The sequence below is a fragment of the Adiantum capillus-veneris genome, chromosome 4, assembly GCF_014529385.1.
Source record: "Adiantum capillus-veneris isolate H3 chromosome 4, ASM1452938v2, whole genome shotgun sequence".
Classification (NCBI taxonomy): Eukaryota; Viridiplantae; Streptophyta; class Polypodiopsida; order Polypodiales; family Pteridaceae; genus Adiantum; species Adiantum capillus-veneris.
Genome location: NC_140934.1, coordinates 45,215,300 through 45,287,388, shown reverse-complemented (window position 1 = coordinate 45,287,388; position 72,089 = coordinate 45,215,300). Strand labels below are relative to the sequence as shown.

The 72,089-nt window shown below is 40.7% G+C and overlaps 2 pseudogenes; both read right to left on the bottom strand.

Moving 5' to 3' along the window:
- Positions 1 to 26,003: 26,003 nt before the first annotated feature.
- On the bottom strand, positions 26,004 to 38,727 carry LOC147459076 (clathrin heavy chain 1 pseudogene; annotated as a pseudogene).
- Positions 38,728 to 41,819: 3,092 nt separating this feature from the next.
- Positions 41,820 to 42,333, bottom strand: LOC147459075 (uncharacterized; annotated as a pseudogene).
- Between the last annotated feature and the right edge of the window lie 29,756 nt (positions 42,334 to 72,089).

Genomic DNA, 72,089 nt, shown 5'->3' with positions numbered 1-72,089 from the left:
TAGAATAACCAAAATTTCCTTCAAAAAAAAGTTATGCTAAAAATTTGAAAATAGCCCCCCATTGGACTCCCCACAACGATAGAAGTCAAAGGGTTCAAGGAGAGGTATGGTGTCACAAGTGCATGGTGGGAATCTCATCGAGGTTTATTCCGTCAAGATCTCTTGTACTTTATCATGTCTTCTCATGTACAATCTTACAAAAAAAAATGATACTTTAAATGACTACAAATCTTATTTAACTTATGAAACAATCTAAAATATGGTAGACCAAGAGTGCTCTTACACATCAACAAACAAAAAAGTCCAAACTTCTTCTCATTAACTTTGATAAACATACATTCGTGAACAACTTCCAAGGGGTAGTGCAGTCATAGTTCTTACATCCATTCCATGACATGGTATGCTCATGGGGTGACCTATCATATAAAAATATCTCTGGTGGGGGTGCCCTCATGTTAGGAAAGGGTGTGTTGCTGATGAAAAGTTGTTGTATTGTCCTACTAGGGATCTCTCCATGTTATCATAGTGATTTTTGGTGTAGTGGGAGCCACATTGCTTGAGGAGAGCTTTGTGCCACCGTAAAAGCTTCATGTTATGCTAGTTCCTTGAGCCATTCTTGCATTAGGATGAGATTACCCACCTCTAATAAGGATGGATTTGAAGCACCTACCTGCAAGATGTAACAAAGAAGGCTGTTTTAGAGGAAAAGTGGTGACACTTGACCTCTCTAACCTGCATCCACTGTTTCTTGTAATGCCACTGTTTTGAGCTGAAGAGCTTGACATTCGTGCATCCACGAATGCAAAGAAGCACCTGCACCCATACACAACCAATTGCAATAGCCGAACAAGCCTACTTTTCCCCTCCCAAGATATTGAAGAACCATACACATTCGTCTCACCGACAGTATGACGATCTTGGGATGACCTCTTCTCACCCTCACGTGCGGCCTTCGGTGCAAACACGGCGGACAAGCAATATGTACCCTTTTGTTGTGCGGAGTACATGGTGGTGGAGGGATACGATTTGTGATGTCCGTGAGCACCATGGCAATTGTTGCGTGAGGAAGCAAAGAATGAAAAGAAAGAGGGGGGAGGGAGAGGGAGGAACATGGGAGGAGAGAAGGGGGCAGAGGGGGAGAGGGACAGAGAGGGGAGGAGGAGGAGAGAAGGGGGTAGGGAGGGAGAGGAGAGGAACATGGGAGGAGAGAAGGGGGCAGAGGGGGGAGAGGGAAAGAGAGGGGAGGAGGAGGAGAGAAGGGGGTAGGGAGGGAGAAGAGAGGGAGAGAGGAGGAGAGAACAAAGGTTTTTTTTTTGGGGGGGATTTTTTTTTTGAAAAAGTAGACTTTTAGTGTTTGTAGGTTTAAAAAAATGTCAAAAAATAATTTTTTGATGTGTATATATGTTGGGAGGGAATTTTAAGTCAAAAATAAGTAAAAATAACTTTTTTGCAAAAAAGTCAAATTTTGGCTCTTAGTGACCCACGTTTTTGTTGATGTGGCCACACCCCTTTACTTCCTTCACTTTCCAAAAGCTAGAGAGAGAAAGTGACCTCTTAGGTCCACATCCTACATGTGTCTAAAAAAAGGCTAGAAAAGTCTACTCAAAACTAGCTTCTTGAATGCCCTTGTCCCCTTAACCCTACACAACATTAGCCTTAATCCCTAAAAATTAGGATTCCTTACAAGGCCCATGCAAGGTTCATATTTCTCCTAATGCCAAAAAGTGTTTCTTCATTGGCTATGGAGAAGGTGACTTTGGGTATCGACTATGGAATCCTGAAGATGGTAAAATATTAAGGAGTAGGGATGTAATTTTTAACGAACAAAATATGTACAAAGATTACTTGGAAAGAAAACAAACAAAAGAAACAGGTGATGAGTACATGGAGCTTGAGGACGGTGAAGACTCAAGGACTGCAAACGGTGACAATGTGCAACAACGTCAACCAAATGAGGAGCCTCAACCTATTCTCCGAAGATCTACAAGAGCAAGTAGACCTCTAGAAAGGTTTGTTCCTTCCTTCAACCATCTCTTGATCTCAGATTCTGGAGAGCCAGAATCATACGAAGAAGCTATGCAACATGAATCCAAAGAAGAATGGACGAAGAGCATGCAAGTGGAGATGGACTCACTACATCGCAACCAAACATGGGAGTTGGTTGAGTTGCCTAAAGGTAAGCGGGCACTTCAAAACAAATGGGTGTACAAGGTGAAGGAAGAAGAAGGTGGGAAGAAAAGGTACAAGTCTAGGCTTGTGGTAAAAGGGTTTTCTCAAAAGAAAGGTATTGACTTCAATGAAATATTTTCTCCTGTTGTAAAAATTAACTCAATTAGGCTTGTCTTAAGCCTTGTGGCTGCTCATGATCTAAATCTCGAGCAAATGGATGTAAATACGGCATTCCCTCACGGTGACTTAGAGGAGGAAATCTACATGCTTCAACCAAAGGGGTATGAAGTAAAAGGTAAGGAGAAAATGGTTTTCAGATTAAAGAAGAGCTTGTATGGTTTAAAGCAAGCATCAAGACAATGGTACTTGAAGTTTGATCGATGGATGTTGGATCATGGATTCACAAGATGCAACTCGGATCGCTGCGTCTACACGAAGAATTTGGGAGATGGGAAATTCATCATCCTAATGTTGTATATTGATGACATGTTGATTGCAAGTGCTAACATGCAGGACATCAAAGACCTAAAAGAGGAGCTGTCCAAATCTTTTTCAATGAAAGATTTATGTGTTGCAAAGAGGATACTTGGTATGAAAATATCAAGGGACAGGACGAAGAAGACAATAAAGCTATCTCAAGAAGATTACATCAATAAGGTACTAGAAAGGTTTTCAATGCAAAATGAAAAACCAGTTTCTACACCTTTGGCTGATCATTTTAAACTAACGAAGGATATGTGTACAAAGACACAAGAGGAGATAGCCTATATGTCTAAAGTTCCATATGCTGCAGCGGTAGGTTCTCTAATGTATGCTATGGTCTGGACAAGGCCAGACATTGCACATGCAGTGGGAGTTGTGAGTAGGTTCATGGACAACCTAGGTAAAGAGCATTGGCAAGCTGTGAAGTGGATACTTAAGTATCTAAAAGGGACAACAACAAATGCTTTGTATTTTGGAGGAACTGATATTTTTCTAGAAGGGTATGCTCATGCAGATATGGCAGGTGACAAAGATACTCGAAGAAGCACTACTGGCTATGTGTTCACGGTTGGAGGCACAGCAGTAAGCTAGGCTTCAAAGCTACAGAAAGTGGTTTCACTTTCTACCACGGAAGCAGAGTATGTAGCAATGATGGAGGCAAGCAAAGAAATTATGTGGCTTCACACATTCTTAGAAGAGCTTGGATTCAAACAAGACAATTGTGTCTTGTACAGTGATAGCCAAAGCGCTATCCATCTTGCGACGAACTCAGTCTTTCATTCAAGGACAAAGCACATTGAGGTGAGATATCACTTCATACGCACTCTTTTGGAAGAGGGACAGCTAAAGCTAGGAAAGGTGCATACAAGTGAAAATCCTGCAGACATGTTTACAAAGGTGGTCAACAAGGAGAAGTTGTGCTTTTGCTCATCTTCAATCGGCATTCAAGGATAAGAAGCTAGAATGGAAAGCAGTCACAGGTTTGGTTTGGAGATCAGTCTCCAAGTGGGAGATTGTTAAGTATGGAGCCTGATTTACCTTTGTAATTTTCTATGGTAAAAGCGCACATTTGTAAGGCCCCCATTATGAGGAGAGCCAGCGTGCGTGAAGGAAAATCACTCACCGGAAACCAAAATTTTCACGGACAAGAATCAGGGGCAACTTTAGAGGCCTCAGGGGCAGAGGCCCCAGAGACTTTTTTTTTGTTGGAATATTATGGCCGGACGGCGTCCGGAAAGTGGTCGGAAAACAACCGGTCGGTTGGCCGGTGGTCGGAAGTTAATGGCCGATGGCCGGTGGCCGAATTCAATGGCCGGTGGCGGAATTCAAAAGCGGACTTGTCTTCTCAAGGGCGGCCACACATGGGTGGATTGGAGGGTCCGATTTGGAGTTATTCGCACAAGGGCGGCTACACATGGCTGTCTCTCATAAGAGAGGGCAGCCCTTTTGGCCTATAAAAGGAGGCCATTTCTACACTTATTTCATAGTGTGAAGTTGATGCAACAAGGTGAGTGTGAGGTGGTGAGAGTGAAGCAAGGCGGGAGCTCTATCAAGGGTTTAATCCCTTTGTAAACTACTTCTTCTTTTGAAGTGCTAAAGCCATTGAGTGGCTGCTTTCCTGTGGACGTAGCCCACATTGGGTGAACCACGTATATCGTGTGTACTCTCTCTCTCTCTACTCTATAATCTCTTGTGTGTGAAATCTATCTCTCTCCATTAAGTAATCTACTCAAAAATCTATTTAGCTACGTCTTATTTTTCTAACATGAGCATGGGACATCTCAGAATAGACGCTTCCCATTCTCTACCTTCATCTCTGACATTACGACAATCTAACCCTTGTTCTCCATGCCCTTGCCATGGAAGCATGGAACCGGCCTTTGCAGTGCTCTTATGTGATTTGTTTCCATTAGGTTTGTACCCTCAAGTGCAAAATGGACAAGGCATGAGAGAAGAAGCCCCTTGTTTGCAGCCAAGCAAACACTTTATGGTCTTCAAATCCCCACCTAAGTGCCACTCCACATCATAACTACCAAAACCCTCAATCTCTAACTTCTGACCTGCAATTTGGGAGTGTATTACTTCTGTGATCCATGGAGTTCTCTCAAAAATCCATGAAAGTACTCCATTGGTCTCTTTGGGCACCTCAATAGCACCCAACCACCAAATGTCTTTCTCTGATTGCACGCTAAAAGATGGGGTGGGAGATGGCTCGATTGAATCCCTTCGCTTGGTTTGCAGAAGGACCTCGTTCATTAGAGTGACACTTAGCCTCTCTAACCTTCGGCCTTTCACTATTTGACACTCATCGAGTTTCAGCACAAAAGTGACTTTTGTGCCAAGCACTACAAAATAAATAGTGCTAAGACCTTAAACTTCAGAGTTATAATAAGAATAATACCAAAGAAAAAAGTAAAGTGTGTCACTTTCTTCAGGTAAGTCGTAAAATCTAAGCATGGCTTCTTGAAGCCTTCTAAGATCCACGAAAATATTGTTCCACATTGTGTAAGGAAAGCCCTTCTCCGAAGGTCTTATGGATTGTTTCTTACCTTTTCCCCTTGTCTTTGTTGCGCACGAAGCATAAAGGGAAGTTGGCATTGTGTCCTCAATGTGTAGGTATGTCCCAATGCAGGAGAACACATCTTCGTTTGTGGCCTTCTTTGCGAGCTTGACCTTGTGAGGAACGGGAAATAGGTTTTCCACAATGCCATGTTCTTTGAGGGCATCCTTTAGGAGTTGAAAAATAGCCTGATAGGCTTTGGTGCTGATTCCAGCCTCATCACAAGCTTGTTGAACGTCATCATCACTAACCACATTTCTTAATTTACGCATAAGGTCCTTGGTGACTGCATCCTTAATGTGCTTACCTCCAGGTGATTGTAAGATAGAAATCACGTCCTGGGTATTGAGACAACTAGTGAGAAGGTTGACTCGATCATCTTGGCTTGTTCCACCGCATGCCTCCTGGATGAAGTTTCTAGCAACAAATAAACATAAATGTTAGAAAATAGTGTGAAGTAAGAATGCATCATGCAAGTAAAGACGAAATCACCTTGTGGCTGTAACTCGTCGTTTGCGTGCTCCTCCCGAATGTGCAAGAGTTTCAATGGATGTACTCTCTTGTAATGCCGTCGTCTTGAGGTGAAGAGCTTGACATTCGTGCATCCACATATGCAAAGAAGCACCTGCACCCATACACAACCGCTTGCAATAGCCTAACAAACCTGCTTCTCCCCTCCCAAGAAATTGAAGAAATGTGGAAAGGCTATTAAATGGTGGATGGAAGCGGCTTATAGAATCGTAAGGGTACAAATGGCCATCCATTCAAATGTCAACATTGGTTTCACAAGCGGTGCGATGTTCCTGTGATGACTTTTGATCACCTTCACTAGTGGTCTTTGGTGCAAATGCCGTGGGTAAGCGAATATGTATGCTTTTGGTGTGCGGAGTACGTGGTGGTGGAAGAAAACCATTTGTGATGTCCGTGAGCACCATGGAAGCTGTTGCGTGAGGAAGCAAATGATGAAAAGATAGAGGGGGAAGGGTAGAGAGGTTGAGGAAGATGGGAGGAGAGAAGGAGGGAGGGGGAGGAGGGAGAGATTGGGGAGGAGGAGGAAGGTAGGGGCAGGGAGAGAGAGGAGAGGGAGAGAGAGAGAGGAGGGAGGAGGGAGGAGAGAGGAGGAGGAGAGAACAAAATGTTTATTACTTTTTGGGGGAAAAGAGTTTTGAAAAAATGGACTTTCTAAGCTTGTGGGTTAAAAAATGGGTCAAAAAATGATTTTTGGATATGTATATATGTTGGGAGGGAGTTTTAAGTTAGAAACAAGTAAAAATGATTTTTTTTTAAAAAAAGTCAAATTTTGTCTCTTTGTGACCCACGTTTTTGCTGATGTGGACACACCCTTATGCTTCCTTCACTTTAAAAAAAGCTAGAGAGAGAAAGTAACCCTTTAGGTCCACATCCTACATTTGTCTAAAAAAAAGGCTAGAAAAGCCTACTCAAAACTACCTTCTTCAATGCCCTTGCCCCTAAACCCCACACAACATTAGCCTTAATCCCTAAAAATTAGGATTCCTTACAAGGCCTATGCAAGGTTCATATTTCTCCTAATTTTGTTGATCCAAAAGATAGCTTTGTGCTTGGTTGATGTGAATGTGGAGGGCACTTAGACCTTGTGTGTTGTCATACATTGTCATCTAGAAAGTAGATATAGTGGTGGTTGTATTAAAGAGCTATAAAAGCTCAAATGAGAATCATAGGCATTTGTCCACATTTGCCCTCCCTGTGAAGGGAAGGAGAACAATGGTTGCTTCAATTGACACATATGTCGCCGTGACAACGCGCGGGTTACATACTATTTCTTCACTAAAGTACTGGCATGCCCACTGCATTGCCCATGGCCAATGCTCCCAAAGGTCAAGCGCCACATAGTTGAGCTCTCTAGTCATTTCAAATGTTAAGCTCCATGCATTTCACCCAAATAAGCAATTAAGCTTGGTAGGCCAGCCTATTGACTATGACTAAAGCTTCTTAAAAAGATATGCAATTTTTCATTGGACTACATTAGTAGTCCTTAGTGAAGGGTTGGATTTTGGGTACATCTCTGGACCATTGGATAAAGCTTGCAAATTAGTGCCACATGGCAAGGTGATGATAACAATTTATTTTTAAATTATTTCATCTGGTCCTTTGTAAGAGGGTGTTGTCATTTGTGTGCCACTCTCTTTAAGGAGGGGCATTGAGTATTGTGTTAAAAATTATTCTTTGTGCTTTTAAAAATACTTCATTGTTACACTTTTTATTAAAAAAACATAATATTTTAATTTGATACCACATGTTTTAAAATAGTAGTGTCACAAAGAAGCCTCTTATTATGAAATTACTCCCAATAGCCTTATGTAGGCCATAGTGAATTTTCACCTTGTTGAGACACACAACCACATGCAAGCATGCATACCCACACCTAAGCACTTTGTTCAATGTGTTATGCTCTACATTAGAAGCAGTAGGTTGGCACCCTGTTTTTTAAAAGGGGGAATCACCATAGAGATCACTCGCTCTTAATGCATCAATCTCTCTCTCTCTCTCTCTCTCTCTCTCTCTCTCTCTCTCTCTCTCTCTCTCTTATTAGCAATGTCACATGCATACTATTGAGTTACATATATAGTTGCTCTATATGTGAAAGGGCTATATGTAGAGCAACTATATATGTAGCTCAATAGTATGTGTGTGATTAGATTGCTAATAAGGGTTGCTCGATCATGAGCTTATATAGTCTAGTACCTCAATGGATGGAAGTTTGCTTCTGGGTGGCGTATAATTTGCGATTGGTTTTAAGTTCTTCTCTAGGCTTGTGATGTGCTTTATCTCTCTACCATAGTGGTTCAAATTTTTGGATAGACTGCTTGGACCCTACTCGAAAGTGATTGGCCTAGCCTTTAACTGCACATTCTTACTCTTCGGCTCAATCATACAACTTATAGCCTGCGGTAGGTAATTGTTTCAAATACTCAAATCTGTGTCAAGTGTTTATAATGTATAGAAAGATTGTGGACATCTTGATCTACTTGACTATGTCACGTCCAACTTTGACCTACACAATTGGATTTGTGAGTTAGTTCATGCAGTCTCCTAGGAAACCACACTTGGATGCTATGAGGTGCACATTGTGCTATGTGAGTGCTACTTTGGATTATGCACTCTTTTATAGGGCTGATGTGGAGTTGCAGCTATATGGGTACACAAATGCAGATTGGCTGGTAGTACATGCAATTGCATGTCAACCAACAAAGTCATGTTTTCACTTGGAGATGTTGTTATCACATGGAGCAACAAGAAGCAGCCCAACGTTTCTCTTTTGAGTACAAAGGTATGTTAGGTAAAGGTGGTGTGCCTCACTGTGCTTTGCCTGTGTTTGCCGGGTCGCCCACATTTATCTCCTTATTCTTTATACATACAAAGAATAAGAAGCTCTCGCTCACATTCTCACACTGTGCTTACTCAGTAAGATTTGGACGCACCCACATCCTATGTACTCTCTCTCTCTCTCTCTCTCTCTCTCTCTCTGTCTCTCTCTCTCTCCTCTTCTCACTCTCCGCACATGCACCACATTCATGCACTCACAATTGGTATTAGAGATTTGGCTTCGCGACAGATGGAGTGCTACAGAGAAGTGAGCTTTTGGCTATGGTGAGCTTGCTTTGTGTGGAAGCTTGAGATCCGTGAGAAACCTCTAGATCTGTGCTCATAGAAGCTTGAGGGACCTTCCCAAGCTTGAGAGGAGGGTGTATTGCAAGTGTGTATGCTTTTTTGTAGCCATAATTGCAGGAAGAATGCAGATTTTCATTTTTGCACGTCATTTATCGGGCTCCAAAACATGCATTTGGTGATTGGTGCATGCATTTGGTGTGCAGTTTGATGCGCTTTTATTGCTCATGGTTTTGTAGCCGTTTTGCTTGACGAAACTTTGGTGATATTTTCCCAGTAGTTTTATGCGCATCGTTGGTGCGATCAAGATTGCGATTGCTTGTAGCACTTAGGATTTGCGTGCAATGTTTTCCCTTTTAAATGGTGCATCATGAGCGTGTTTTGCTCTACATTTTTGGTCTTGAGCTGTGAGTGCTCGTTTAATTGGAGCTTCCAGTTTTGACTCCCAGCTTACAGGTTGAGTCTAGTACTCCCACAGGTGTTGCCATTTACAGTTGAGGACATCTTCTGCAGTGTTTTGGCTTGCATACCAATTTCGACACAGTAGGTGTCTTGAGCTTTTGCTTTGTGTATGCTTTTGTGGAACAGTGACTAGATTTTACTTGCCATAGTTTATGATCGAGCTTAGCTCTCACTTTTGACAGGTTTTGTTAGTTTGGACACAGTTTCATGTTCTTGTATCCACTCTTGCAGGAGTTAGGACTACATATGCTTGTGTGGCTACAGACTTCACTAGTCACATGTTTCACAGGTTTTCTTGCCATATGGTTGCAGATATATGTGACAATGTAGAGTCCACTACGGTGACTTTTGAGAGACGGTGGTCTCGTTCTTGTCGATACTTGGGCTGTTGGCATTGTGGTCACACAAGGCACATTAGATGCCATTGCTTCAGGCATATGAGGCACTGGAAGAGGCAGATGCATGGTGGTACTATGAGGACAGATGCTAGAGAGTATGCATGTGACGGACATGTCACTTTTGAGTCTAGCTTGCCTTTAAACTACTTTGTGTCTTGGGATAGCACATTGTCTACGTGTTTTCTATTAGACGAGCATATAGTTTTTCATGTGATGTCACATCGTGATTTGTTTCTCTCTCTCTCTCTCTAGTGGGAGACTTGGTTGTGTGCAGTTTGCTAATGGTTCAGTATATGACACAGAGGGTGCTGGAGATGTATGCATGTCTTTATCTAGCGATTCATTGTTATGTACCAGGACTCAACCAGAATCTCATTTCATTGCCTCAGTTATTGGAGAGTAATGGACATTGTGTACTGATTAGAGGGAGGTCGTTTCAAATGCATAGGGAATCATTGGTGATAACCAGAGGTGCTAGGAGTGGTCTGGTATACCCTTTGCATATTACTGACACACGAGGTGGTGTAGTCTCTGTGTATTTGCAGCTATGTTTGGAGCGAGAGATGAGGCGTGTCTCTTTTGCAAATGTGTTGCATGAAGAGCAGGTTGTGCATTTGTCTTGTGGTGATGTTCACACAAACAGTGGTATCTCTGGGGATGCGCGGCTTGATCAGTCTCATCAATTGACGTGACATCGGTCGAGCCAGAGACCGATGCATTGTTCTATGATGCATCTAATACATTTGGGGGCGACAATGTCCTTCAAAAAGCTATGTGTGATTGCAGTATAGTACGACCAGACTCATTAGCATCTATATAAATATTCTTTTCCCTGTAGGTGAAGTAGATTCCCTTTTAGGGAACTTCATGTTGGCAGCCATGCGGTTGAACCATGGTATCCCTAGGATAGCATCCTCATGTTGGAGAGGAGAGATGAAGAAGTATTTTTTGTCGACATAGCTTTGGACATAAATCCTCAACTTCCCAATCAAGGGAGTAACGGAGGCCTCCTGTCCCTTGAAAGCAACATCGGCAGTTACAACATCTCCCATCTCAAAAGCTTGAATGCCCAACTTGGTGGCCAACTCCATTGATATGAAGTTGAGAGTAGAACCAGGGTCAAACAAGATGAAAGCATCATGATCCCTTACCTTTCCCCAATCATAGAAGAGAGGTAATCCTTTGCAATGAGTATCCTCTTTTGGAGCTTCGATAGTGGAAGCTCTAGGAGTCTCATTGCGAGCATTTCTTTTGGGGCAAGAACGATAGCCCCATGTCCTTGCTCCCCACACTTAAAACATTTGTGATCCTTGCGAAAAGTTTCAAGCTCTTCAGGAGAGAGTTTATTTTTACCGTTGTAAACTCCTTTCTCCTTGGACCGATTGTTGTTGTTGTTGTTGGAATGGCTGTGGGAAAAATTTTGGGCGTTAATTTTTCCCTTTGCATCATTTTTGTCTTTATTTTCCATTGGTTTGACATCATGCTAGCCCCTTGATGGAAATTGATGCATGAAGTAACCATGGTATGGTGGATTACTTCGCTGATAGAGTCAGGCCATTGAGAGTTGACATACTCGGCCATCTCTTCAGGTCATCCCGCACAGAATTGTTGTTTTTGCTTCAGCAAAGTCTATCTTTTGAAAGACAGTGGCCTTGAGATGTAAATCCCAAAACTTTTCCACATATTTGTGGATAGACTCATGAGAGAGAAGCCTTAAACTCCGCCATTCGGTGAGCACTTTGTCCTTTGCATCACTTGCAAGGAATTGCTTCATGATGGAAACTCGTAGAGTTTTCCATGTCTTTGGGGCTTCGCCATTGTCTCGAAGGCTAGCCCACCATTGACGAGCCAACTTTTGGAAGTGCATAGCTACATGGCGTAGCTTGGAGGACTCCGTGAAGCCCTCATCTCCAAAGGCCGCATCAAATTGTTGGATGAAGGCCAATACTTTGTCGGTAGCACCAAAGGTGCCATCATAGGTGAGAAAAGAGATACTCTTTCCTCCCTCTTTGAACTTCTTTAGCTTTTGTGACATACGCCATATGCAGGGTAAGATTTGTGATGTCCTCCCCTCTTATATTCTTTAGGAGAATAGCCATAGCTTTCATCAGTAGAGGAGGAAGGTGAAGAAGAAGGAGAAGAGGGTGACCTCTTGCTTGCCCTTTTCTTCCTTGTTTCCCTCTCTTCCCTTTTGGAGTGACGAGGAGAAGGACTATGGGTTAACCGTTTCCTCTTGGGAGGAGTTGGCGATGTTTAGTCCTCCTTCTTCATAGAGCCACATCTTCGGAGGAATTTAGGGATTCATTGCTTTCTTGATCTTTGGATTCCTCCTCTCGTATGTGAGAGAGTCTTCTTTTGGGGGTCTCTTCAAGAGGCCTCGTAATCTCTCTCTCCTCTTGGAGAGAAAAGGAAATCTCATAAGCACGAAGTTGTTGAGTAACTTCGGCTCGCAAAGTCGGGTAGCCCATAGCTTGTTGCAACCTAGTGACAGGATAATTAACAAACATGGGGGCATCATCATTGGCACCTTCATGTGCAAAATCAAAGTTATCAATGATCATTCTTCTCTCTTGGTTATTGTCAGCCATGCTAATTAAACTTATGTGTTTACTTAGTGTATGCTTTGGCAATTCAAAACCTTAGTTGCTACTCCTCCTAGCCTTTGAAAATAGGCACTTAACTATCTACACCCACGGCTCGAATTGGTTAATTATAGAGAGTAGTGGAGTGAGTCTAACATAGCGAAGTTGTCGAGGGATAGCCCCTTTTGGACTTCTTATGGCTCAATAATGGTAAAGCCATAGGCAAGTCTAAAAAGACTCCATTATTAAGACCAAAGCTCCCGAGGTGTGCACCATATCTCACATAGTGGGCTCAACAAAATTGATAATAGATCCCAGACCCACTTACCCTAATATAATTAACAAAAACAACCATTAATAGGATACTTAAGGACCTCTCTTCTTAAGTAGGAAAAGAGAAACCAAATGCTTTGATACCAATGTATGAAAATTACCTATGAACTTTGAGAGTAGTGGAATTAGGAAATTAGGTGAAGCACTTTTGAGTGATTCTTTGTGAGCATAGCGGTTGAACTTAATTGATGGTAGCAACATAAACATGGTACTTAGTTAACTTGGCATGAACAATACTTTTGCGAGAGAGATAGAGAGAGTTTAGAAAACATGACCATAGTTGAGGACTGGATTCATATGGAGCCGGTCCCCCCTCCAATAGGCATTTGTATTATAGTTTCTCCCATCAAGAGAGACTTGGTACAATACAATCTTTGTGTTCCTTGTAACCTAGGTGATGCAATGAAGATGGAAAGCTTCATGCATCACAAGCACAACATAAACTTGAAGAAAGCATTAACTATCCCAAGCCTCAGTCCCAAGGCCTCAAAGACCTTCGAAGGTGGAGAGAGCTAGCGGGGAATGAGGATAGGGAAGAGGAAGAAGAAACATTCCATAGGAGAAAGAAATAGTTCCTCACTTATCATTACTCTTCTTGCTAGCATACATAATAGCATAGTAATGAAGATGGACAAGATGGAAAGCGTAAGCATTGAAGCATGACTCTTGGTTTAATTTGCATTCCATAGCCAAGAGTGTTGGTGTAGGATTTCACTCTCACAAGCTTGGAGAAGGAGGTGGTGTTCCTCAACTTTCACCAAGTGAGAATGCCTTGCAAATGAGTGTGTGTGTGTGTGGAGTATATCCCCCTAGCACCCCCCTCCTTGCTTTGGTCGAGTGGTGACCTTCTGCATGTTGCAAGCTCATTGGACCCCTCTCCCCCTAGCCAATCACATGTAGCATGCAGTCAAGTACATGGGTAGTATTTTGACAAGTGTCCTCCTTACCCCTTAGATTGAGAGAGCTTGAAAATATCTAGATATTTGTTAGATGGAAGTAGAAGCTCATTGGATCCCTCTTTAGCCCAACCAATAGCATTCAAGCACACCATGTGTTTAAGCTGAGTGAGAGTTTGACATGTGTCCCATATGCTCTTTTAGAATTCCCCTAACTTTGGAATTTTTATGCATAGGAAGTTTGTCAAGCAACTTCCTCATTACCGGTGTAGGTTCTCTTTTTGACTCAAGCATCTTACCCCCCATGCATAGGAAGCTTCTCAAGAAACTTCCTCATTAAATGTGACAAGTACCTCAAGTACCTTAGTCATCAAGCATGACAAGCACCTTATGTGGAGTTCCCACCTCAAGCACAGCCCTAGATTTCTTAAGTTTAGGCCAGGTTCCCACCTCAAGCACAGCCCTAGCTTGCTTAAGGTTCCCACCTCAAGCACAACCCTAGCTTGCTTAAGTTTAGGTCGGGTTCCCACCTCAAGCTCAGCCCTAGTTTTCTTAAGGTCAGAGGACTTTTAACACTAACCATTGGAGGCCTTTAATGAAGCTATCCCTAGGGTCTTTTAAGCTTCATTAGTTAACCTTCATCTTTGACAGACCATCTCTCATTTGGGCCCCTTTACCATTGGCCCCGTGTTGAGATAGATCCGTAGGCACATGTCTATATTCTAACCCTTGTTCCTATTTATTATCCCATATTAAATGATCAGTTTAATATGAGCAAATAATTGGGGTTGGTTAGATATTAGATATTTAATGACATTACCTCTCTCTTGAAATCATAATCGTCCTCGACTATGAGGTAAAAGAGATAAAGTCATAGTCATTAGTCAATTTATCTTAGCGAGTAGAGGATCCCTTGTTACCCTACGACATCATTCCAAGATGGATGACTAATCCATTTGGTGCTTGGGAGACATAGATGCCGCAAGCATGCCTGCTCTTTAGTCCATTTCATCCTCCCAAGTAGAGTGACAAACTCTACATGGTGTTTGAGAGACGTCGTCATCCCAAACATGATTCTTAGTATGCATACTACGTAAATTTGTGCACAATAAAGAGAGAATTAGTCTTATAAGACAAAAACATTGATCATTTAAAAGAAACATGTACAATTGGTTACTCTAATGTAGCATCGTAAGCGTTGACAAGATTCATACTATCCTTAAGCTGGATTCCTTGCATCCATTTAGCATCTTCAAAAGGATAATTTTTGAACTTAATAAGATACCGTCGAATAATCTTACCATGTCGTAGTACCTTGTCTTCATGCCGAAGGATAGCTTTGGGTTGTAGTACTTCTTCTTGATCTTCGATTTCGGGAGGGTCTTCAATAATTGGTTCATTTGGAGGCTCTCCTTTGTAGGGCTTGAGTAGGCTCACATGAAAAGCATTGTGTATGAGCCAGTGGTTAGGTAGCTTGAGTTGATAAGCCACCTCATTGATTGGCTTCAAAATTTGAAAAGGACCATAGTATCTTTTTGCTAGTTTAGGATAATACTTTTGATGGCCCATAGGATTTTTGCCCACCATTTGCCTCAATCGAGCCTTAGGAAACTTAAGTAAGACCCAATCATTTTCTTTAAATGTTAAGGCCCTTCTGTTCTTGTCAGTAGCTTTTTGCCTTAGTTGGGAGATGGATATAGCCTCCTTAATATTTTGAAAAGATGTTTGCTGGTCACGGCTATACTCATCGGCAGCAGTGAAGATCTTCCCATGTACTTTCAGTAGCAAGGGACTTTTAGGTCTTCCCTCTATGATTTCAAAAGGTGCTTTTCCCGTAGAAGTATGGATAGTATTATTATATGCATACTCTACAAGAGATAAGTACTTTTTTCCCATTCTGAGCGTTGATCTACTTCTGTAACATAGGTCTTTAGTAGATCAAGAATCGTAAGATTGGCTATCTCACTTTGGCCATCCGTTTGTGGGTGATAGGATGAAGAGAAATTCAATCTTGTACCTAGATTTTCAAAGAGACCTTTCCAAAAATTACTGGTCATTCTAGGATCTCTATCTGACACGATGGATGTTGGCAATCCATGGTGTTTGAAAATATGTGATATGAAGAGAGTTGCCATTTGGTGTGCCTTAATAGTCTTCTTGACAGGGATAAAGTGTGCTTGCTTGCTAAACTTGTCGACTATTGTCCATATTCCCGTATTCCCATGGATAGATTTTGGTAATCCAAAGATAAAATCCATGGATATACTCTCCCATGGTGAATTAGGAATTGGCAATGGCTAGAGTAATCCACTTCCCTCTATCATACTTGGTCTTTTGGCATACTAAATATTTTGAAACATACTCTTGTATGTCCACTTTCACTGTAGGCCTATAAAAGTACGTCTCTACTCGTCGAAGAGTCGGTTGAATGCCTCTATGCCCCGCATAGGGAGGAACATGGGATTCATACATGAATTTCTCACGAAGGGAGTGGGTAACACATAGCCTATTGCCATGAAGAAGATAACCATCCTGCAAGGTGAATGGTTCCTCTTTCTTCCCCAAAGCAAGGGCTGACATTATGTCTTTAAAGTCAGGGTCAATACCATACTCATCTATCATAGAAGATAGATCATTGTGAGTTGCTATTGACACAGCATTAACTTTTGGTCGTCGTGAAAGTGCATCAGCCACTTGATTGTGCTTACCAACAATGTGAGCAATGTGGAAATTAAATTGTGAAAGAAAATTTGCCCACCTCATTTGTTTGTCGAAAAGCTTTGTTTGCGTCATGAAGTACTTGAGACTTTGATGGTCTGTCTGTAAGATGAATGTAGTCCCCAATAGAAAGTGCTTCCATGTGTCTAGGGCATGTAGGACAGCTAATAGTTCTTTCTCATAAATTCCTAATACATGTTCATCCGTGTTGAGTCTTCGGCTCTCATATGCTATGGCATGCCCTTCTTGAAGCAAGATTGCTCCAAGGCAATCACCACAAGCATCACATTGGACCTCAAATGGCTTTGAGAGATCCACAAGCATAAGGACTACTTGGGAGATAAGATTCTCTTTGAGCTTGTCAAAAGAACTTTGCTCCTTAGCAGTCCATGAATACTTAACGTTTTTCTTTGTTAAGTCATGTAATGGTCCTGCTATTTGAGAGAATTTTGCATGAAGCGTCTATAGTATGCACACATACCAATAAAGCTTCGTAGCTCATGTAGATTCCTTGGATTATGCCATGCTTTTATTACCTCCAACTTTGATGGATCCATACGGATACCATCTTGAGAGATAATATGACCTAAGTATCAAATCTCTTGAAGGAAAAATTCGCTTTTCTTTTGATTGAGAAAAATGTTATTCTCCCTTAATGCTTGAAAAATCACTTGGAGATGTTTCTTGTGTTCCTCCAAGGAATTGGAATAGATGATGATATCATCAAAGAACACTCCAGTGAATTTGTAGTAGGGTCTAAAAATTTTCTCCATTAATCGATTGAATGTAGTTGCTGCATTAGTGAAGCCAAAAGGCATGACTAGATATTCATAAAGGCCAAACGTTGTACGAAACGTGGTCTTTAGGATATCTTCATTCACTATCCTTATTTGATGGTAGCCACTTTTAAGGTCAATCCTATTGAAGTAGGTAGAGCCTTGTAGCTTATCAAACAGATCTTCTACCTGATGTACGGGAAATCGGTTTTTGATAATGATATGGTTTAGTGCACGATAGTCCACACACATGCGGTATACCATCTTTCTTTTGCACTAAAAGGACTGGAGAGAAAAAGGGAGAGGAGCTAGGCCTCACCATTCCTTTGTCTACCAATTCTTGTACTTGCCTCATGATCTCCTCTTGTTGAGCTTGTGAAACTCGATAGGGAGGTTTGTTAAGCGGTGAGCTTCCTGATAGGAGCTCAATTTGATGGTCATCATTCCCTCGTTTTGGAGGTAAGTCCATAGGGATATCATCAATGAACACATCTTGGAATCCTTTTAATAAGTTAGAGAAGTCTAACTCTTCTTGATTCGTACCATTCACATTTGATGAAACATTAGGACCTTTTAGCGATTCTTTGACAAAAAACATGTACGCATAAACTGAGCTTTTCATTGATTTATCAAGGGCAAGAGTATTTACAAGTGGTATAGTACAACCAGACTCATTAGCATCTATATACATATTATTTTTTCTGTAGGTGAAGTAGATTCTCCTTTCAGGGAACTTCATGTCGGCAGCCATGCGGTTGAACCATGGTATCCCTAGGATAGCATCCTCATGTTGGAGAGGAGAGATGAAGAAGCCTTCTTTGTCGACATAGCTTTGGACATGAAGCCTCACCTTCCCAATCAAGGGAGTAACGGAGGCCTGCTGTCCCTTGAAAGCGGCATCGGCTGTAAGGTCCCCAAACCTGCCGACACCAAAAACGGGCTGGGACCATTGACGGGTCTCTAGGTCTACTAAAGTCAGAGTCCTTATACAAGAAAAATTCCATGGAATTCACCCTTACCATCGATAATGGTTTAGGTTTATAGCCCTAGAAGGAGACCTAGTCCTGTCTTGCAGTGGAAACGAGACCATAAAAAAAAACCATTCCGGCCCTATGACTTCATCATTCAGATTAAGGTTTCCTTAGCTAATGCTTTTTTCCCTCTAACATATGTGAGGGCATAGCCGTTGCTGGATTCCTCTTCCAAGTGAAGAAGTTTCTAAACGTTTTAGTGCGGGGGGATGGATAGTTACCTGACTAATCAGGTCCACCCGTCCATGATTGACAACCTTAGTCAATCCCCACTTACCGCCCCGCACTCACACATGATTTCTGTGTTGATTATTTACTACCACATTCTTTTCACAATTAAAACAATGATTCTTTTTTATTCTTCATAACACGATTTTATTAAAATAATTCTTGAAAACAGTATTGAAAACATTCTTTCAGCAAACAAACATCTTTAGACTTAAGATAAGGTACTGTCATTCTGAAGTATCTCTGACCAGTACTGACTTCTCTCAAGACCACCTATACATGGGTGAAAAAACGACACCCATTCCTTATTTATAAAAACCGGGGTGGAAAAATCCATCAGCCAAAGTTCGGGCGCCCATATGCCAACCGATTGCCCATACAACCGGGCAATTCCTCTAGGATAAACTTGAAATATTAAGTAATATCCACAAACACAAACAAGCACGGGGTAAAGACTCCATGCACGCTGATGAAATCGACTCATCCATGGAGGAATCACCATCATTACTCATTACATGGAGTAAAATATTCCAAGGAATCACAGGTGTCTTGAAACAGGCTGTCTTAAGGATGGTCAAACATTTCTTTTCTAAGTCAATCAGTCATAACCCAATCATTTCTTTCTTATTTACAATCATTGCTCGTTGGTTTCTTGGAATTTACCTTCCATTTACAGTTAGTTTTTCCTTCCTAACCCTTACGTATGCAATGCTAACTTAAAAATGAACTTTAAAAGATTTAAGTGAACAAAATAGAAATCCACCTGGGACTGCTTGTCCATGTGCTGCTGTACTGGAGCCTATAGACTTTTCTCCGTCGGCCTATGGTTAGGCCCAGCCTCATGGTCATTAGAGGCTTTATTTCTTTTGCTTCTAATATCCTCTTCCTCGGTAAGAGGATTTCCTCTGGTTCTCTTTGGAGCCATATCGGCAGCCTTATAAAAAGACTTAATCAATTAGAGGCTTAATTGAATAATCTCTTTTCTTCCTTTTTACCCAAAATAAGGATTTTTGGAGTAAGTAGGTATCCTTGATAGTTAATTGGATGAGATATTCCTCCAATAACTTCCTTGTACTATAACTAATTTCTTATAATTACCATTTAATTAGGGAAGCTATTTAACTAGGTTTCTCCTTAGTCTATATTCCATGATTATTTTATATTTAACCTTAGAAAATTATAATTCCTATCGGCTAATGGATTACTCACCCTAAATGTAATTTGATATGTTCTATCTTTAGGAATTTTTATAAATTTGATTTATAACCTTTCCCTCCTATACTTATGGTCTAATTTAGGGAAAAGTTTACTGATAGTAATTTGTTATACTGACCATTTATGTTGAGGTAATTTTCCCAATCTTCAATAGTGATTTTGGACCTCAAGTATTTATTTGGTAATTAGATAAACTCATTTACTAATTTCCTTTCTCTATTCTATACGCAAAATCGGTTACTTTTAATGAAGATAAGTATTTAAACTATTTATCTGAGGTTAGGATATTTATCACGGATTCTTCAAGGTGTATTTTACCTCTGATAATTATATCAAAGGTTTTTGGATTAATTTACGATTTCCCCCCTTTTATTTTTTTCTTAAAATATTGTAATTTTATTGAGATAATTAAGTAAACTAATTATCAGAGGTTTAAATAATTATCACGGGTTTCCTAAGATGCAATTAACCTCTGATAAATAACTCAAACTATTTTGAATCACTTTGATTATTTTCCCCTTTATTTTTCTCTAAAAAACAGTGTAATTTTGCTTAATTAATTATGAAAATTACTCAAAAATTATAAGAAAATTTTCCTAGCTTAATGACAGTCAACACAGCTCTGATAATTATCTCAACTTAATCTAGTTTTAATTAGCATAATTTCCATTAATTTATGATTAAAATGGATAATTTTAATCCTAATATGATATACTAATTAAATTTCTTAATATCCCTAAGCTTAATTACAATATTCAGCAGAGAATATTTAATTAAGAGATGATTTTTGAGTATAATAGGATTAATCTTTAATTTATTAAAAAAATAGGTCAACCTAGCTTTACTAATCAGGAAGGATTAGACTAATTACCGTTTAATTACCCAAGTAGATCTTGATCTCTAGTAATTTCTGTGTAGTGGTCTCTCTAGATGAGAGAGAGTGTGCCAAGACTCCGAGTCTAAATTTTTATGAAGGAAAGGGGGTCTTTTTATAGTTTTTATGGGGCCCGGGTTGTTCCTGGTAGGTTCTGACACCTCAAGCAAGCCCCCAGCTTCAAGGTAGCACCACCTCTGCTATTTCTATCTCTGGCAGGTTCCCCACAGCTCCACACAACCCCCACAGCTTCCACAATCGATTTTGGTTGATTTTATTGATTTTTAATGATGATAATTGGAATATCAGTTAATTCTAGAACCTTAGGATAAGAAAGTCTTTGTTAATAATAATTACTGAAACCATCCAATTTTTATTAACTAATTGAATTCCTAGTGTTTCAGGGCCCGTAACTTTTCCAGATTTAATTGGGTTCTGATTCTGAAAATTACTAACCATAGTAAAGCTCTGGTTATGATTCCAAAAATACCAATATCAGCCATGATTGAATCACTCAACAATGGTTTTCAAGTTAATTTTACAAGCTTTATACAATTTTTAAGGTTTCAGAAACTGGAAACCTTACAATCACCCCAACGTAAGGAATTGAGATGTCCTCATCTCAATCGAAATTCGGGAAATCTTTGCGAAGTGATACTTCATCCTCCCAGGTGGCGTCTTCAGTGGGGTAGTCTTTCCATTTTACTAAATGCTCTCTGATAACTATGTTTCGTAGACTCCTTTCCCTAGTGTCGAGAATACAATCTGGTTGGAGTTCAAGAATTCCGTGCTTCTGCATCACAATCTGTTCGTCATCTAGAGTGTGATTGGGATTTGGCATGTAGGGTTTTAGAAGACTGATATGGAATACATTTTGGACCTTGAGGTGCTCACGTAGTTTTAATTTGTAAGCTTGATCACTGATTACTTTAATGACTTCATAAGGTCCCAATATCTGGGGCTTAGTTTTTTGTATTTTCCCAAGGATAAAGTGCTTCTCTTTGGCCGTACCCTAAGGAATACTTTATCCCCTTGTTTGAAAAACCGATCAGACTGTTTTTGATCAGCATATTGTTTTTGGCGGTCCTTGGCTGCCTGAATGTCTTGTCTTATGGCTTTGGTTTGGGCATCCATCTCCTCCATTTGCTTTGAAGCTTCTACTCTTGTAATAGGGTCAGAAAAATTTAGGGGTGATATACATTCATGCCGATAAAGAGCATTAAACGGTGACATCCCAATGTTTTTATGAAATGAGGAATTATAGGCGAATTCCACCAGAGGAAGAAATTGTATCCATTTCCGGGGTTCTCTACTACAGTAGGCTCTAAGGATGTCTTCAATAACTTGATTCACTCTTTTCGTTTGGCCATTTGTCTGAGGGTGATAGGATTACTGAAACATAGCTCGGTACCTAAGGATTCAAATAAAGCTTTCCAAAATTTTGAAGTAAATTTTGCATCTCTGTCACTGACTATTCTTTTAGGAAGTCCATGTAATCTGAACATCTCTTTGATAAATAAACGGCTTATGTCTGATGCAATGTAAGTTGTTTTTACAGGCATCAAATGGGATACTTTAGTCAGCATATCCACTACCACCATAATGGAGTCGTAACCCCCTTGAACAGTGGGAAGGCCTGTTACAAAGTCCATGCTAATGAGTTCCCACTTCATTTGAGGAATGTCCAGAGGTTAAAGTTTTCCTGGCATCATTACTCGTTCGGCCTTAATCCTTTGACAAGAAAGACATTGTTTGATGTAGCAAAGTATATCTCCTTTCATTCCTGGCCAGAAATAGATTTTCCTTATGGCATTAAGGGTCTTTGCATAGCCAGGATGGCCAGAAGCTAGAGCGTTGTGTCCTTCATAAAGGATTAACTCCTTTAATGTTGGACTTTTTGGAATGTAAAGCCGATACTTATAATAGAGAAGCCCATCCTCAAGTGAATAATCCTTGATTCTGTCTTTCTCTTTCTCTTTCAGGTCTTGTTGATTAATAACCTGTAGAAGTTTTTGATAATCCTCATCTTCCAGGGAAGCCTCCTTAACCTTGTTTAGGATTGGATTGTCGACTGTGGAAATAGCCCCAAGAAAAACCTTACGGCTCAGAGCGTCAACAACCACATTCTCTTTCCCTGGTTTATATTTTATTTCAAAATCATATTCCTGTAAGAGTTCTATCCATCTTCTCTGCCTCATGTTGAGTGTTGCTTGTGAAAAAATCCATTTTAAACTCTGATGATCAGTGATTAAATGGAACTTTCCTCCTAAAAGATAGTATCTCGAGAGTTTTAGAGCATGAATGACAGCTAGAAGTTTCAGATCATGAGTTGGATAATTCAGCTTGTGGATTCTTAATTTGCGAGAAGTAAAGGCGACTGGTCTGCCTTCTTGGTTTAAAACTCCTCCTATAGCAAGACCGCTGGCATCTGTCACTACTTCAAACTCTTGAGTGAAGTTAGGAAGTTTGAGTAAAGGGGCTGATGTGAGATTTTGTTTTAGTTTGAGGAAACAATCCTCCTGTTCTTTTTCCCAGGTAAGTTTGGCTGTCTTTTTAAGTAGCTGTGTCAAGGGTGCGGCGATGACTGCATAATCTTTGACGAAGATTCTATACCATCCTGTAATGCCCAAGAATCCTCAAATTTCACTGACGGTTTTGGGTTGTGGCTAGTCGATTATATCCCTAATCTTTGCGGGGTCTAATGAAATTCCTTCAGGGTTTATTATAAAACCAAGATAACTAATTTCGGGCGTGAAAAACACACATTTACTCATCTTGGCATATAACTGATGTTGGCTTAGAAGATGAAGTACTTTACGTACATGGCCTCATGCTCTTTTTCATCTTTGGAATATACTAGGACATCGTCGAAAAACACCAACAAAAAATCATCCAGATATTCTATGAATATATCCTCCATGAGACGGTTAAAAGTAGCCGGAGCATTCATAAGACCAAAAGGCATCACGATGAACTCATAATGCCCATACTGGGTGTTGAAAGCACTTTTGTAAATATCTGTCTCCTTAATCCGGATTTGATGGTAACCTGATCTGAGATCAATTTTTGTGAATACCTTGGCTCTATGTAATCTATCAAGCAATTCGTCGATGCAAGGAATAGGATACTTATTCTTTACCGATACCTGGTTAAGTCCCCTATAATCGATGCAGAGACGTAAAGATCCATCCTTCTTCTTTTGGAATAGAACAGGCGCTCCCCAAGGTGAAATTCTTGGTCTTATGAATCCTTGTTCACTAAGCTGACGAAGCTGTTCTTTTAATTCAATAGCTTCAGGGAGGGACATTTTGTAGAGTCTTTTTGAAATTGGTTCAGTACGTGGAAAAGTTTTTATTTCATGGTCTATATCCCTTGGAGGAGGTAAATTTGAGAGATCTTCCAAAAATATATCCGAAAATTCCTTAAGCCATTCTGGAGTTGTGTTGTCCCTTGAATCATCTGCCCTATTAAGTTTTACTACAAAGATATGTTACCCTTTTTGTAACCCCTTCAAAAGTCAACTAGCCTTAACTAAATGAGCCTTAGGCTTCCTATTTGATCCTTGTACTAATGTTTCTTCGCCTAAGTGATTTTTGAAAGTTAGGTTCCCTTGAGCACAGTGAATTTGGGCTTGATTTTTTATTAACCAATCCATTCCTAGAATACCATCATAGATTCCTACTGGTAGAGTCCAAAAGTAAGATGAAGTAAGGGGTCCTCCTAGTTCAAACTCAACATCCCCGGCTGTAAATTGAGATAGAACCTCTTTCCCATTTGCTAGTTCTACCACTAATTTCTTGGTGGGATATTGGTTCAATTTAAGTTTCCTTAAACGTTTAGGGGAGAGAAAAGAGTGTGTGCTGCCACAATCTATAAGTAGTCCAAACTTTTCACCTTCTTTGTTTGCAGTGGTTTGGATGACAACATACTGTTGCCGAGCTCCAGGGTTATCAATGGTGGCAAAAAGAGTAGCTCTTTCGTCTTCCTCATCCAGCAAGGTTGGCTCTCCTACTGTAGCATAAGCTCTGGCTCCTCTACCTCTTCCTCTGCCTCGTCCTCTATTTCCTCTACCTCTTTGATTATTTCCTTGTCCTATTTGAGTCTGAGGAGTGGTTTCGGAAGCAACTCTAGGATTTTTCCCCTCGGGGAATTGACTCCTGTAGTGTACCATTCTATTGCATCCATAGCATCTGATGTTTGGAAAAGTCTGCTCTATAGTGGCTGCAGCTGACATTGCCCTTCGTTGGTTTCCTTGGTTGTAATTTCCCCTTGCTCTTCCTCTAAATTTATTGTAGTTGTAATAGCTCCTTGCAGGGGGGTTTCTTTCAGCTGCAAGTGGTTTAGCTCTTAGAAGAGCATCTTGAATAGATATGGGTCTCATAGCTTCCAAGCGGGTACTTAAAGGTTTGTTTAGACCCTGACAGAAACGAGCAATCTATTGTTCCATAGTCATTGGTGGTGCATAACGTCATAAAGACACATATTTGGTGTAGTACTCTTCCAAAGTAATCCCTAACTGTTTGAGGGCGAAGAATTCATTCATTTTAATAGCTTGGTGAGCTAGAGAAAAATATATTTCTTTCCCAGGAGGGACTAATGGAAGGGTTATCTCTACAGTATTGTTTCCACCAGAGTTTTGCATCTCCGGTGAGTCGAAACATTCTTAACATTTCCTAGTTTTTTGAAGCAGTTCCTGCTACCAAGAAATAATTATCCATGGTGTCGATCCAGGCTTCGGCATCACGTTCTAAGTTGGTTCCCTCTCCCTTGAAAGTTGGGAGTTGAACTTGTTTTAACAGTAGTTTCTTTTCCTGGGTGGGAGTGTAGAGGATTTTTGCATTTCCCTGAATTTTTAATCAATGAAAATCTTTTAGTGATAATACTACTTTTTGTTTTGTCATGCAAGTTTTCTACTCTATATAATTTTAGAATTTTGAATGAAAATAGAAATCCGACAATCACTATCACCATCTCAATTAAACTACACAAAGCATGTCATAAAACCATGGTATATACAAGAGTTAATACAACACTAACTCATACTATGTACAAGATGGACTCATACTATGTACAAGATGGACTCATACTATATACAAGATGGACTCATGCTATATACAATGTGTAACTCTCTATATCAAAATCCTCTTCACCACTGGTGGGTCTGACAGGGATCAAAAAATATGACATCTTTTGTGTTAAAGAATATGATGTTAAAGAATATGTCCATTGTGCTATGGGCGGCTGGACACTGACTATACTATGTTGTAAATATACTTTGGATAATAGTTCAAAAAGAGAAGAAGAGAAGAGCAGCTCGTTGAATGGCTGCTGCAAGGTAACGATTGTGTGTGTGTGTCTCGATGTGTGTGTGTAGTCTCCTTTCCTACCTTCTCCATCACCTGCGCACTCTACAAAGTGGTATCAGAGCTCAGTTTGAGGAGCTACAGTCAATACACAGGTTTCCGCAGCTCTGGAAAACAACAAAAAAGAGAGGTTTTTTGGTCATAACTCCCTCACCCGAACTCGGAATACAGTGATCCAGGAGTCTATCTTTATGTTTTTGGGCGTTTCGGACACATTGCATACTCAGATTTGCCAAAATCTGTAATTTTCTGCAGCAAACAGCCAACTCACACAAGCATAGGAGATGTCCAGTTTTGCACTCTACAAAGTGGTATCTTCTGATCAAAATTGTCATGCATGTCAATCGACTCTCTCAGCTGCTCATAGTCCTTTTCTTCAATGTATAATGCATTCAAAGCATCATTAATAGCAGCATTATTCGTACTTTGGACAGCCACCATGTAAGGCTTCATAAGCGGTAAATGTCCAACCTTTCTCATAATGTCGACAACTCTAGTATGGTCGACTCTCAGAGCCAAAACATTCAAAAGATCATTGATTAGATCAGGATGCTCTTGAAGGTAAAAGTGCACTGCCTTGTAATACAACTCCACATTAGCCACCTTCACAGCCACATCCTTGAACTGCATGTGATCCCAAGCCTCACGAGAATGGTTCATTATAGTGGTAGCAGCATTGTTAAACTCGTCATATTGTATGTAAAGATATGTCAGCTCCTTCCAGTGTTGTTGCTCATCACAGACACGGATTAGCTTAGGAATATTTATTCGGGTATAGAAAAGTTTTAAATGTTCCATCAGCTTCTCTGTCCCATAGCGTGCGTAAAGGCTCCAAGCTCAGTAAAGATACCCATGTGGTCCCTTTCCAAGCCAAGAACACTCTCCATCAGGGTAATGATCTCATCAAAACGACCTCTGTTTTGATAATAATTTCTCACTTCCTCCAGGTCATCAACCTGGATGATGATGTTTAAACCACAAATCTGTGCTAGCCTAAATTCTTCGGCATCAACACACGCAAAGCAAACCTCCTTCCAAGTCTTTGAGCTGTTCGCCTTGCGTGCTGCATCAACTGCACCTTGGAATTGGTGGAGTTTTACTAAAGTACTGGCCAGTCGAGGCCAGTTGGAAATGTGAGTGAAGATTATTTTTGCTGCCTCATAAAGGGCTTCATCAAAAAGACGGTCACCCACAGTTTGCAAATTGGCAACGTTTGGTTGTAGAATGAACTCCTCAATGTCCCCTAACCTGTCTATTTTGGCATAAGCATAAATGAGTTCAGAATCAACCTTAGGATCCTTCACCTTCCTTCTCACCATCAACAAATACTTCACAAGGTCCTCAAACACCCGAGCTTGACCCGCAGCCCGAATCACGTCTAAGAATTCTTTTGCATCATTTGCCCGAATGAAGGACTCGATGGCATCACTAACAAGCCCCTCCTTCAGCTGAGCTTTGGCAACCTGACTCCACACCTCATCCTCCTCGACACGAGAGGCAAATTCAATAGCTCTTTCAATGCTGAGTACTTTGTGGTTATGTATGGATATGCGGTCAATGTATTTTGGAAAACTGCATCCTTTGTGAGGGTCGAGTGAGGTTTTTTGAAGCCTTGCCTTGGGAGCTTTGGTACCTTGGCAAGGTGGATTAGGTACTGGAGCGAACCCCCGACTAGCCCCACGAAAGACCTCATATGTCGTTTACGACTATGGGAAGAAGGTGGATGTATGGATATGTGGTACAGGACAGCGTATGGATTGCATTTGCATACAGGTCCATGTGGACATTGTTTTAGAGTATTTATGCATAGCAGTCTGTGGCAAAGTGAGTCAGTGGATTTTCCCTTGGCAGTGAGAGATTTTCTGTCAGTGTTTATGAGCACTTTGGTTGAGATTGTCACTTGAGATATTGTCCAAATACAAACGAAACTCTGCCAAAATTTTGTCAAAATCCTTTGGAAGAAATTGAGAGAGTGAAGATGGCAAAAAGTTCAACTCAAGTCACACAGATTGTTGGAGAGAAGCTGACCCGAGAGAACTACAGCATATGGTCTTACAGGATGGAGAACTTTATCATGGGCAAATGTTTATGGGATTATATTACAGGTGAACAAGAGTGTCCCAAGGTTGGTTTGGAACCAAACAGAGAGAATGTTGAAGCACATAAAACATGGCAAGCAAGAGTAGAATCTTACAAGAAGTGGATCGAGAATTCAAGGAAAGTGATGCATTGGATTTCACTATGCATTAGTGACTTCTTTATACCACATGTGAAGAAGGCTCAATCTCCAAAGGAAGCATGGGAGATACTAGCAAGAATGAACAGCTCCAATACAGAACCACGAAAAGTTCACTTGAAGCAAAGGTTACATTGTGTATGGCGAGGAAAAAGATCCATATCAGATTATGTGACAGAGATAAAGCAAATACAGGAAGATCTTGCGAGCATTAATGTTGAAGTTCCAGATGATGACTTAGTTTCAGTGACATTGAATGGTTTGGGACCGGAATACAAGTCATTGGATACATCTATATCTGTTCGAGGACACATGCCTGATTTTGAAGAGTTAGTAAACCTTTGTTTGCAAGAAGAGGTGAAGTTAGGCAAGTCAGGTCCTTCTACATCAAATAACAATTCCAGAGATCAGGTTTTTTACTCTAGAGGTCGTGGAAACAATGTTGGAAGAGGTCAATGGCAAAACCAACAAAGTCAAAGTTACAATGATTATAGCCAAAGAGGCAGGGGGAGAGCCCGAACTCGTGGACGTGGAGGTGGACGATTTGTACATCCTCAAAGAGATGGATATTGTAACAGATGTGGCATTTATGGTCACTTTGAAAGAGAATGTTACACAAGGCTAAATCAAAATCGTGATCGTGGTGGAAGAGGCCGAGGTTATGGCAGACATGGAGGAAACTTTGTTGGATACAATCCTCATGATCAAAATATATATGACAATAGGTCGAGTGGACATTTATTTCCTATGGAGCATGTTGTTGGAAGCATGGTGGAGCCACATCATACAGATGATTGGTATTTAGATAGTGGTGCCACAAATCATATCACATATCATGGTGAATGGTTTGAAAGAAAAGAGAAGTTAGAAGAGGATGAGTTTGTCGCTATAGGTGATGATACTATGCATCGGATTACACATGTTGGTTCAGTTCCATTGCTAGAAAAAGACAGGACATACAACACATTGGGAGATGTTCTATATGTGCCTTCAATCACAAAGAATTTAGCATCAGTTGGACAAATGACAGATCAAGGGTTGCAAGTCCGTTTTAATCGTTATGGATGCTTCATAGAGGAGTTTCACAAAGGCAGACCAGGTAAGATATTGGCACGTGGAAGAAAGAAAGGTCGCTTGTTCTCATTGGAAGCTGGAGATCCATGTTTACACAGTGGTATGTATGCAAACAAATCAGGCACTCAAGATGATTGGGCAAATTTATGGCATAAGAGAATTGGTCATGTCAATTTTAGAAGACTAAAGCATATGCAATCAAATCAAATTGTACGTGGATTACCAAAGTTTGGCAGATTGAATTTTGATCATGTTTGTGAAGCTTGTCAATTTGGAAAGCAATCTCGTTTACCATTTCCAAAGAGGGGGAGAATTAGCCAAAGTCCTTTGGAAATTGTTCATTCAGATATTTGGGGACCTTGTGATCATACTACACCAAATGGTTGTCGATATTTTATCACATTTACAGATGATTACAACAGAATGACATGGGTTTACTTTCTAAAGGCAAAGTCAGAGGCATTTGAGGTATTTTTGGAGTTCAAAGTTATGGTTGAGAAAGAGAATGGTTGTCAAATTAAATGCCTACGTACAGATGGAGGGGGAGATTACATGTCACATAGTTTTGATGATTACTTACATGAACAAGGCATAAGAAGACAGATTACTTGCAGATACACACCACAACAAAATGGAGTTGCTGAGAGAAATAATAGAGTCAGAGCAGAGATTGCAAGAGACATGATGAATGAGATGAATATGCCATTAACATATTGGGCTGAAGCAGTTCATACAACATTACACATTATGAATCGAACACCAACAACTGCCATTCATGAAATTTCACCTTATGAGAGACTTTATGGGATCAAGCCAACAGTTTCCTACATGAAAGTTTTTGGATGTGTTTGCTATGTTCATGTGCCAAATGAAGCAAGAAAGAAGATGGAGCCAAAGGCAGTGAAGTGTATATTCTTGGGCTACCCAGTTGAAAAGAAAGGTTACAAGTGCTATGATCCTACAACAAGAAAAGTTTATGTCAGTAGAGATGTCAGATTTTGTGAGCATGAACCATGGTATAAACCAAAGCCAGTGATGATAGAAGATGAGTATGAAGAGCAAGAGAATGTGCATCATGTTGTTGATAAGCCAGGACCATCAACAAGAACTATTTTAGGACCACATATGACAGAGGAGAGTACAGGAAGTGTCAACCCATGGAGCGGTCATTTGCGAGATAAGAAGCAAGACGAGAAAGGCAAGAAGAAAATGGTTGAAGAGAGTTCTGGAGATGAAAGCCTCAATGAAGATCATGATTTACCACATTTGAGGACACCTGGCAGTAAGCATATTGAGAAATATGTACCCCCATATGCAAAAGTTGAAGAGAAGAGTGCACCACAATTGAGAAGATCAGAGAGGGTGCGTTATCCAGTTGATAGATTGACATACAATGGTTACATGCGTACACATTATACATACATGGTTTCACGTGTGCAACATAAAGAGCCTACATGTTTTCAAGAGGCAATTGGAAAATCAGAATGGGAGTCAGCTATGGATGATGAGATGGATGCTCTTGTGAAGAATGACACTTGGGATTTGGTTCGCTTGCCAAGTGGAAAGAAAGCAATTGGTTCAAAATGGGTATACAAAGTCAAGTGCAAGTCAGATGGTAGTGTGGAAAGATACAAAGCGAGGCTTGTTGCTAAAGGTTATGCACAAACAAAAGGTCTTGATTATGATGAGACATTTAGTCCAGTTGCAAAGATGACAACAGTCAGATTGGTGATAGCAATGGCAAGTATGTTCGGTTGGAAGTTACGGCAAATGGATGTGGATAATGCATTCTTGAATGGTGACTTGGAAGAAGAAGTTTATATGATACAGCCAGAGGGTTATCAACATCGAGAGTTTCCATATTATGTGTGTAAGTTGAAGAAAGCATTGTATGGTTTGAAGCAAGCATCTAGAGCTTGGTGTGAAAAGATAACCAGATTCTTGAAGAAGATTGGATTTAAACAATCTACTACTGATCACTCATTATTTTTGAAGCATGTTGATGGAGAGATCGTCGTTATTGTTATCTATGTTGATGACTTGATTCTCACTGGAAGGTCATGCTGAGCAAATTTTGCATGTCAAGAAGAGTTTGTTGAGAGAATTCAACATGAAGGACCTTGGTGAGTTGAGATATTTCTTGGGAATTGAAATTTTCAATACTTTATCAGGAATTTGGATGATACAAAGACAATACGCGTTGGATATGCTTGAGAAGTATGGAATGACAGCGTGCAAACCGGTTGATACACCTCTTGATCAAAATGTGAAGTTGTTTGATGATGGACATTACATTGAGGATGTCACTATGTATCGCAAGATGGTTGGAAGCCTTATTTACTTGACAATAACAAGGCCAGATTTGAGTTATGCAGTGGGTGTTGTGAGTCAATTCATGCAAAATCCATGTAAAAGTCATCTTGATGCAGTGAGACGGATTATGAGATATGTGAAAGCCACTGTCAGTTATGGAATTTTTTATGAAAAGAATGGGAAGCTTTGTCTTTATGGTTACACAGATGCAAATTGGGCAAGAGATTTTATGGATAGAAGATCTACAAGTGGTTATGCATTTTCCATTGGCAATGGTATGATAAGTTGGAGTAGCAAGAAGCAATCAACTGTAGCATTATCAAGTACAGAAGCTGAATATCGTGGAGCAGCTTTGGCAGCATGTGAAGAGTCATGGTTGAGAATACTTATGGTAGACTTTGGTTTTGACTATCTTGATAGTGTCATTATATATTGTGACAATATTAGCAGCATCATGTTGGCAAAGAATCCAGTCTACCATGCTCGCACTAAACACAATGAGGTACATTATCACTTCATTAGAGAAAATGTCCATTGTGCTATGGGCGGCTGGACACTGACTATACTATGTTGTAAATATACTTTGGATAATAGTTCAAAAAGAGAAGAAGAGAAGAGCAGCTCGTTGAATGGCTGCTGCAGGGTAACGATTGTGTGTGTGTGTCTCGATGTGTGTTGGTGTGTGTGTGTAGTCTTCTTTCCTACCTTCTCCATCACCTGCGCACTCTACATTTTGGTCCCCTAGATTTTGGGCCTACCCTCATGGGTCTGATCCTACCTGGGTATATTACTTTCATGGGTAGATTTTGGGCGTCCCCTCATGGGTCTGATCCTACCTGGGTATATTACTTTGGCTACCTGATCATATACCCACTGATTTTGTGACACTTCTATCCCATCTATAATAATGGTCTGATCTGGATCTTTAGTCCCACTGAAAAAGAAAACTTCAATGGTCCAAAGTGTTTCTGCCCACTTGAGTCTTTTCAAATTGAGTGCCAAACCTTCTACCTGTCCCGCATCAATCAAGAAAATTCCGCCAAACTGTGACCAACTGATTCCCCTTGTAGGAGGAGGGGAAAACATTACATCTAATAATTGCATGATGCTCTTGCGAAATAGAAAGTTATTGGAGTTGCAAGCAGCCTCGAACATGATATTGAAAATCATATACTTTCGGTAAGCTTGGCGGATATTTTCCTGTATTGATAGGAAAATTCTCATTTCACAATATACTAATTAAAAATGCAATATAACATGTGCCTTTTTTTTCCAACTTTTACCCTCCTAAGCTCAGGACCTTATTAAACCATGCTCTGATACCACTTGTAAGGTCCCCAAACCCGCTAATACCAAAAACGGGTTGGGACCATTGACAGGTCTCTAGGTCTACTAAAGTCAAAGTCCTTATACAAGAAAAATTCCATGGAATTTACCCAAACCATTGATAATGGTTTAGGTTTATAGCCCTAGAAGGAGACCTAGTCCTGTCTCGCAGTGGAAACGGGAACACAAAAAAAACCATTCCGACCCTATGACTTCATCATTCAGATTAAGGTTTCCTTAGCCAACGCTTTTTCCCCTCTAACATATGTGAGGGCACAGCCGTTGGTGGATTCTTCTTCCAAGTAAAGAAGTTTCTAAACGTTTTAGTGCACGGGGATGGATAGTTACCTGATTAATCAGGTCTACCCGTCCATGATTGACAACCTTAGTCAATCCCCACTTACCACCCCGCACTCACACATGATTTCTTTGTTGATTATTTACTACCACATTCTTTTCACAATTAAAACAATGAGTCTTTTTTATCCTTCATAATAGGATTTTATTAAAACAGTTCTTGAAAACAATATTGAAAAAATTCTTTCAGCAAACAAACATCTTTAAACTTAAGACAAGGTACTGTCATTCTGAAGTATCTCTGACCAGTACTGACTTCTCTCAAGACCACCTATACAGGGGTGAAAAAACGGCACCCATTCCTTATTTATACAACCGGGCGGTTCCTCTAGGATAAACTTGAAATCTTAAGTACTATCCACAAACACAAACAAGCACGAGGTAAAGACTCCACGCGCGCTGAGGAAACCGACTCATCCATGGCGGAATCGCCATCATTACTCATTACATGGAGTAAAAAATTCCAAGGAATGAGAGGTGTCTTAAGACAAGCTGTCTTAAGGATGGTCAAACATTTCTTTCCTAGGTCAATCAATCATAACCCAATCATTTCTTTCTTATTTACAGTCATTGCTCGTTGGTTTCTTGGAAGTTACCTTCCATTTACAGTCAATTTTTCCTTCCTAACCCTTACATATGCAGTGTTAACTTAAAAATGAACTTCAAAAGATTTAAGTGAACAAAATAGAAATCCACCTGGGACTGCTCGTCCATGTGCTGCTGCACTAGAGCCTGTAGACTTTTCTCCGTCGGCCTATGGCTAGGCCCAGTCTCATGGTCATTAGTGGCTTTATTTATTTTGTTGCTAATATCCTCTTCCTTGGCAAGAGGATTTCCTCTGGTTCTCTTTGGAGCCATATCAGCAGCCTTATAAAAAGACTTAAGCGATTAGAGATTTAATTGAATAATCTCTTTTCTTCTTTTTTACCCAAAATAAGGATTTTTGGAGTAAGTAAGTATCCTTGATAGTTAATTGGATGAGATTTTCCTCCAATAACTTCCTTGTACTATAAGTAATTTTCCATAATTACCATTTAATTAGGGAAGCTATTTAACTAGGTTTCTCCTTAGTCTATATTCCATGATTATTTTATATTTAACCTTAGAGAATTATAATTCCTATCAGCTAATGCATTACTCACCCTAAACGTAATTTGATATATTCTATCTTTAGGAATTTTCATAAATTTGATTTATAACCTTTCCCTCCTATACTTATGGTCTAATTTAGGCAAAATTTTACTGATAGTAATTTGTTATACTGACCATTTATGTTGAGGTAATTTTTTCAATCTTCAATAGTGATTCTGGACCTCAGGTATTTATTTGGTAGTTACATAAATTCATTTACTAATTTTCTATCTCTATTTTATACGCAAAATCGACTACTTTTAATGAAGATAAGTATTTAAACTATTTATTTGAGATTAGGATATTTATCACTGATTCCTCAAGGTGTATTCTACCTCTAATAATTATATCAAAGGTTTTTGGATTAATTTACTATTTTCCCCCTTTTATTTTCTCCTAAAAATAATGTAATTTTACTGAGATAATTAGGTAAACTAATTATCTGATGTTAAAATAATTATCACGGTTTTTTTAAAATGAGTTTAACCTCTGATAATTATCTCAAAGCATTTTGAGTCAAATTGCTATTTTCCCCCTTTTAATTTGTCATAAAAACAATGTAATTTTGTTAAGATAATTAGGTAAACTAATTATCTAAGGTTAGCATAATTATCATGGGTTCCCTAAGATATAATTAATCTTTAATAAATAACTCAAAGCATTTTGATTCAATTTGCTATTTCCCCCCTTTTAACTTGTCCTAAAAAGAGTGTAATTCTGCTTAATTAATTATAAAAATTACTCAAAAAATTATAAGATAATTTTTCTAGCTTAATGACAGTCTAACACAGCTCTGATATTTATCTCAACTTAATCTTATCTTAATTAGCCTAATTCTCATTAATTTATGGTTAAAATAGATAATTTTAGCCCTAATATGATATACTAATTAATTTGCTTGATATCCCTAAGCTTAATTACAATAATGAGCAGTAAATATTTTATTTAGAGAGGATTTTAATTTTTACATAGGATTAATCTTTAATTTATTAAGAAAATAGGTTAACCTAGCTTTGCTAATTAAGAAGGATTAGGCTAATTACCGTTTAATTAACCAACTAGAGCTTGATATCTAGTGATTTCTGGGTAGCGATCTCTCTAGATGAGAGAGAGTGTGCCAAGGCTCCGAGTCTAAATTTTTATGAAGGAAAGGGGGTCTTTTTATAGTTTTTCTGGGCCTCGGGCTGTCCGTGGCAGGTTCTGACACCTCAAGTAAGCCCCCAGCTTCAAGGTAGCACCACCTGCTGCTATTTCTATCTCTGGCAGGTTCCCCACAGCTCCACACTGCCCCCACAGCTTCTAGAATCGATTTTGGTTGATTTTACTGATTTTTAATGATGAAAATTCGAATATCAGTTAATTCTAGAACCTTAGGATAAGAAAGTCTTTGTTAATAATAATTACTGAAACCATCCAATTTTTATTAACTAATTGAATTCCTAGTGTAACCTTTCAGGGCCCGTAAGTTTTATCGGATTCTGATTCTGAAAATTACTAACCATAGTAAAGCTCTGGTTATGATTCCAAAAATACCAATATCAGCCATGATTGAATCACTCAACAGTGGTTTTCAAGTTAATTTTCCAAGCTTTATACAATTTTTAAGGTTTCAAAAACTGGAAACCTTACATCGGCAGTTATAGCATCTCCCATCTCAAAAGCTTGGATGCCCAACTTGGTGGCCAACTCCATTGATATGAAGTTGAGAGTAGAACCAGGGTCAAACAAGATGAAAGCATCATGCTCCCTTACCTTTCCCCAAACATAGGAGAGAGGTGATCCTTTGCAATGAGTATCCTCTTTTGGAGCTTCGATAGTGGAAGCTCTAGGAGTCTCATTGCGAGCATTTCTTTTGGGTCAAGAACGATAGCCATGTCCTTGCTCCCCACACTTAAAACATTTGTGATCCTTGCGAAACGTTTTAAGCTCTTCAGGAGAGAGTTTATTTTTACCTTTGTACACTCCTTTCTCTTTGGACCGATTCTTGTTGTTGTTGAAATGGCCATGGGACAAATTTTGGGCATTAATTTTTCTCTTTGCATCACTTTTGTCTTTATTTTCCATGGGTTTGACATTCCACCTAACCCCTTGATGGAAATTGATGCGTGAAGCAACCATGGTATTGTGGATTACTTTGCTAATAGAGTCAGGCCGTTGAGAGTTAACATACTGGGCCATCTGTTTAGGTAATCCCGCACAGAATTGTTGTTTTTGCTCAGCAAAGTCTATCTTTTGAAAGACAGTGGCCTTGAGATGTAAATCCCAAAACTTGTCCACATTTTTCTGGATAGACTCATGAGAGAGAAGCCTTAAACTCCGCCATTCGGTGAGCACTTTGTCCTTTGCATCACTTGCAAGGAATTGCTTCATGATGGAAACTCGTAGAGTTTTCCATGTCTTTGGGGCTTCGCCATTGCCTCGAAGGCTAGCCCACCATTGAAGAGCCGATTTTTGGACGTGCATAGCTACATGGCGTAGCTTGGAGGACTCCGTGAAGCCCTCGTCTCCAAAGGCCGCATCAAATTGTTGGATGAAGGCCAATACTTTGTCGGTAGCACCAAAGGTGCCATCATAGGTGAGAAAAGAGATACTCTTTCCTCCCTCTTTGGACTTCTTGAGCTTTTGTGACCTTCGCCATGTAGGGTAAGATTTAGGATGTCCTCCCCTCTTATATTCTCTAGGAGAATAGCCATAGCTTTCATCGGTAGAGGAGGAAGGTAAAGAGGAAGGAGAAGAGGGTGACCTCTTTCTTGCCCTTTTCTTCCTTGGTTTCCTCTCTTCCCTTTTGGAGTGACGAGGAGAAGGACTATGGGTTAACCGTTTCCTCTTGGGAGGAGTTGGCGATGTTTAGTCCTCCTTCTTCGTGGCCCCACATCTTCGGAGGAATATTCATTGCTTTCTTGATCTTTCGATTCCTCCTCTCGTATGGGAGAGAGTTTTCTTTTGAGGGTCTCTTCAAGAGGCCTCGTAAGCTCTCTCTCCTCTTGGAGAGAAAAGGAAATCCCATAAGCATGAAGTTGTTGAGTAACTTCGGTCTGCATAGTGGGGTTGCCCATAGCTTGTTGCAACCTAGTGACAAGATAATTAACAAACATGGGGTCATCATAATTGGCACCTTCATGTGCAAAATCAAAGTTATCAATGTTCCTTCTCCTCTCTTGGTTATTGTGAGCCATGCTAATTAAACTTATGTGTTTACTTAGTATATGCTTTGGCAATTCAAAACCTTAGTTGCTACTCCTCCTAGCCTTTGAAAATAGGCACTTAAGTATCTACACTCACGGCTCGAATTGGTTAATTATAGAGAGTAGTGGAGTGAGTCTAACATAGCGAAGTTGTCGAGGGATAGCTCCTTTTGGACTTCTTATGGCTCAATAATGGTAAAGCCGTAGGGAAGTCTAAAAAGACTCCATTATTAAGACCAAAGCTTCTGAGGTGTACACCATATCCCACATAGTGGACTCAACACAACCGATAATAGATCCCAGACCCACTTATCCTAATATTATATAACAAAAACAACCATTAATAGGCTACTTAAGGACCTCTCTTCTTAAGCAAGAAAAGAGAAACCAAATGCTCTGATAGCAATGTAATGGAAATTGCCTATGAACTTTGAGAGTAGCGGAATTAGGAAATTAGGTGAAACACTTTTGAGAGATTCTTTGTGAGCATAGCGGTTGAACTTAATTGATGGTAGCAACATAAACATGGTACTTAGTTAACTTGGCATGAACAATACTTTTGCAAGAGAGAGAGAGAGAGTTTAGATAACATGATAATAGTTGAGGACCGGATTCATATGGAGCCGGTTCCCCCTCCAATAGGCATTTGTATTGTAGTTTCTCCCATCAAGAGAGACTTGGTACAGTACAATCTTTGTGTTCCTTGTAACCTAGGTGATGCAATGAAGATGGAAAGCTTCATGCATCACAAGCATACATAAACTTGAAGAAAGCATTAACTATCCCAAGCCTCAGTCCCAAGGCCTCAAAGACCTTCGAAGGTGGAGAGAGCTAGCGGGGAATGAGGATAGGGAAGAGGAAGAAAAAACATTCCATAGGAGAAAGAAATAGTTCCTCACTTATCATTACTCTTCTTGCTAGCATACATAATAACATAGTAATGAAGATGGAGAAGATGGCAAGCTTAAGCATTGAAGCATGACTCTTGGTTGGATTTCCATTCCATAGCCAAGAGTGTTGGTGTAGGCTTTCACTCTCACAAGCTTGGAGAAGGAGGTGGTGTTCCTCAACTTTCACCAAGTGAGAATGCCTTGCAAATGAGTGTGTGTGTGTGGAGTATATCCCCCTAGCACCCCCCCTCCTTGCTTTGGGCGAGTGGTGACCGTCTGCATGTTGCAATCTCATTGGACCCCTCTCCCCCTAGCCAATGACATGCAGCACGCAGTCAAGTACATGGGTAGTCTTTTGACAAGTGTTCTCCTTACCCCTCAGAGAGCGAGAGCTTGGAAATATCTAGATATTTGTTAGATGGAAGTAGAAGCTCATTCGACCCCACTTTAGTCCAACCAGTAGCATTTAAGCACACCATGTGGTTAAGCTTAGTGAGAGTCTGGCATGTGTCCCATGTGCTCTTTTAGAATTCCCCTAGCCTTGAGATTTTTATGCATAGGAAGTTTCTCAAGCAACTTCCTCATTACGGGTGTAGGTTCTCTTTTTTACTCAAGCATCTTACCCCCCATGCATAGGATGCTTCTCAAGCAACTTCCTCATTAAATGTGACAAATACCTCAAGTACCTTAGTCATCAAGCATGACAAGCACCTTAGGTGGAGTTCCCACCTCAAGCACAACCGTAGCTTGCTTAAGTTTAGGTTGGGTTCCCACCTCAAGCACGTCCCTAGCTTGCTTAAGGTTCCCACCTCAAGCACAGCCCTAGCTTGCTTAAGTTTAGTTCGGGTTTCCACCTCAAGCTCAACCCTAGTTTGCTTAAGGTCAAAGGACTTTTAACACTAACCATTGGAGGTCTTTAATGAAGCTAACCCTAAGGTCTTTTAAGCTTCACTAGTTAACCTTGCTCTTTGACATACCATCTCTCATTTGGGCCCCTTTTCCATTGGCCCTGTGTTGAGATAGATCTGTAAGCACATGTCTATATTCTAACCCTTGTTCTCGTGTATTATCCCATATTAAATGGTCAGTTTAATATAAGAAAATCGTTTGGATTGGTTAGATATTAGATATTTAATGACACAACATGTACGACTCCTAGATGATTGCCTTTGATAGTCATGCCTTGTTGGATATGCATATCTTTGCGAGTGATACTGCAATTGTACGACACCGATTTGGTCTATCTACCAGAGTGATGGCACATTTATCCACTCACCTCACTCATTAGTGGTTTACATTAGACTGTTGTACTAGTTTCCTTTTAGGTTATATTTTTTCCTTATGTTTTGTAGACCTCTTATCTTGAGTTAGTGAAGAAGAAGAAGTACAGTCTTTAGCCTCCATCTATGTGTGTGTGTGCGCGCGCGCACACACACACACACACACACAGATGGAGATCTTGTAAGTGCGCGCACGTGCACACACTTACAAGATCTCAAGCTCCTCTATCTCTTGACATGGATGTGGATGTGAGTGTGAATATGTGTGAGTTTATGTTTTCTATTTTAGGCTACCCTACTCATTATGGTTGTATGCAACCCAACGTAAAGGAAGCTGACGTAAGAGTATGTAGATGAAAAAGAACCCAAAGCCAAATCATGGCGGAGTTGATTAGAGGAAATGCATACTCATAATTTAGGGTAACTTGAGTTAATCAATCCTTGCATGTCGTATTCTTCTCGCTAAGTTTAGAATAAAATCCCTTGCTAATCACCTCTCCCAAGAGCCACTAGCCGCCCATCCTTTCTCATGCTAGCCACATTGCATCCAAGTCACCACCTCCTTCTTTGTTTTTATCCTACAAATACTTTCTCATCAGTATGTTAAGATTGTGCTTCCTTGATTGAATGCACTCATTGGCACCCATAATTTTAAGCACTCTCCATATATTCTTCTTCATGAGATAATCTATACTTTTACCTACCATGTGTGAAATACAAATAAACTAACCTTATAAACACCTTCACCTTTCTTTCCCTTTGTGATTCCGAATTTTTGGTGAAGAGGGTATCACCCTATGATCTAGAAGGGTAGTTTCTACCTCTTTTATAAAGGATCAAACAAAACGGGTTATACAAATTGGCGAGCAAGTAATTCCGAGCAACAAATAATCGAGCAAGTCCCTTCAAACATTCTTTCTTACTTAGAGTAAATTGCACAAGTGTAAGCGGGTTTTCCATTGTTGAAAACTAATTCCACAATTAAACTCAAATCCCATGATGACTAATCCCATGGAACCAAGATTGGAGCCAATTTCAAGGTTGCCTCCCTCCTAGCTATGTAAGCATCTACTTCATTCAATGATCTCAAGCCAATGTTTGTGCTCTCTCTCTCTCTCTCTCTCTCTCTCTCTCTCTCTCTCATCACCATGAAGATCATTGTCATCAAAGTCCTATGTGACTAACAAGGAGCACACTTGATCACTGCATAGAGGATCGTGAGACAGAGACCCTCTTCCTTTTCTTTGAGAGACTCTCCTACTTGTAGGACCAAAGCCAAGTTTTCAAAAAAATAAACAACCCCTTAAACCACTACACAATCACTATTAATGATCGTATTTTACACACTTATCATGTAATCAATATATCATTGTAATTAATACACTCATTCTATGTTGAAAACCAAGCATGAGGTAAAGTCTAGCTTTGAGCAAGCCATGATAACAAAATAATAACATATCTTATGAGAAGATACCATAGATGAAGTTGCATTATTATAGCATCAATGAAATTTTCTAGTGGATTTACTCCTTCTTCCCTTCCCTTCAACAAGTTGTTTTGATTTTTCAACTGGCTCAAGGCTAAAGCTTTTTCCCAAACACTAGGTTGCCTTGAAGAGCAAAGTAATATAAATCGTACCCACTTTGATTAACATACAAATATTCCACTATGCCTTATTGGATCAAATGTGAAGACCTTTTATTCTAAACACCCTTGACAAAGCATAGCACTCTCTCTCTCTCTCTCTCATGGAATTCGCCTCTCTTCCTATGTTGTAGCACCACAGAGCAGACATGGATAAGAGGTTTCTGCAAGGAGTCTTGCTGCATTACTGATGGGAGGAGTTTTCACCAACCGCACGTGAAGGAGGGTCGCAAGCCGGGGTAGAAGAAGACGGTACCTAGTGGGGGGATTGCATGGCAGTGAGGGCAGGGTTAGAGAGCAATATAGGATAGGCTTGGTGAAGGAGTAATCTTCATACTATGGACATTTTAAAGAGCTAATTATAGGAAGTATAGTATTGTGGGGTGAGGAAGAGGTTCATGCTCATGAGGCCCACACCCAAGCCGACTCTCTCTCTCTCTCTCTCTCTCTCTCTCTCTCTCTCTCTCTCTCTCTCTCTCCCTCCCGCAAGACATGTCTCATACATCTGCCTTACGTTGCTATTCAAATCATCCGGGAAATAAAAAACCCGTAAAAATGACAACTTTGATCTCTACATTGTGAAATTTCTAATCAAGTTACAAAGGGATCTTGAGAAACCATATACAAGTTCAAAAAGGCACCTAAGTTTAGCTATACCTTGATGATGAGTGAGGCCTACGGCCACCCTCAAATTCCTTACGGAGAGGTTTGGGTGGGGGATCTGGCTTGTTAGGATCAAGATTCTTAAGCAAGAGCACCTCTCAACCACAGTTGCTGTGAGTCATAACACGCACTATAACCACAATTGCTGTGAGTCACAACACGCACTATAACCTCTTGTCAAGGATGGAATAGATGCTGCAGTTTCTCCAAGCCACCCAAGAAGCCCAAGTCTTGGGCCGACAAAAATGCCTCGCGCCCACTGGGCATGGTGACCCAATATCCCTCAGGCATCACTTTTTGGATGTTCGCTTGGAATGTGTTTGGGTCTTCTACTTTGAGCATCTTCTTAGGATCCATGTCCACCTCAATGCCATCATAGTAGCTACTACTGTTGGTAGCAATAGCTATTGTCGGCCCTTGAGTCACATGAAGTTTTGAGATCAGTGAGGGTGACATTCTTGTCTGACGCATCTAAGCGGATCTACATTGGGATTTCATTTACACATGAGTAGCAATAGAAATAGCTATTCTCGGGTCACATGAAATGTGGCTTGAGTGACTAGTTACAAATATGATGACAAATGACAAGTATGTTGTCTCCTGCGCAACAATAGATGAACAATCTCCTCTTGACCACCTTCACCAATGGCGTGCATGTTTTCGCTCACGGTCATCTCTTCCCTCCCCTCGTCCCTTGAACCAAAGGACCCGCTGGTAGAAACACACTCTCTCTCTCTCTCTCTCTCTCTCCGCTGAGGGTGGCAAGGCCTGCATCTCGGCAAAGTCCTCTCCAAAATCTTTTTGTAGCAAAACTGAAATGTACAGGCAAATGAAGCACCTAGCCTGACAACCTCTTGCCACTGGCAAGGTGCACACAAGAGCTAGCAGTAGGCATGCTGCATAGACAGTGTGCGTGGATGCCTCCCTCTCTGCTTCCAAACTGGTCTTGTAGGCGGCCTCATCCCTCTCTCTCTCTCTCTCTCTCTCTCCACACTGAGGGTGGCACGGCCTACAGTGCTCACCTGAGAGTGGCACATCCTGCAACGTTCACCTCTCTGCACGACACACCTCCTTTTCCGTCTAGACTGATCGTTGAGGGAGGCTCAAGGAAGGTAAGGGTTGAAAGTGCCTGCCTCTGCACGTCTCATCACTAAAGCTCATCATTACCCGCATGAACCTACCTGGCCCTGGTTTATTGCTGCAACCAGTCCGCACCGGCGTGGACTGGTTGTAGCAGCAAACCAGGGCCGAGTAGGTTCATGCGAGTAAGGTATTTTTTTATAAAAAGCTTCAAGAGCTTCAAGCAGACAAGATGGGAGCTGCTGTTCTAGGCAGCACCACATGCAAAGAAAGCCTTCCTCCCCACCACACCACCAGCTCGCTTCAGCCAGTGGGGGTGGGGGTGTGTGTGGGGGAGAGAGAGAGAGAGAGAGAGAGATGGTTATGTGGTTTAATTCAGCGGTAAGCCTCCATTTTGGTGAGAGATGAGCTCGGAGAAAGAGAGCCCCTTGTGTTCGCCTCTACCTGCTCCTCCACTGCAATCTGACGTTCGTGCTTGTGAGCATTTTGATGTCTGCCCAACGCCTGCAAACTCCCGAATTCTTGCCCACAAAACTATCTTACCCAAGAGCTCTATGGCATGGACATACCATCTTCGACTGCTAGAAGCCTGTGGCACCGCACTCTCCCTGGCTCCCTGGTATGCAGCTGCAACCATTTCGCGTCGGCGCGAACTGGTTGCAGTAGCAAACCAGTGCGGGTAGGGTCATTTACAAAAGAGCAAAATTAACCCCGATATTTTGTCCTGAATTTTCAAAATGTCCTACAGATTCTCCAAAATTCCCAATTATACGCCCAGTTTTGAGATAAAATTTCTCCAAAGATTTTTTAAAAAAAGCTTTTTATAAGAAGGCTGATTGTCTATCAATACAAGATGCTAAAACTAGAATTTGAGTTGGTTATGTAGGCTTTGGAGACGAGTTGCTTCATTATTTTTGAACATAATTGCCCTTTTTGTTTGGTAATTTGTAACAAATTACATGCTAAGCACTCAAAAACGGATCTCAATTGTAAAAAAGGAATTAAGATTAGAAAATCTTGAAGAATCCAACCAAAATAGATACAAAGGTATTTTGGGAATTTCTAAATTTTGAGGGATATCTTGGAAATTTTCACAAATTAGAGGGGTACTTTGGTAATTTTCTCTTGAAAAAAATAGCATTTGTCAAAATGAGTTGGATTCCAAGCTTTTGTGAATGACTTATTTTTTGTTTGTCGTTTGTCTCACTTGCACCTACAATTTCTGCATTTTGCCCATTTGCTGCTCCTTGCCCATAGAATCACGCCCACAAAATCCGGTTCTTGCTAAATATCAGACTCTCAAGGATGTGGGATCCTTAAGAGCCTGCCATGTAGCCGTAGGGACAACCTTCTTAGTAGATTAACCAGGCAACTGTTCGTTCCACCAAACGTGTTTGACATAGGCTACAAATGAGCACGAACTCTGTTCAACACAGCTCGGGATCCGAACTAGGACAGGCTACAAATGACCACAAACTCTAATTAACACAAGTCAGGATTCAAACCAACACTCTCAATTCATTCCAACTTGGTATACCCCATAGCGCAAATGATGTTCGCTTACAGTCTGATATTTATCCTAAGTGACAGACAACAGTACTGTAATAGATTGGAGGGACATTGGATTGTAACCATAGACGTCGGCATGTAGAAGAAACATTTCTATTGTACCTCTGTTCTTGTGATGGTTTCTCTTGTTTACCTATTGCTACAAAAGATCTTGCAAGCTTTGGAAGATGTAAATCACCATTCTATGAGCTAGGACTAAAAGAGTCTTTCAATCTTGCCTGGATATCCTAGGATTAGATGATTCTCTAGTTGTGACATGGCATTGGGTATTTTTAACAGTGAGAGCACTCACAATATAGAAGCTTTTAAGGAATTGTTGCTTCATGACTTTATCTCTGCATCCAACATGCAAATGCACATGAGAATTGGACCTTTCCTATATAGAAGAACTTGTATTTGGTTCTGGGTCGTATCATTTCTATCTACTAATCTCAAGAAATTTTCTTTAAGGAAAGTGGTTCCAAAAGCAAAATGATCAGATAAAGTAGCCTTTTGGAGGTCTTGCAAGGCACCTCTTCAAGCTTTATTTTATCCTTAAATTTGCAACTAGGAGGGCTCAGAGAATTAAGAGGTAGCTTAGAAGCCAATGTTGCATAGGCTGCCAACGAACTTAAGCGAGACGAAAAGTCTTGACTTGAACTTCTGGTAAATAGTAAACTAGAACTTGCCAAATTTTTTACAACCTATTTTTGAGAGGAGGTATGCCACGTGGAATTGATTGTATATGTTTCAAGTGTGAAGAGATTGCTTGTGCCTCAGGTATTCAATTTTCATATTGGTTCTAAAATCTCATTTTTTGTCGATTGAGTGTTAGATTTGTGTAGTGAAAGTAATGTGCATGGCATAATTTTTTTCTTTCACCATAGTTAATATTGTGTCAGTTCGCTCGAAATTGTCTTCGCTCGATTCTTTTTGCTCGGTGATTAGAAATCCCCAAACAAAAGGAGGTCATCTACAAACAAGATAGTAAATACATATATACCATAAGAGGAATTGAGCAACACAAATATCTCTATAAAGATGCATTAAGGGAGAATCAAAAGAATAACTAATATTAAGTGAACATTACCATAACCAATTCATTAGTTCTTAGAAGAGGCAAGGAATGAGAGGATGGCGCTCATAGTAAAAGGGCTTATTATAGATGAAATTTAGGGAGGTGGTACCCCATACGCTTGCAAAAATGTAAGCAAAGATGGCTTGACGTATTTTACACCACACTAGGAATAGGAGCTTTGCATTGTGCATGGTTTTCTAGATAGGTCGATTCTATGATATCTTCCAAAATTGGGGATGTGATATAGTAATCCTCCCAAATCCCACTGCAAAGAGCTACATCCCAAGCTAATGTACAATTTCCCTTTGTATGGAACAATATGATTCACCACCGGTTGAGTAGATGAAGGCTACCAAAAGGCAAGTGTACCTTTTGCTTAGTTTTACAAGAGGGTGTAGGATGGCTTTGAATTGTGGGATAATCAAGATTTGTATTAGCTGAATACTTATTGATGAAAATTAGAAGCAATCATTTGGAATCTAAGTAATGCTCTAAAGAACTAGCACAGGGATACCCTAAGATTACAAGGGACTAGAAAATACTAACCTTTGAGGACTTTGATACTAGTTGTTGGGGATTTAGGGAGTTAAATTAGGCATGCATTCATAATATGAGTGACATAAAATCAACTAACTTAATTAAGTACTCAATAGCCTAATGAGAATTGGCCAAATTATGAGACTAACAACAATAGGATTAGCTCATAAGCTTCACACATTGCTCAATTAGAGGATGCAGAGAGGTGCCAATATATAGGAAAGATAGGATATCTAGGGCTTCCACTAATGGGGGATGTTTACAAACATATGGAGGGAACTAGGTTGCTAATTTAGCATGGATAAGGCTAAATTCCAGAAAGCTATCTAAGTCAGTGAAGGTGGGTGAGTAAGTAAAGACTCCATGTGACAAACCTCATGGTACACACATGATTTTGTGCGTCATTTTCTAGAGAGTATACACATGGAATGAACAAGATGAGCTCTCTCTCTCTCTCTCTCCCTCTCTCTCTCTCTCCCTCTCTCTCTCTCTCTCTGCGTGTGTGTGTGTGTGTGTGTGTGTGTGTGTGTGTGTGTGTGTGTGTGTGTGTGTGTGTGTGTGTGTGTGTGTGTAAAATAAAAAAGCCTAGCTAATTTTTATTACTTGAAAATTCCCACAGAATGCCCGAATGATATTGATTTTAAGGGAAAGAATAGATATTGATACAAAGCCATAGGCCCAAAGGAAAATAATTCAAGTCAGTGTTATAATGATGCCCTAAGTACACATATTGCAGAAATTGTAAAGAGTGTAAAAATTGGAAAGAAATATCCTCTCCTCAAGAGAGTAAAAAGTTCCATTTCTTAACACAACAAAGCTTATACCGTTTGTTCGTATAAAACGGCATAATGCTCCACTATCCCATTGAAAAAAGATTCCGCAATCATTTACGTACGTATGCAATGGTGGAAACTTTTTTTTTAATTTACAAAACTCACAATTGTGACTGGATAGTATTAAGAACAAAGATATACACCGATCCTCGAGCTCAGACCGAGCCTTGAGGGTCAAAGGATTACAAATTATCTGCTTGGCCGAGAAACCATTCCTACTCTTCAGCTTTACTCATTACAATATGTTATGTATTGTTCTACACCAATCCTCTATTTGCATCCGATCATGTGGATCATCAATCTACTCTCTTGAGTGATTTCACAAAAGCTTGCCCACAGCAAGACCCCCCTCAAACACGCGGCGGTTCTTTGCTTGGCAAATGTGGCGGAAGAAGTAATACCTGATTATTTGAGTGCATACAAGAAGAGCAGGACTTCCCATCCTGTTACTACCAGAGAACAGATCATTCTTGAAGAACTTAATTTGCCATGTCCTTTGAATCCACTTGCATATTTTCCCAGCCATGCCCCTAATTGCCTGGCATCCCATGAACAGGTGGGCTCGGTCTTCACTAGCTATTCTGCACCCTGAGCACCGATCGGATCCGATGCCTCTTTCTTGTATCTTTACGCCCATCGGCAGAGCACCCCACATCACTTTCCATAGAAATATTTTCATATACTGAGGCCATCTTGGCTTCCAGATGTTCTCCATGACTCCCTCCCACCGTTTTTCCGTCCAGTGCCTCTTCCATAATTTGTTGAGGGGGCTACACCAATCAGCCTCGTACATTAATGCATGGTAGACGCCTTTAGAGTGTGGTTTTTAAAAGAGGCGACTCCAAATCCATCTCCAAGCGTCCCATTCAAAGTTGGATTCACAAATTCTCATCACCACCTTATCAAGCTCTTTAATCACCCTATAGACTAGTAAGATCTCAAAGCCATCCAACTGAAATTGGATGGCTAAAGAGTCAACAGTTTTTGAGCACTTCCTGTTGCCATCCCAGAATTTCTCTAGTCGAATGAGCCCCTTATTATTCACCTTCCTGGCCATATCTATCCAGTAGGGGCTTTGCGGCAGCCCCACTATTTTAGAGAGCTAAGGGGACTAGTGCAAAATGGAGTTCTTAAAGTATCTAGTTACTTCCCCCCATTCCAAAACCTCAACAGCACTTTTACACTTCCTCATCAGCTCCCCTAAGAGTCCACCAGATCTAAGATAAGACCACTTCGGGGCGAGCAGTTTGTCGTGCATCACAACCCCCTTCCACTTTCCCCCTTTCGATCCCAGTTTTGTTGCATCAATCATTTCCTTGATCATGATAGCCCAAGCTTGGTCCTGTTTAGCCAATGAGACCATAAATTTGGAACAAAGGGCCTCAACATGAGATACAGGGTTAAGAATGCCGAGCCCTCCTTGGTCATTCGGGCGAGCAACTACCTTCCATCTAGCCCACTGCCCCACGGCCGAGAGGTTTTCATGTTGTTCTTCCAAAGAAAACTTTTCACTGGTTTTAAGAATTCTTTCCAGTTACACTTAGCCATCTTGAGCACAGGGCTGCGGAAAGCTATATACGGGATCATGAAAGCATTGATCACTCTGATCCGGCTTTGGAAGGGTAGGAGAACAAACTCCCACCTTCTCATTTTGGTGCTTATTTTTTCCATGACCCATTGAAATATTTTCTTGTGGGTTACGTCCACCCCTACAGGGGCTCCCAAGTGTCTAAATATACTCCCTTTTGAGATAATCTCTCATGTCCATACTGCAGGGTCAAAAGAGTCGTTCTCCAACAGGGAGATTAGTCTTGACTTCTCTATATTGCACTTGGATCCTGAGTCCACGGAAAATGTTTGCACAATCTCTAGAGATCTCCTGACAACTTGAGGGCACGCCTTTAAGAATAGAAGCGAATCATCTGCGAACATTTTGGCTAGTAGCTAGTCGTTGCCTGGCAATGCCAGACCTTGAATCTCTCCCCGCGCAGCACTGGCTTCGAGCATTGTAATGAGAGGATGCGACCCGATGGCGAACAACAAGGGGGCCAGGGGATATCCTTGCTTAATAGACCTTTTAACCACAAAAGATCCCACAATTATGTCATTAAACAAGAGCTCTGATTGACTGCCACCGCCTAGTGTGTGAATGAGGCTACACAGGCGAGGCCCAAAGCCCATAGCTCCCATGAATTCTTCTATATAGGACCATTCTATCCTATCATAGGCTTTGTCGAGGTCCAGCTGCAGCAGGATGAACTTTTTCTTGGAGAAGGATGCATACTCTATTCCTACCATTGCTGCCAAGATATTGTCATATATAGATCTCCCTTTAATGAACCCATGTTGATGGGGAGAGATGATCCAACTCAGGAGGGGGGCAAGTCTGAGAGATGTTGCCTTGGCAATAATTTTTTATGCTACTGACATCATCGTAATGGGACGCCAATGTTCAAGTTGAGAGCAGCACATCTGTTTGGGGATGGGCTTGATAAGCCCTCTCTTAACACTTGCATCCAACGACTCTTCGAAAACTGCTAGATTGGCCATCCGTGTGATTGGACCCTTGAGATCATCCCAAAATTCCATGAAGAATTCAGTCGTTAGTCCATCCCAATCGGGGGACTTTTCATTGCCAAGAGCTTTTAGTGCCGCTGAGCATTCTTCCTTAGAGAAGGCCTTTTCCATGCGGTTGCCTTCCTCCTGGGGAACCTTCTTTCCAACACTTCCAAGTACAGATGCCCGGGCTTCTTCCACTTCCTGAGATTGGGTTTTTGGCTGGCCGATAATCTGGCTGAGATACTTGAGCATAAGTGCATCCATCTCATCTTGGTTTTGAATTGTATTCCCTTTCTCATCCTTGGTGGAAACTTAAGAAATCCTCTCCTCAAGAGAGTAAAAAGTTCCTTTGTGGAAACTTAAGAAGAAAAGAGTAGACAATTTTTTAGAAATGAACAAAAGAGAATATATCAAAAAGCTGATTAAGAGGGAGGGAAATCTAAGTATTGATGTACTCTCTCGTTAGTGCAAATACATACAAATGTGGGCTCAAGTATTCTCACTCACATCACTTTGTGGTAGAAAATATCTGGGAGTTAATAAGAAGTACTTACAAGTTGAGAAGGTGGAGGTCAAGAGGGTTGATGATCAACAAGGTGCCATCAGGACATGTGAGAAATTCAAAGCGATGAAAAAGGATCTTCATGCACATGTCCATGCCAAAAGGATTGTCATAGCCAAAGAGTCCACCCCCACCAAACAAAGTCGGTGCCCATGCCCATGCACATGCCCATACCCATACATGGGCTTGGCAAAGAATGGATTGTAAAAGCGGTCTCTATTGAAGAAATCATCACAGAAACATGAGAAGCGGCCTCCCATCATCATTCCTCCTCCAAAGAGAGAATCTGTACCAAAACTTGATTTCTATCGTATCGTTCTTTGATTCCAACTTCCATCGTTAGGGTTCATTATCTCTCATGCATGAAGGAAGAGTCGGTCTCTTTTCGACTACGCAAATGAGGCATGCTCAACAAAATATTGTGCTAATTAACACTTGCATGCAAAATAGTCTCCTCTGAGATGAGTATTTTTCAATTGTGTCATGATGACCTTTGATTATGCCATGTATCTTCCTCCCATAGGGCACATGTGGACACATTAACTTTTCATTTGGAATGACTCATAGTTTTTTATAAAATCTCTAGTATGTGGCATTCGCTTTGCTACAGCCAAGAAGAAGGAAGACCCAACTCTTTGGCACCTTGGCTGCATTTACATGCCCGTTTAAAAAAAATTATACGTATAAAACGCTATTATATGCCGTAATTCCGAATAATGTTCAAATACCCATATTTTCCTTTTTCGTTCAAAAGATCTTTTGATCGAAGTCTTTTTCGATCGAAAACAACTTTGATCGACGAAAATACTTATAAAATGAGTTGTCCCCAATGTTAAACAAGGGGAACTAGAACGTAGGAGTCCACCACCCAACCACCCACTATATAGCATGGCCCCTAGCCCTTTGCCCTAGTTGGACTCCCTTTCCACACTACCTAGCCTAGCCTTGCCCTTGTCTAGCCCGGCCTTGCCGGTATCCTGACATTACTCCCCCCTTAAGAAGAGTTTTCTTCTTCGAAAACAAAAGTGGGAAACTTCTTCTTAAGAACACTAATGTTTTCCCAAGTGGCACCTTCCTCAGGTCGGTCTTTCCACTTGATTAAGGCTTGTTGACGTACATGATGACGTGTGTATGTAACTCATAATAATCGAGAACACGTTTAGGTTCATGCAGTAAGGTAGGAGGTTCAATGAAATCAACCAAAATCTGTTGGTCAATGACATTGTCATCCCCATGTAACCGCTTATGTAAACGGCTTACATGAAACACCGGATGAATACAAGAATGTGTAGGTAGCAATAATTTGTAGGTATGATCACCTACTCGCTTGAGTATTTTGAAAGGCCCACAATATCGTGGAGATAATTTAAGTGTTGGCTCAGTTTTCAGACTTTCTAAATGTTTTGGCACACGTAAAAATACTTGCTCCCCTTCCTCGAAGGTAACTTGCCAACGTTTCTCATCAACGTACTTCTTATGCCGATCTTGCACTTGTTAGAAATTTTGACGAGCGAGTTTCAACATATCCATGAGGTCTTGGAGAAAATCCTTAACCTGTTGGAGCTTTTCGGTTGCCAACACCACCGTAACAGGTGACCTAGGTTGAAACCCATACATGAGCATGAAAGGACTAAATCCATTTGTGACATGCTTAGCACTGTTGTAAGCAAACTCAAGAATAGGTAAGTATTCTTCCGAGTCTGATTGTTTTTTGCTGACGTATGCTCTTAGCATATCCTCTAGCACTTGGTTAACTCGTTCAGTCTAACCATCTGTTTATGGATGATCGGTTGTACTGAGGTTCAGTTGTGTACCCAATCGTTTAAACACAGCCCTCCAGAAGTGACTGTGAAACTTGGGATCACGGTCACTGACAATGTTACTTGGCAAACCATACAACTTGTATAGATTGTCCACAAATAACTTGGCCAGTTCTGGTGTCTTAACCGTTGATTTAGTTGGAATAAACTTACATAGTTTAGTCAATCGGTCTACGACCGCCCATCCTGAGTCATCACCTCGTACAGTGGTTGGTAAACCCACAATAAAGTCCATAGAGATGCTTTCCCATTTTCCATTGGGAATCTCCAAAGGATGTAAGAGTCCTCCTACTTTCAGGCGCTCTGCTTTGTTAACTTGACATTTTTGGCAATGCAAGATATAAGCTTGAACAAATCCATGTATACCTAGCCAGTAAAATAGTCGTCGTACAAGAGCATAAGTTTTTCTAATACCCGGGTGCCCTGCACTTGGATTATCATGACATTCATAAAAAATTTGGTGCCAAATGTCTGTGTCTGTCGGTACACAAACTCTCTGCTTATGGAGTAGGTACCCATTGTCGATGGTGAAATGCTTCCATCGTTGTAGTTCTTCACTCGATGGAGAAGAACTAGGTGTGGAGGTTAACGTTACACTACCATCATTGGAGCGAGAAGGATCCCTCATTTGTACATGGATCCACACTTTGGAATATGCTTCATCATGCTCATATTTGCCTTTGAGAGAATCCAAAATTTCACTACAAAGTTCCATAAACAAGAGTGAATTGATCTCTGGCATACAACTTAGAGCGTCAGCCACCACATTGTATCGACCTTTACGATACCTAAGCTTGGCGTCATATTCCTGAAGAATCTCAGCCCACCTAGCTTTCCGACCCTTCAAGTCCGTTTGTTGTGTAAACCATTTGACGCTTTCATGGTCAAATACAATCTCAAAGTGAGCACCATACAGATAATGCCATCATTTTTTTAAGGTAGACACTATTGAATAGAGTTCGCGCTCATAAGCAGAGTAGTTATGTTGAGCTGCATCAAGCTTCTTGCTTTCAAATGCAGCTGGCCGTCCGTCTTGTAAACAAGACTGCTCCAATAGCACGGTCACTGGCATCCGTATCCAAAGTGAATGGTTTCAAAGGATCTATAATAGCTAGTATGGGAGCTGTAACTAATGCATCCTTGAGCGTATCGAAATTGTGTTGTTGAGCGGATCCCACTGAAAAGCTTTGCCTTTGCCTTTTAGTTGATCCGTCATGGGAACAGCAATACTAGCATAGTTTTAACGAACCTTCAGTAAAAACCTGCAAATCCCAAAAAATTATATAACTCTTTCAGATTTTAGGAGAAGGCCATTTCCGGATGGTATCCACTTTGGATTGATCCATATATAGCCCATTAGCTGAAATAACATGCCCTAGATAGGGAATTTCTTCTTTCAGAAAATCACATTTAGATTCCTTGGCATATAATTTGTTTGTTCGAAACAACTCGAACACCTGCTTGAGATGTTGTAAGTGTTATTCTTCGGAAGCATTGTAGACTAGAATGTCATCAAGGAAAACGATGACAAATTTTGCCCAAGTACGGCTTCAAGACACTATCCATAAGTGGCATGAATGTTGCAGGCGCATTGGTTAACCCAAAGGGCATCACCAAGAACTCATAGTGTCCAAACCTTGTTCGGAATGCAGTTTTGGGTATATCATCAAGTCAAATACGGACTTGGTGATATCTTGACCGCAAGTCTATTTTCGTGAAAATGTGAGCATGAGTGAGTTTGTCAAACAACTCATCCACTCGGGGAAATGGGTACTTGTTCTTAACCGTAACCGCATTTAAGCCACAGTAGTCTACGCACATGCGCATACTGCCATCTCTTTTCTTCACTAATAGGATAGGAGAGGCCCATTGTGAAGAACTGGGTTGTATAAACCCTCCGCTAAGGTATTCAGCAAGCTGACATTCCACCTCGGCAGCTTCAGAGTAACTCATACGGTAGGGCGGTTTACTGACAGGTTTACAGCCTGCAGCCACATCGATGCTATGTTGTACCGATCGTGTCGGTGGTAATTCTGGTGGAAAATCATTAGGAAAAACATCTTGAAACTCCTTTAATAATTTCTATAACTCACAAGCAACGTTTGCTTGTTTGGAATTAGCCACTGAATGGAAGAGATGAGAGAGAAGCATGCGGCGTTGAAGAATGTTCAACAGATTCAATGTTAGAAAGAAAATGAGATAGTGAGTAACACAAGAAAACTTGATCTATTTCATTATCAAAAATGAGCTGCATAAGCTCAGTGGTACAAATCAATGGTAAAGAAGGTACATCCTTCTCTCCTAACAACAACACATGTGCACCATGGGATTCAAACATCAAGCTGTTGTGCTCATAGCTATGCTTCAGTGATGGTCCTAAGCTATGCAACCACTCCCTACCAAGGACCACATCTGTCCTTTCCATGTTCATAACCTGAAAATCCAAGCATGTGGAGTAACCTTGTACTTCCAACAAAACATTTCAACATTGAGTATCCCAGATTTCAGTATCATGTCCATTCATCATTGCTACCTTGTAGTGGTGGGTACTCGAAGTTTGAGGGAATTTGAGTTTTTTCACCAATCCGTAATTGATGGAATTGTGAGTAGCACCGTCATCTACCAAGATGCACACCTTGTGGCCTTGCAGAGATCCGTGCATACGTACTAACTCATGTGGTCCAAAGGGTTGTTGCCACATGGAAGCTGTGAGATAGCATTCATGTACCACCTCGGTGTGTGTTACTTGCACTGTAGAGAATCATGAGGAAGACTCAAGAGGCAGCAGTTGCAACGTGTGCATTGCTTTCTCCTTGCCGTGAGCAGCAGATTTCCCCTTGAGACAATCCTTTTTGCCATGACCGCTTCCTAAACATTGAAAACATAATTTCTCTTTCTTAGCTTTATCAAAGTCCTCAGGAGAGAGAGGACCTCTAGACCCCTTGGGTTTTTTAGATGCATCTGAATTGGCTACTATAAATTTTCTTTTATTGTGCCCATACTGACTGCGTGTATTACCATGTGTATTAGCAGGCACGTGAATATTATGTGCTTTCTTTTCATCTGGATCATCATGAATATGTGCTTTCAATATGGATTCCTCAAGTGTTTTACGGTCTTGGGTCTTGACGTACTTATTAAGCTCTGGTGTCAGACCATGTATAAACCCTCGTACTTGTTGAAAGTTCTCTAAGCCTTCCAACTTGAGGATAACATCCCGATAGTGAGATATATATTCAAGCAATGATGGGTATTGGCGCATGGAACACGTGTCCCAAGCCGTCCAATTCTGATCTGCCTCATGTGTAGGCAAAAATTCTTTGCTAAACATAGCTTCAAAAGCTGCCCAACTCTATGGTATGATATTCTTCTCCTTGAGAGACATCCACCATTTGTAGGCCTTGCCTTCCAGAGTAAAGCTCGTTTGCCCAGCTCTGATTGCGTCCGGAGTATGCCATCAGGCGTGAATTCCATCCCACTTGTTGTTGAGAAAGATATTCACTGCATCCTTATTGCGGTCTCGGTCTTCTCCCTTAAAATCGATGGTTTGGTGTTTTTCAACAACTCATCCACCTCTTTTGCAGTGAGAGTGTGCAAAGTATCAGCAGTTGGGCCTTGCCCTGGATTAGAAGGGCCTTGCCCTTGTGTAGCAACGTGCTCATGCATGTGTGTTGCATTAATTGAATCACTAATGTGGATAGTTTAGTGACATTTTCATCTAAAGCTTTAAAGTTTTCATCCATGACGGTCATGCGTTTCTGAAGTGCACAAAATTCTTGAATGTCGAGCAATTCATAAGTGTCATCACCTACCGTAGCGTCGTGGGTACACTCCTTGAGAGGAACCGGCCGTGAGCCATCATAAGCACGATCAAGCGTACTTTGCTCAAAATCAAAGGTCATATTGATATGTGAATCCATGGTGACACAGTGTAGTGCAAGGAATAGTCAGAAAAATACATGAGATTGAGAGCACTTGCAAAGTTTTATTGACTTGCTAATTCCGTCAAAGTCGATAGTCTCTCGGTGGAAATCGATCTGAAATGTCCGCTGTATAGGGAATTCCGTAATTCCTTGGTAGCCGAATCAATTATGTGTGCAACCGCTAATTGATTTTGGAAAATAATGGTACTTTGAACTCCCGTTGGAATGCTTTGATTAGATTTCTGAGTTTCTGCCGGTAATACGCAGAGAAATGGTGTGGGTGTGTGTTTACCGACCCTGCCTTTGATTCCCTTGGATTGATGCTTACTGATTACCAACTCCAAAATCGGAGCTCCTTGCTTGAGGCGGGGTGTGTATCACCCCTTGTGGCAATAAATTCCTAAGGCCAAAGGCCTTAGGCGTTTTTGAATGTGAAATCAAACACTCACAGGCGCCATGGCCGCTGCACTAGCGCATGAGGAGGAAGGTGAAGCCATGGCGGTCGCTGCTGTAGGGTGCAACGGGCTTCGGCCCTGGGTCGAGTATTTGCTTCCCCGCCCGGCGTGCTGCCATAGAGACCGCAAGGGTTGTGTTTGGTGTAGGTCCCGCCTCGGCGGCTTCTCCTTGCAAGGGGAATTTCCCACGGTTTTTGGCCTGTCGTCCTCCTCAGAGGAGGTGTGCTCCAGGGTCCCTTGACCCCGACATGCAAAAGCTCATGCAAGTTTGTGTGGCTTCCCTCCTCCACGACTGTGCCTTTCCCAAAAAAGAACCAAGCTCTTGATACCAATGTTAGACAAGGGGAACTAGAACCTAAGAGTCCACCACCCAACCATCCACTATATAGCATGGCCCCTGGCCCTTTGCCCTAGTTGGACTCCCTTTCCACACTGCCTAGCCTAGCCTTGCCCTTGGGCCTTGCCCTTGTCTAGCTCGGCCTTGCCGGTGTCCTGACAGCCAATTTCGATCAAAATCAGTGAGTGCCTCTTGCATTGTCAGATCTTGAGAGACTACTAGTAGGAGAGGTCACTCAGCTACAGTGCGATCACCGACAGGTAGAGCACTATTGAGGTATAATTTTTCACTTGATTATGCGTACTAACTTGTTTTTCTGAGTTGTGTTAGACTCTTATGGTGTAGCAACTTCTCTCTCACCACAAAATTGGCTTGCAGACTATAGGCCACTTTGTGTTGTGCAACCATAAGGCTCACTCCAGAAGTGAGTAGATTTAGTTAATCTTCTTGTGTTGTGCAACCACATGGCTCACTTCAGGGAAAGGTTTTAGGACAGACTTAGATTCTCACTCGTGTGGTGCAGTAGTTATCCTCTCACCACAGAGCTAAGTTAGAATTTAGCGATCGACTTGTGAAGTGCAGTAGGCATGATGCTACACCTCTCACTTCTGAGTGACCTATAGGATTCTCAATTTTAGATTAGGACACATCATCATTTGTACTACATAGAAACACAAGAGTATTGCTCATCAAACTGAGAGTGGAAAATGCATACTTCATGCCCTCTTCATCTTTGTGTGAGGCACCGACCCTTGTGCTTTGAACTTCATACACGCACCATTGTTCATCACTAGATGAATTGGTGTTGTCTTGGATGTAGATACATACGATGTCTGGCATGTATCTAAGATTGTTAAGTTGTCCATTGATGCTTTTGTTGTGAGTTCCACACACTTCATCGGGGATTAGATTAGGTCACATTATCATTATTACTGCATAGAAATATGAGGGTTATGCTTGTGAACTTAAGAGTGGAGAGATGCATACATATGCCCTCTTCATCTTAGCATGACGCGCACTGCCCTTGTACTTTCTAATCCGTAGATATGACGTTGTTCATCACTTGCTAGCATGGTGTTGTCTTGGATGTAGATATATACAATGTTTATCCTACATCTGAGATTCTTAAGCTGTTCGATGATGGTTGTCTTGTGAGTTTCACACACTTCACCTCAGATTATATTGATTAAACTATCAATCAACATTACAACAACGTACAAGACTTGTGTTGAGCACAAGTTGGGTTATTCACATGTACGCTCCTTCGATCAATTAGTGTATTCTCTAACGCTCTACATTCACTCTGTGCACATAACAAGGTCCAGTTCTTGTGATGAGTGTACCTCACACTCCTGGAATGTTTACCTCTCTCTCTCTCTCTCTCTCTCTCTCTCTCTCTCTCTCTCTCTCTCTCTCTCTCTCTCTCTCTCTCTCTCTCTCTCTCTCTTTGTATCTCTCTTTGTGTGTGCTTTGTTTTTTCTCAAACTTTCAATCATCAATTGTATACTACGTGATTTGCAACCATAACATAGTATTTTTGGCTACAAATTATGTCACTGTTTATGGTTCACAATCATGACATGATTCGAATAGTTTTCATTTGTATCATATTGTTTATGCTTTAAAATCATATCCTATAGATATGGCAGACACCAAGCTAGTAAAACATCAATGAAAGTTCATCTGTGAGGTTGTAGTATGCCACTTTCATCACATGTCAGAGGCCGAGCTTCATCATTGCATAAACCCTTCAGCTCCGGAAAATTATTACTAGCTTATAGAGACTTTGATAAAGTTTGTATTTAAGCAGCTCTAGCTCGCATTTGTGCCCACTTCTTTTGACATATCTTTGATGGCATCAATTTCATTATTCAACATGGTCAAGTAGTCTATTTGACAAATTTCAAGGACTTTTCAGGAGCTAACAAATCTTGAAATTTCCATTTTTCCAGGCGTAGCTACTTGCATACAACTTGTGCAACAATTGTATACTAAGTTCAAGGGCAAGCAAGAAGAAGCTGGAAAGATCAACAAAATGTACGAGAGTGGAAGACATCTCTTTTAGTGTTTTTGAACTTCCAGGAGCCAGCGCTAGAGTGGAGTCTGCTACTAGTGTCTCTATCGCTTTCGACCAGTCCTCACAACTCCCCCATGTATTACATCATTTTCCTAATACTACAATCTTCAACATACAAGCTCCATAGTTGGGAGAAGGAATATGGGCACACATGAAGTGTGTAGGTGTCACCCATCCTGCATTTAAATATCCATTGTATGTTGCGAAGATCTTCAAAGTCCACTTGCATGGACCCACACAATGGATATCCAGGTTAAATACAAAGCCAAAATTTCGGACATCGCTCACCGTGGCATTATTTATCCACTTGCCATGGTTCATCACGTGGAGCACCCAATGCTCATTTCACGTTTTTGGAATGGCGTCCATGTAGAGCATTGGATAAAAGAGTGCAATGCAAATGGAATTCAATCGGCCATTTGAGATTATATAACCACTGAAGGAACAATAGAGCTATTCCAAAGTATCATTTTGCAAATTGTAATGGAATTGGCCTATTAACTTAAGAGTAGCGGAAATTAATGAGAGTACTTTTGAGAAATTACTTTGTGAGCATAGAGAGTGAACATAATTGAAGATAACAACATACGCATAGCAATTAGTTAACTTGGCATGAGCAATACTTTTGCAAGAGAGAGAATTTAGAGAACATGACAACAGTTGAGGACCGGATTTATGTGGAGCCGGTCCCCCTTCCAATAGGCATTTGTATTATGATTTCTCCCATTAAGAGAGACTTGTTACAATTCAATCTTTTTGTTCCTTATAACCTAGGTGATGCAGCGAAGATGGAAAGCTTCAAGCATCACAAGAATAACATAAACTTTGAAGAAAGATTTATCCCAAGCCTTAGTCCCAAGACCTCAACACCTTCGAAGGTGGAGAGAGCTAGCAGATAATGAGGGTAGGGAAGAGGAAGAAGAAACATTTCATAGGAGAAAGAATTAGCTCCTCACTTATCATAACTCTTCTTGCTTGCATACAAAATAGCATAGTAATGAAGATGAAGGAGATGGCAAAACTAATCATTGAATCATGGCTCTTGGTTGGATTTGCACTCCATAGCCAAGAGTGTTGGTGTAGGCTCTCAACTTCTCCAGGAGCTTGGAGAAGGAGATGGAGCTCTTGCACTTTGCATAGCACACCATGAGAGTGTGTGTGAGTGTGTGTGGGTGATTATACCCTGCAAGCAAGGACCCTCCTTGCTTTGGTTGACCTCCTCTTCTAGCTCATGCTTGAAACTCATGGCTCATGCCAAGTCTAGCCAATCACAAGCTTGGGCCATTTCTAGCAATAGGGGTAGTCTTGGGACAAGTGTTCCCCTTTCCCCTTTGAGAGAGAGGACTTGATAAATGCAAAAACAATTAGTTAATTCAAGTAATTTATCATTGGATGTCATAAAATCTAATATCTAACTAACCCAAATGATTTTCTCATATTAAATTGATCACTTAATGTGGGAGAATAAACGGGAACAAGTGTTAAGATATAGGTATGTGCTTATAGATCTATCTCAAACACGGGGCCAATGGTAAAGGGGCCCAAAAGGGAGATGGTCTATCAAAGAGCAAGGCTAACCAATGGAGCATAAGACCTTAGGGTTAGCTTCATTGAAGACCTCCAATAAATGTGTGTAAAAGTCCTTTGACCTTAAGTAAGCTAGGGCTGAGCTTGAGGTGGGAACCCGGCCCAAGCTCGAGGTGCTTGTCATGCTTGAGGTGCTTTTCATGCTTGAGGTGTTTTTCATGCTTGAGGTGCTTGATTAAGATGCTTGAGGTGCTTGACTGGCTCCATGCTTGAGGTGCTTGACTGGCTCCATGCTTGAGGTGCTTGACTTGCTGCATGATTAAAGTACTTGAGGTGCCTTGAGAAGCTTGCCTGAGATGCTTGTGGGAACACCCCCTAGTTCAAGTGCTTTGTCATGCTTGGTGAGTAAGGTGCTTGATCACCTAAAAGTCAAAAGCATTCCTACAAGAGGGGGGGCGAGCCCTTTTCCTAGGGGCTAGAGAGAGAACACCCACTCACACACACACAAGGGAAGCCCAACTTGAAGAGGCAGCAAGGACACATGTCAGGCCCCTACCCATGTTACCTTCATGTGTTGCTTGAAGCCTATTGGCTAGGCTTCAAAGGGGTCCAATGATAAATTACATGAATTATCTAATTGTTTTAGCATTTATCAAGTCCTCTCTCTCAAAGGGGAAAGGGGGACACTTGTCCCAAGGCTACCCATGTTGCTTGTAATGGCTCTTGCTTGTGATTGGCTAGGCCTGGAAGGGTCCAATGAGCTTCAGGCATGAGCTACAAGGGGGGGTCGACCCAAGCAAGCTAGGGGGGTGCCTAGGGGGCTCTACTCTCAACTTCATATCAATAGAGTTGGCCACCAAGTTGGGCATTCAAGCTTTTGAGATGGGAGATATAGTAACAGCTGATGCAGCTTTCAAGGGACAACAAGCCTCCGTTACTCCCTTGATTGGGAAGTTGAGGCTTCATGTCCAAAGCTATGTCGACAAAGAAGACTTCTTCATCTCTCCCCTCCAACATCAGGATGTTATCCTAGGGGCACCATGGTTTGATCGCATGGCTGCCAACATGAAGTTCCCTGAAAGGAGAATTTACTTCACCTACAGGGGAAAGAACATGTATGTAGATGCTAGTGAGCGTGGTCGCACTATTCCACTTGTAAATCCTCTTTCTTTTGATAAATCAATGAAGAGCTCAGTTTCTGCGTACATGATTTATGTCAAAGAGTCTCTAAAAGCTAATAATGTTTCATCAAATGAAAATGATAGGAATCAAGAAGAGTTAGACTTGTCTACTTTTCTAAAAGGATTCCAAGATGTGTTCATCGATGATATCCCTATGGACCTACCTCCAAAACGAGGGGATGATGACCATCGTATTGAGCTCCTTCCAGGAAGCTCACCGCCTAACAAACCTCCTTATCGAGTCTCACAAGCTCAACAAGAGGAGATCATGAGGCAAGTACAAGAGCTGGTAGACAAAGGGATGGTGAGGCCTAGTTCCTCTCCCTTTTGTTCTCCAGTCCTTTTAGTGCAAAAGAAAGATGGTACATACCGTATGTGTGTGGACTATCGAGCACTAAACCATATCACTATTAAAAACAGATTTCCCGTACCTCGGGTAGAAGATCTGTTTGATAAGCTACAAGGCTCTACCTACTTCAGTAGGATTGACCTTAAGAGTGGCTATCATCAAATAAGGATAGTGGATGAGGATATCTTAAAGACCGCGTTTCACACAACATTTGGTCTTTATGAATATCTAGTCATGCCTTTTGGCTTGACTAATGCACCAGCTACGTTTAATCGTTTGATGGAGAAAATTTTTAGACCATATCGACAATTCACTGGAGTGTTCTTCGATGATATCATCATCTACTCCAAGTCTTTGGAGGAACATAAGCAACATCTCCAAGTGATTTTTCAAGCCTTGAGGGAGAACAAAATTTTTCTCAACCAAAAGAAAAGTGAATTCTTCCTTCAAGAGATTCAATATCTAGGCCATATTATCTCTCACGATGGTATTCGTATGGATCCATCAAAGTTAGAGGTAATAAAATCATGGCCTAACCCAAGGAATCTACATGAGCTAAGAAGCTTTATTGGTATGTGTGCATACTATAGACGCTTCATAGCAAAATTCTCTCAAGTGGCAGGACCACTACACGACTTAACCAAGAAGAACGTTAAGTTTGTATGGACTGCTAAGGAGCAAAATGCTTTTGAAAAACTCAAAGAGAAGCTTACTTCCCAACCAGTCCTCGTGCTTCCGGATCTCTCAAAGCCCTTTGAGGTCCAATGTGATGCTTGTGGTGATTGCCTTGGAGCGGTTTTGCTTCAAGAAGGGCATGCCATAGCATATGAGAGCCGAAGGCTCAATGGTGATGAACGAGTCTTGGGCATTTATGAGAAAGAGCTTTTAGCTGTTCTACATGCCCTAGACACATGGAAGCACTACCTATTGGGGACTCCATTTATCCTACGAACCGACCACCAAAGTCTCAAGTATTTCATGACGCAAACCAAGCTTTCTGACAAACAAATGAGGTGGGAACAAGATTGAATTTCTCTTCGGCCTATCACCCACAAACGGATGGCCAAAGTGAGATAGCCAATATTACGATACTCGATCTACTCAAGACTTATGTTACCGAAGTAGATCAACGCTCACAATGGGAAAAGTATTTACCGCTAGTAGAGTATGCCTACAATAATACTGTACATACTTCTACGGGCAAAGCACCTTTCGAGATCATAGAGGGAAGACCTAAAAGTTCCTTGCTACTGAAAGTACATGGGAAAATCTTCGCCGCCAATGAGTATAGCCGTGACCTACAAAAATCTTTTCAAAAGATTAGGGAGGCTATAGCCATCTCTCAACAAAGGCAAAAAGCTGCTGCTAATAAGCACAGAAGAGCCTTAATGTTCAAAGAAAATGATTGGGTCTTACTCAAGTTTCCTAAGGCTCGATTAAGGCAAACGACGGGCAAAAATCCTACGGGCCATCAAAAGTATTATGCTAAACTAGCAAAAAGATACTATGGTCCTTTCCAAATCTTGAAGCCTATCAATGAGACGGCTTATCAACTCAAGTTGCCCAACCATTGGCTTATACACAATGCCTTTCATGTAAGCTTACTTAAGCCCTACAAAGGAGATCCACCAATTGAACCAATTATTGAAGACCCTCCCGAAGTTGAAGACCAAGAAGAGGTGCTACAACCCGAAGCTATCCTTCGGCATGAAGACAAGGTACTACGACATGGTAAGATTATCCGACGGTATCTTATTAAGTTCAAAAATTATCATTTTGAAGATGCTAAATGGATGCAAGGAGTACAACTTAAGGATAGTATGAACCTTGTCAATGCTTACAATGCTACATTAGAGTAAGCAAATGTACAAATTTCTTTTAAATAACTCATGTTTTTGTCTTATATGACTAGTCCTCTTTTTAATTGTGCACAAAATTTAACTAGTATGCATGCTTAGAATCATGTTTGTGATGACGACGTCTCTCAAACACCAAGTAGAATTTGTCACTCTACTTTGGGAGAATAAAATGGACTAAAGAGCAGACATGCTTGCGGCAGCTATGTCTCCCAAGCACCAAATGGATTAGTCATCCATCTTGGAAAGATGTCATAGGGTAAAAAGGGATCCTTTACCCGCTAAGTACGATTGACTAATGACTAAGACTTTATCTTTTCTACCTCATAGTCGAGGACGACTATGATTTCAAGAGAGAGGTAATGTCATAAAATCTAATATCTAACTAACCCAAATGATTTTCTCATATTAAATTGATCACTTAATGTGGGAGAATAAACGGGAACAAGTGTTAAGATATAGGTATGTGCTTATAGATCTATCTCAAACACGGGGCCAATGGTAAAGGGGCCCAAAAGGGAGATGGTCTATCAAAGAGCAAGGCTAACCAATGGAGCATAAGACCTTAGGGTTAGCTTCATTGAAGACCTCCAATAAATGTGTGTAAAAGTCCTTTGACCTTAAGTAAGCTAGGGTTGAGCTTGAGGTGGGAACCCGGCCCAAGCTCGAGGTGCTTGTCATGCTTGAGGTGCTTTTCATGCTTGAGGTGTTTTTCATGCTTGAGGTGCTTGATTAAGATGCTTGAGGTGCTTGACTGGCTCCATGCTTGAGGTGCTTGACTTGCTGCATGATTAAAGTACTTGAGGTGCCTTGAGAAGCTTGCCTGAGATGCTTGTGGGAACACCCCCTAGTTCAAGTGCTTTGTCATGCTTGGTGAGTAAGGTGCTTGATCACCTAAAAGTCAAAAGCATTCCTACAAGAGGGGGGGCGAGCCCTTTTCCTAGGGGCTAGAGAGAGAACACCCACTCACACACACACAAGGGAAGCCCAACTTGAAGAGGCAGCAAGGACACATGTCAGGCCCCTACCCATGTTACCTTCATGTGTTGCTTGAAGCCTATTGGCTAGGCTTCAAAGGGGTCCAATGATAAATTACATGAATTATCTAATTTTTTTAGCATTTATCAAGTCCTCTCTCTCAAAGGGGAAAGGGGGACACTTGTCCCAAGGCTACCCATGTTGCTTGTAATGGCTCTTGCTTGTGATTGGCTAGGCCTGGAAGGGTCCAATGAGCTTCAGGCATGAGCTACAAGGGGGGGTCGACCCAAGCAAGCTAGGGGGGTGCCTAGGGGGTATACTCACCCACACACACTCACAAGCACTCTCATTGTGTGATATGCAAAGTGCAAGAGCTCCCTCTCCAAGCAAGTAGAGGTTGAGAGCCTACACCAACACTCTTGGCTATGGAGTGCAAATCCAACCAAGAGCCATGCTTCAATGCTTAAGCTTGCCATATCCTTCTTCTTCATTACTATGCTATTATGTATGCTAGCAACAAGAGTATGATAAGTGAGGAACTAATTCTTTCTCCTACAAAATGTTTCTTCTTCCTCTTCCCTACCCTCATTCCCTGCTAGCTCTCTCCACCTTCGAAGGTGTTTGAGGTCTTTGGACTGAGGCTTGGGATAGTGAAAGATTTCTTCAAGTTTATGTTATGTTTGTGGTGCATGAAGCCTTCCATCTTCATGGCATCACCTAGGTCACAAGGAACACAAAGACTGTATTGTAACAAGTCTCTCTTTATGGGAGAAATCATAATACAAATGCCTATTGGAGGGGGGACCGGCTCCACATAAATCCGGTCCTCAATTGTTGTCATGTTCTCTAAACTCTCTCTCTTGCAAAAGTATTGTCTATGCCAAGTTAACTAATTGCTATGATTATGTTGCTATCTTCAATTATGTCTACCCGCTATGCTCACAAAATCATTTCTTGAAAGTACTCTCATTAAATTCCGCTATTCTCAAATTGAATAGGCAAATTCCATTACATTGGACCCCTTTTAATCCTGGCCAAGAGGATTCAAGCACCTCATGAAGGTAACATGGGTAGTAGCTTGACATATGTCCTTGTTGCCTCTTAAGGCTTGGGGTTACCTTGAGTGTGTGTGTGTGTATGTGTAATCTCTCACTAGCCCCTACAATATGGGCTCGCCCCCTCTTATGTAGGGATCACTCTGACTTCTGGTGCTCAAGCACCTTACTCTTCAAGCATGACAAAGCACTTCTAGCTTGGGGGTGTTCCCACAAGCATATCAAGCAAGCACAACAATGCACCTCAAGCACCTTAGTCATCCAGCAGGACAAGCACCTTAATCATCGAGCAAGACAAGCACCTCAAGCACCTTAATCCAGCACGAAAAGTACCTCAAGCATAATAAGTACCTCAAGCAGGACAAGCACCTCGAGCTTGGGTCGGGGGTTCCCACCTCAAGCACATCCCTAGCTTACCTAATGTCAAAGGACTTTTACACTCATTATTGGAGGTCCTCAATGAATCCAACCCTAAGGTCTTATGCTCCATTGATTATCCTTGCTCTTTGATAGACCATCTCTCATTTGGGCCCCTTTACCATTGGCCCCGTGTTGAGATAGATCTATAAGCACATGTCTATATCTTAACCCTTGTTCCCGTTTATTCTCCCACATTAAGTGATCAGTTTAATTTGAGAAAACCATTTGAATTTGTTAGATATTAGATTTTATGACATTACCTCTCTCTTGAAATCATAGTCGTCCTCGACTATGAGGTAGAAGAGATAAAGCCTTAGTCCTTAGTCAATCTTACTTAGCGGGTAGAGGATCCCCTTTTTACCCTATGACATATTTCCAAGATGCATGACTAATCCATTTGGTGCTTGGGAGACATAGCTTCTGCAAGCATCTATGCTCTTTAGTCCATTTCATTCTCCCAAAGTAGACTGACAATTTCTACTTGGTGTTTTAGAGACATCATCATCACAAACATGATTCTAAGCATGCATACTATTTAAATTTGTGCACAATTAAAAAGATAACTAGTCTTATAAGACAAAGACATGGGTCATTTAAAAGAAATTTGTACATTTGCTTACTGTAATGTAGCATTGTAAGCATTGACAAGGTTCATACTATCCTTAAGCTGTAATCCTTGCATCCATCTAGCATCTTCAAAAGGATAATTTTTGAACTTAATGAGATACCTTCGGATAATCTTACTATGTCGTAGTACCTTGTCTTCATGCCGAAGGATAGCTTCGTGTTGTAGCACCTCTTCTCGGTCTTCAACTTTGGGAGGGTCTTCAATAATTGGTTCACTTGGTGGATCTCCTTTGTAGGGCTTAAGTAGGCTCACATGAAAATCATTGTGTATGAGCCAATGGTTGGGCAACCAAGCACCACCTTTCTTTTTAGTTGTAATAATTTCTTTGTTGTGTGGGCGTACTTGGAAAATCTAACATGAATATCTTTCATTTGGGCCATACACTCTAACACATCGTCAAACAATTTAAACATATGTTCTTTGATTCTAGTCGCATTTCCACTAAACTTGTGGCCACAAGACTTGCATTTCAACCGAGATGTATTCTTCTCGGCACGCAGCTCGTATACATAACTCCACTTGTGTCCTTTCACTATGCTACATAAGGATAATTTGTTGGCATTTGAATTTTATATGGTGGAAACATCAAATTCAGCCTATCAATTTTGAGGTCAAAAATAAATGAAGCGACAAACTACACAAGCAATTCTTTGTCTATCAATCTAGCGAAGATCAAAAATTTGTCTACATTATCAATTAGACTCGCGTTACATGATCAATTTACAATAAGCAATGATGGTCTATCGTTCTCTATGTATAAACTCATGTCAATCAAATTATCACTCCAAACGCAAAACGACATAATCACTTAAAACAAAATAATTCAATCAGAATATTCACATTGCACTACATCGATTTATCTAAAGTGCAAGCTTTTGGCTTTCATACATTACAATAACCGATAATCTCAATCATTTATAAAATATAATCCATATAAATCACATCATTTCACATTGCACTATATTGATCTATCTAAAGTGCAAGCTAGGACTTTCACACATTATGATAATTGATAATATTAATCAACTTTTGGAATTGGTTCTCATCGTAACATGATAATCAATTGCAAACCTTGACGATTGCCATATCTATCTAAAGTGCGAACATGAATTATCACACTCCATGATAGATCTTTGAGTGTTTATCTATCTGCAGTTGTTGCACGTGTACAAGCACATAGTATGATAGATCTAGCAATCCAAATAAAGATAAGTAAATATCAATATATTTAGACATGATATTCCTAAGTTTGATTCCCATGAGAGCAGAGTGTGATGGCTCTAGATAGAACCAAAAAAATTATACCTATATTCACTTTGAGGTGAGAAAATCTATGCACGTCAAAATCGAACACTGAACTAAATAGAACTGACCTTTATTATATTATATTTTGCAAATTAATTACCTCATGTGAGAATACACTCTGCGCACAACAACAACCTCTAAATTATATCACTAATTCATTTTCATGTGTCAGTAAACTTAGCACATAGCAAGTGACTCTATAAAATAAACACCTTGCAATGAGTGAGACTTTAAGCTTTACACAACATACAAAGCTTATACTATTGGAGCCTACAAAAATAATTTCAGTCAAATTTTGATCAACAGTTTAAATTTTTTAAAACAAACTTCTTTTCAAACTATTTTATAGATTTCAAAGTTTTTAAAAAAGATATTTCTATTTGTTTCTCACATGGATTACCTTTTATGATGTCAAATAGGCTTAAGAGGGAGATTTGTCGCTTTATATAGAATTATTTCCGATCAAATATGTCTTCGATTGAACATGTCTTTGAACAAAAAAAAAAATCGATCGAAGTTCTTTTTTATAAAGAAAATAAAAGTTATATGAGAGACCGATTTTGCTGATGTGGCACCGTATAATTAACGGTTGTATAATTTGGATCAAAAAATAATACACCCATTGTTAGCATATTATCCGTCTCCCAAATAACAAATAATGCTACTTAGTTGGCACTCCACTTGTGCTCACCTTAACTCCAAGGTCTCAACATGTGTAAACATTCTCTATTTATCCACAAGGTAGTACTAAGAACATATTGCATAGTTCCTTGTAAAATAAGCCCATCCTCAAAGGTTCTAATGTCTCTCTATCAAACTATCAATTGTGACTTCTCATGCAAACAAAAATAGGGTAGTGACCTACAAAACCTCTCAAAAGACAAGCTACTAGAGAGTCACTCACATCAATATATTTAACTCATTCTTATAACCTTGTTGAAACACAAAATAATCTTTTGTTAAGTTAGGCCACCATATCATCCATTTGATTTGGCTATTGTTTCCGCTATTCTCAAAGTTCATAGGCCATTCCCATTACGTTGGTATCAGAGCATTTGATTTCTCTTTTCTTGCTTAAGAAGAGAGGTCCTTAAGTATCCTATTAATGGTTGATTTTGTTAATTATATTAGGATAAGCGGGACTAGGATTTATTATCGGTTTTGTTGAGCCCACTATGTGGGATATGGTGCACACATCAGGAGCTTTGCTCTTAATAATGGGGTTTTTTTAGACTTGCCTATGGCTTTACCATTATTGAGCCATAAGAAGTCCAAAAGGAGCTATCCCTTGGAAATTTTGCTATGTTAGACTCACTCCACTACTCTCTATAATTAGCCAATTCGAGTTGTGGGTGTAGATACTTAAGGGCTTATTTTCAAAGGCTAAGAGGAGTAGCAACTAAGGTTTTGAATTGCCAAAGGATACACTAAGTAAACACATAAGTATAATTAGCATGGCTGACAATAACCAAGAGAGTAGAATGAACATTGATAACTTTGATTTTGCACATGAAGGTGCTAATGATGATGCCCCCATTTTTATGAATTATCTTGTTACTAGGTTGCATTAAGCTATGGGCAACCCTACTTTGCAAGACAAAGTTACCCAAAAACTTCGTGCTTATGAGATTTCCCTTCCTCCCCAAGAGGGGAGAGAGTTTAGGAGGTCTCTTGATGAGACGCTCAAAAGAAGACTCTCTCCCATAAGAGAGGAGGAATCCAAAGAATGAGAAAGACATGAATCCCTAAGTTCCTCTATAGATGTGGCTCCATGAAGACGGTGGTCCAGACTATCGTCAACTCCTCCCAAGAGGAAACGGTCAACCCAAAGTCCTTCTCCTCTTCATTCCAAAAGGGAAGAGAAGAAACAAAGGAAGAAAAAAGCAAGAAAGAGGTCACCCTCTTCTCCTTTGTCTTACCTTCCTTCTCTTCCAAAAAAATCAATAGTTATTCTCCTAGAGAATACAAGAGGAGAGGACATTGCAAAACTTACCATGCATGGAGAAGGTCCCAAAAGCTTAAGAAATTCAAAGGGGCAGGAAAGAGTATCTCTTTTCTCACCTATGATGGCACCTGTGGTGCCACCAGAAAAGTATTGGTCTTCATCCAACAATTTGATGAGACCTTTGGAAACAAGGGCTCCTAGGGAAGAAAAAAAGAACCATTCACCTTGAAGGATGGTTATCTTCCAAATGGCAATAGGCTATGTTTTACTCACCCATATAATAAGAAAGTCATGTAATGGAATTAGCCTATTCAACTTGAGAATAGCGGAAATTAATGAGAAAACTTTCGAGAAATAACTTTGTGAGCATAGCGGGTAGACATAATTGAAGATAGCAACATAATCATAGCAATTAGTTAACTTGGCATGAACAATACTTTTGCAAGAGAGAGAATTTAAAGAACATGACAACAGTTGAGGACCGGATTTATGTGGAGCCGGTCCCCCCTCCAATAGGCATTTGTATTACGATTTCTCCCATTAAGAGAGACTTGTTACAATACATTCTTTGTGTTCCTTGTGACTTAGGTGATGCAATGAAGATGGAAAGCTTCATGCATCACAATCATAGCATGACATGAACTTGAAGAAAGCTTTAATTGTCCCAAGCCTCAGTCCCAAGACCTCAAACACCTTCGAAGGTGGAGAGAGCTAGCAGGGAATGAGGGTAGGAAAGAGGAAGAAGAAACATTTCATAGGAGAAAGAACTAGTTCCTCACTTATCATACTCTTGTTGCTAGCATACATAATAGCATAGTAATGAAGAAGAAGGAGATGACAAGCTCAAGCATTGAATCATGGCTCTTGGTTGGATTTGCACTCCATAGCCAAGAGTGTTGGTGTAGGCTCTCCACCTCTACTTGCTTGGAGAGGGAGCTCTTGCACTTTGCATAGCACACAATGAGAGTGATTGTGAGTGTGTGTGAGTGAGTATACCCCTCAAGCAATCCCCTAGCTAGCTTGGGTCGACCCCCCCTTGTAGCTCATGCTTGAAGCTCATTGGACCCTCCCAGGCCTAGCCAATCATGAGCAGGAGGCATTACAAGCAGTAGGGGTAGCCTTGAGACAAGTGTCTCCCTTTCCTTTTTGAGAGAGAAGGCTAGATAAATGCTAAAACAATTAGATAATTCATGTAATTTATCATTGGACCCCTTTGAAGCTTAGCCAATAGGCTTCAAGCAACACATGAAGGTAACATGGGTAGGGGCCTGACATGTGTCCTTGCTGCCTCTTCAAGTTGGGGCTTCCTTTGTGTGTGTGAGTGGGTGTTCTCTCTCTAGCCCCTAGGAAAAGGCTCGCCCCCCCTCTTGTAGGAATGCTTTTGACTTAAGGTGATCAAGCACCTTACTCACCAAGCATGACAAAGCACTTGAACTAGGGGGTGTTCCCACAAGCATCTCAGGCAAGCTTCTCAAGGCACCTCACGTACCTTAATCATGCAGCAAGTCAAGCACCTCAAGCATGGAGCCAGTCAAGCACCTCAAGCATGACAAACACCTCAAGCACGAGAAGCACCTCAAGCAGGACAAGCACCTCGAGCTTGGGCCGGGTTCCCACCTCAAGCTCAGCCCTAGCTTACCTAAGGTCAAAGGACTTTTACACACATTTATTGGAGGTCTTCAATGAAGCTAACCCTAAGGTCTTATGCTCCATTGGTTAACCTTGCTCTTTGATAGACCATCTCCCTTTTGGGCCCCTTTACCATTGGCCCCGTGTTGAGATAGATCTATAAGCACATATCTATATCTTAACACTTGTTCCCGTTTATTCTCCCACATTAAGTGATCAATTTAATATGAGAAAATCATTTGGGTTGGTTAGATATTAGATTTTATGACAAGTCATGTATGAATCACATGCTTCTCCTTATAGGGGGCAAAGAAGGATTCCATAATCTACTTTTCAAGGAGTAGAAATATATTTTTGTTGGTCTACCATGAAAATTAAACATACAAGAGTATGTTTCAAAATGCATGGTGTACCAAAAATTAAAATTTGATTGAGCGAAGTAAATTGGATTGTTTCGATCAACAGGCTTAGCAAGAAAACACACTCTATGCCCGTCAAAAAGACTATTAAGGCACATCAAACGGTAACCCTCTCTAGATCTCAAATTTTCAAGTATCATAGCTTTGCCAATA